At 41.2% G+C, this 70,701-nt stretch overlaps 5 protein-coding genes across 6 annotated transcripts; 2 read left to right on the top strand and 3 right to left on the bottom strand.

Annotated features, from left to right (window-relative positions):
- Nucleotides 1–11,706: 11,706 nt before the first annotated feature.
- Nucleotides 11,707–12,526, bottom strand: LOC122000494 (heme-binding-like protein At3g10130, chloroplastic). Its single transcript, XM_042554881.1, has one exon. It carries the CDS (start codon nt 12,377–12,379, stop codon nt 11,789–11,791), a length of 591 nt encoding a protein of 196 aa, XP_042410815.1. The 5' UTR covers nt 12,380–12,526; the 3' UTR covers nt 11,707–11,788.
- A 19,415-nt stretch (nt 12,527–31,941) lies between these two features.
- LOC122002518 (cytochrome P450 86A1-like) lies at nt 31,942–33,672 on the top strand. The gene has a single exon (XM_042557717.1). The coding sequence runs from the start codon at nt 32,003–32,005 to the stop codon at nt 33,635–33,637; it is 1,635 nt and encodes a 544-aa protein (XP_042413651.1). The 5' UTR covers nt 31,942–32,002; the 3' UTR covers nt 33,638–33,672.
- A 366-nt stretch (nt 33,673–34,038) lies between these two features.
- On the top strand, nt 34,039–38,787 carry LOC122002517 (signal recognition particle receptor subunit beta-like). The gene is made up of 7 exons (XM_042557716.1): nt 34,039–34,212; nt 34,575–34,685; nt 34,880–34,962; nt 35,679–35,765; nt 35,867–36,015; nt 36,250–36,381; nt 38,360–38,787. The coding sequence occupies exons 2-7, from the start codon at nt 34,577–34,579 to the stop codon at nt 38,547–38,549; spliced, it is 750 nt and encodes a 249-aa protein (XP_042413650.1). The 5' UTR covers nt 34,039–34,212; nt 34,575–34,576; the 3' UTR covers nt 38,550–38,787.
- Nucleotides 38,788–39,505: 718 nt separating this feature from the next.
- LOC122002516 (endochitinase A-like) lies at nt 39,506–44,634 on the bottom strand. Of its 2 annotated transcripts, XM_042557715.1 has the most exons (6): nt 44,426–44,634; nt 44,032–44,294; nt 43,771–43,882; nt 42,664–42,778; nt 39,987–40,952; nt 39,506–39,870 (listed from the first exon to the last, which is right to left on the bottom strand). In XM_042557715.1, exons 2-6 carry the CDS (start codon nt 44,189–44,191, stop codon nt 39,664–39,666), a joined length of 1,560 nt encoding a protein of 519 aa, XP_042413649.1. In that variant the 5' UTR covers nt 44,192–44,294; nt 44,426–44,634; the 3' UTR covers nt 39,506–39,663. The 2 variants fall into 2 exon arrangements, with proteins under 2 accessions (XP_042413649.1, XP_042413648.1); XM_042557714.1 differs by having other exon boundaries at nt 44,032–44,634.
- A 3,002-nt stretch (nt 44,635–47,636) lies between these two features.
- Nucleotides 47,637–49,849, bottom strand: LOC122002515. Its single transcript, XM_042557713.1, has one exon. The coding sequence runs from the start codon at nt 49,452–49,454 to the stop codon at nt 47,838–47,840; it is 1,617 nt and encodes a 538-aa protein (XP_042413647.1). The 5' UTR covers nt 49,455–49,849; the 3' UTR covers nt 47,637–47,837.
- Between the last annotated feature and the right edge of the window lie 20,852 nt (nt 49,850–70,701).

The following is a 70,701-nucleotide window of genomic DNA, read 5'->3' as shown; positions in this document are numbered from 1 at the left end:
CGAGCGATAGTGTCCACCTACTACCAGAAAATTAAGTTTCCAGTGGATGACAAAGTGGGAGAAGTCAGAGGTGACCAATTGGCCGCTCGGCGATGCTACATCGAGATGGTCAAATCAAAAGCGAGGACTGCTTAGAAAAACGCGCACCTGGAGGTAAACGCCATCATTGAGAAGCCCCTACATTGGTTTATGAAGAAAAGGAAGAGGTCCAGATCTACTCGAGCTGGTTAGAAGCAACCACCTTCATTGCCGCCAATCTGGAGAATGAGAAAAAGGCAGAGTTGTCTGCCTGCCTTAGGTGGAACCATGACGTGTTCGCTTGGTCGACCCACGAGTTCCCCGGAATCTCGCCGAGCGTCAGCCAACACGAGCTTCATATTCGACCAGACGCCTGACCCGTGAAGCAGCGGAAAAGGAACTTCAGCACAGAACAAAACTTGATCAATCGGGTGAAAATAGAGAAATTATTGGAGGTCGGCTACATCCGGGAAGTCTAATTCCCAAGCTGGCTCTCTAATGTCGTGCTGGTCTCCAAGCCAGACAACAAATGGCGAGCTAGAAGTAACTTGGAGAATATATGTTGATGGTTCGTCCACCCAGCAAGGTAGCGGGATCAACATTCTGCTCATTTCACCATGGGAAGATTGAATGAAACTTTTTGTCCGGCTGGATTATAGGGCCACTAACAACGAAGCTGAGTATGAAGCCTTGATCATCAGCTTACAGGTAGCGCGGTATGTCAGAGCCACAAAAGTCCTCATTCATTTGAACTCTCAGTTAGTCACCCAACAACTATCAGGGACGTTCGAGATTAGCAACTCCCGACTCAAGTTATATGCAGAAGCTTTCGAAAAGCTGAACATAAATTTTCAAGAAGTCACTGTACAGAAGATCCCCCAATCGGACAATCAAGCAGCGGATGAATTGGCTAAGTTAGCTAGTTCATTATCGTCGGTTGTGATCAACTGCCCGATCGAATAGATTTCATTGGTGGTGCACATTGATCGGATGAAGGGAGTGGTCTTCTCGAGCGATTGGAGAACACCGCTGATTAAATTCCTCTGATCGGGTAGCACTCCGGCTGACCAGGAGGCAGCGCGACTATTAAAGAAGAGGGTTGGATGATTCACCCTGATCAGAGACTAACTTTATAAGAGATCTTTCTCAAGACCGCTGCTCAAATGTGTGGGCTTGGAGGATATGAAGTATATACTTCAAGAAGTACGTCTTGGTTCCTGTGGAAGTCATCCGGGCGACCGTTCGCTGGCTCGAAAGATCCTCTAGCCGGGTATTTTTAGCCAACTCTCTAAGAGGATGCCGCTCAGACAGTAGCCATATGTCTGTCCTACCAAAGGTATCACAAGATCCTGCACCAACCAACCGAGGAGATGAAGACATCCACGGTGTCTTGTCCGTCGACCAATGGGGCATGAACATCATGGGATCGTTTCCCATGGCGACTGGTCAGCGAAGGTTCCTGCTCGTCGCGGTGGACTACTTCTCAAAATGGGGGGAGGTCGATCCACTAGCAAGGATAAGTGAGCAGATGGTCATCAAATTTATATGGCAGAACATCTTATGTCAGTTCGGCATCCCTCACTGACTCGCCTCAGATAACGGGAGGCAGTTCATGTTGAAACCCCAAGATTGTTTTAATGTGATCAAACAAGTTAAGTTATGTCCTATTGGTTTTGATCCCTGTGTCTAATTGTGCAGGAGCTTAGGAGCATAGGAAGTCGAGCGGAAGACGCGACTAGCGAGAAGGATGGCACGGGAGAGAGCCGGCAGGCTCGGTGCGTCTGAGGGATGAGGTGCCGCGGAAGAGTACACCAGTGGATGAGAAGAACGTACGTAACGTTCGAGGGACAGAAGCCGGATCGAAAGTCTGCTTGAGGAGAAGGCCGAAATTGAGTTCGGGTGAGCCTTATTTCAGTTGGCCGAAATAACCTAAGCGAGCGGAGTCGAAGCGTAAGATCTGGACCGAGGCAAGCAGCACTGGAGCAAAAGGCCCAGACCGAAAAAGTCAACGAGGTTGACTTTGAGGATCCCAGCGTCTGGAACCTAACTTTTATCATCATCGACATGGATGTTGACCGTTGCATCGGGGGTAGAAATATATCCCACTCCAAGCGCCTGGAACCCTTCCAGGCACCCCGACCAAGGCTATAAATACAACATTGGTCCATAAGCTAAACAACAATAAGCAATTTGAGTTCCAACACTTGTGCGCTTCACTTTGTTAGTTTAGTTTCATCTTTTTGTGCTTCACTGTTGTAAGAGGCTTCTTCGTCTAAAGAAGATACTTAGTGTGATTCATTTCCTTGGATTAACAACCTCTCTGGTTGTAACCAAGTAAAAACGGTAAGCCTCGTCTTTTAGTTTATTTCTTTATTTTATTTTATGCAAGTGTTCCTTTAAGTTCAAGAAGGGTTTATTTTTGATTTTGTGCAGGGCTATTCAACCCCCCTTCTAGTCGGCCAACGGTCCCAACAAGTGGTATCAGAGCCAGGACGCTTTAGGAGGACTAACCGTCGATCGAAGCACCAAATCAATGGTCGGACCGAGCATATACCCACCGAAGTTCGAGTGGGAGTTCGCTAGCTGGAAAAAGTGAATGCAGGTATTCTTTAAAGCCGATTTTGAATTACTTTTAATAATGAAGTTCAATTTTGTAGCACCCAAGGGTAAGGAAGAATACTAGTGGACAAAGAAGGAGCAGGTCGACTACGTGTCAAATGACAAAGCAGAATTCTATCTGCTGAGTGTACTTCCGCCACAAGAAGTCAACCGGGTCGGCACCTATAACTCAGCAAGGAACTTTGGAAGAAGTTCCTTGAGCTACACGAAGGGACGTCCGAAGCCAAGCTCGTGAGATGAGACTTACTTCGCAACTAACTCACCAACCTACGATTTGAAGAAGACGAAACGATTGTGCAACTTCACTCGAGGATTAAGGAGTTCATCACCGAACTTTCGAATCTCGGAGAAAAGGTAAGCAACCGAGATTCGCTAAGGTACGCTCTTAATGCCTTCCCTAGAAATACAAAATGTGCTTCACTAGTAGATGTCGTCTATATCTCTAAGGACTTAGAATCTATTATCTTAGAAGAATTATTTTTAACGTTTGAAGTGCATGAGTCAAGATGTACAGGTACGAAGGAGCCGAAGTACAACATCGTCTTCAAGGCAACGAGAGACGAACATGAATCAGAATCCTCTCTCGACGACGAGGAAATGGTAATGATGGTAAGGTGTTTTAAAAAATTATTTAAATCAAGAAAAACTAATCATCCGCAGGGTAGAAAGAAAAGAACAATCAAATGCTACCACTGCAACAAAGAAGGACACGTTAAGGACAACTGCCCTAAGCTAAGGAACAAGGATAAGGACAAAGGAAAGAAGCCTGTCCAAATGAACAAGTACAAGACTTTAAAGGCGACGTGGGACGAAACGTCGTCCGAATCGGAAGTTGAGGCTTTCTCCGGGCTTGCATTGATGGCAAGTCATCAAAACGAATATGAAGAAAATTCTTCCGAAATGAGCATTAAGAGCATCGATGAAGGGGGAGCGACATCGGAAGAAAACAACAGTTCAGGGGGAGCTACGGACAATGAGATCGACAAGGTAAGTTAGGTACGATCTTTTCCTCCCGATAAAATGTTTAAATTCGTAAAATTATTATCTAAAGATTGTTGTAAATTAGAAAAAGAAATTAAAGAACTAAATGTAATTCTAGTAAAATCCTGCCCATTAGAAGATTTTGATAAATTAAAGCTAGAAAATAACAATCTACAAAAAGAAATAAAAGATTTGAAAAATTATACAGGCACATATAACATACATATTAGAAGAGATAATTTAAACTAGTATTTTAAATATCATAAATGGTAAATTAGAAACATTTCAAAGAAATATGTCCCTAAGAAATTTCTAATTAACCCAGTTGGAAGGAACCTTTATTGGGTTCCAAAGTCTTGTCTTAATTAAAAGTTTAATTGGACTTAAGGCTTTCAGATAGTACATTAAACATTTAATTTCCTTATGCGACTTTGTCTAGAAGTGGTTGATGATCCAATAACCAAGAAGGTCTAGTGCCTCACCACAACTTGGAAGCCGAATATTGAAATAACAATGTTTAATTGACTAACTGATAAAACATTAAAATTGAAATTAGATAATATTTTGAATAGTTATTCAAGTTTTTTTAGAAAACTCTAAATTTTTCTATACAAAAATGTTTTAACTTCTTTTTTTTTTAACTTAAAGTTTTTTTTGCTTGTGCTTTACCAAAAACATGTTTTAACTTAGAAAATTTTCCTTAGAATTTTTTTATTTTTTTATTTTAGATTTACTTTACCAAACTTACTAAAATATTAATTCTTGAAAATTTGTTTAACTCAGGAAAATTTTCATTTTTACTTAGAAAATGATTTGTTTTACTTAGAAAATGTTTCTAAAATTATTGCATTATTAGCGCTATCAAAATTATTATCAATATTTCCAAAATCAAAGTTTACTTAGAAATTTTTTTTACTTGAATTTTTTTTTTTTTTGGAAATTCAGAGTTTTATAAAAATTACCCTTAGATTTTTTTGGTACCTTATTTTTTATGTGATCAAAGGGGGAGATGAGAATAATTAAGTCTAAGGGGAGGTAGCTTAAAATTAAATTTCCTACATTTTGTGCTTTATTGCAAAAAAAGTTTATTTTTGCTTTAACTTTATTTGTTTACCCTATCTTAACTTGGGTTGTTCACATCAAAAAGGGGGAGATTGTTGAAACCCCAAGGTTGTTTTGATGTGATCAAATAAGTTATGTTAGATCATGTTGGTTTTAATTCCCGTGTCTAAGTGTGCAGGAGCTTAGGAGCACAGGAAGTCGAGCGGAAGACGCGGCTAGCGAGAAGGATGACACGGGAGAGAGCCGACGGGCTCGCTGCGTCTGAGGGATGAGGTGCCGCGGAAGAGTACATCGGTGGATGAGAAGAACGTACGCGACGTTCGATGGACGAGAAGCCGGAGCGGAAGTCTGCTCGAGGAGAAGGCCGAAATTGGGTTCGGGTGAGCCTTATTTCGGTTGGCCGAAATCACCCAAGCGAGTGGAGTTGGAGCGTAAGATCTGGATCGAGGTGAGCAGCACCGGAGTAGAAGGCCTGGACCGAAAAAGTCAACGGGGTTGACTTTGAGGATCCGGGCGCCCGGACCCATTGCAGGCTCCCGGAATCCAACTTTTATCATCATCGACGTGGACATTGACCGTTACGTCGGGGATATAAATCTATCCCACTCCAAGTACTTGGAACCCTTCTAGGCGCCTCGACCAGGGCTATAAATACAGCCTTGGTTCAGAAGCTGAACAACAATTAGCAATTTGAGTTCCAACACTTGTGCACTTCACTTTGTTAGTTTTGCTTCATCTTTTTGTACTTTCACTGTTGTAAAAGGATTCTCCGCCTGAAGGAGATACTTAGTGTGATTCATTTCCTTGGATTAACAACCTCCCTGGTTGTAACCAAGTAAAAACTGTGAGCCTCGTCTTTTAGTTTATTTCTTTATTTTATTTTATGTCGATGTTCTTTTAAGTCCGAGAAGGGTTTGTTTTTTATTTTGTGCAGGGTTATTCAACCCCCCTTCTAGCCGGCCAATGGTCCCAACAGTTCACGGGTCGGAAGCTTAGGGAGTGGTGCGAAGGCTATGACATCCAACAGGCCTTCACCTCAGTGGCCTACCCCTAAAGCAACGGCCAGACGGAAGTCACAAACCGGTAAATCCTTAGAGGCTTATGAGCTCGACTCGACCACGCGGGGGGCAGCTGGGTTGACGAGCTCCCGAGTGTCTTGTCGGCACTTCGCATGACTCCAAAGGAGACGACCGACGTAACACCATTCCAACTGTTATATGGAGGAGAAGCGGTGATCCCTATGGAGGTTGGGGTAGAATCTGACCGGGTGCGACTCTATGACGAGGGAAAAGTCGAGCGGAGGTTAATGGAGCTCGACTTGGTAGATGAAGTATGGGATAAAGCCGTCGTTCGACTAATGACATACCGATAGCAGATGAGGTAGAATTATAATCGAAGGGTGATCCTGAGGTCTTTCCAGGTTGGCGATCTGGTCTGGAAAAAAATCAAGCCAGTCGGGGATGTCACCAAGCTCGAGGCGCCATGGGTGGGATCTTACAAGGTCATACAGAAACTCCGCTCGGGGGCCTACTATTTGGAGGACGAAGATAGAAGACGGCTCAAGCGACCATGGAGTGCAAATCATCTCTAATCTTACAGGCCTGGGTGAGAGGTGCGTGAGCAAATATAGATGTACTTGTGTATATGACTTCTAGATACAAGACAAACATGAATAAAAACCAAAGTTTTCCAGACTCTTGAGTCGATCGGCCAAGTTAAAAGTTGAGCGGCAATTTTAAACCCTTGTCATCATCAACGGTCAAGCGGCAACCTTAGACCCTTGTCGTCATCAATGGTTGAGCGACGACCTTAAACCCTTGTTGTCATCAACGGTTGAGTGGTAACCTTAAACCCTTGTCTACATCAACAGCCAACCGGTGACTATTAATCCAAGATCGACAAAAAAAAGGCTTGTCTTCATGGACTTACTTGATCTTGAGTGATGGTGCAGTGAAACAAAGCCGAAAATTTGAAAAGAAAAAGCCGAATGGCGCAGAATGAAGGATCGTTATTAAATAAAAGGTACATCGAACAGGTGACCATCCATTGATACTCGCATAAAACTTACAAGCGCATGAAGGGAAACATTTGCTTAAGCAAGCTCACTCCAGATAATCCAAAGCATCGTCGGGCAGCGACTCAGTCAGTTTATCCCGACTGATGACCTTACTTGTCAGATCGGTTGGGATGTAGTCGCCTTCCTTCAGTTGGTCGAGCGTCCCGTCGATAGCAAGGTTAAATAGAATGAGTGCCCAATCAGTGACCTTGTCATTAAAGATGTCCGAGTGGATGTAGGTCCGCTTTATGAGCTTGAACCCACTAGACTCGGTCCCTTGATACGTCGCTAGCACCGACCGGGAGGGTTCCAACTCTGACTTCAACGTCGCCAGCTCCTCATCTTTCGAGGCAAGCTCTCCATCTTTCGCCGATAGTTGAGTCTTCGCGTCGGTCTGCTCGGCCTTCAGTGCGGCCTCAACCTCCTTCAAGTTTTGAGCCAACACCCGAAATTTCTTATTTTTGATCTCCAATTCCTTGATGGTCCGGAGCTTCCTGGTGTTGGCCAAGTTGAGCTTGGACTCGAAAGAGCTAATCTGTTTATCAAGACGAGCCAATTGTGTAACCTGCTCGGCGCCTCTACTTTTCTCCACCTCTAGCTACTCGGAGCTCTTACTCAGATCGACTCTTAATTGAGCCATCTCTTCACTCATATGCTCCATCTGCGCCTGCAAAGCTGCTGCCTGGTTACTCGGGGCGCGCAACTATTTAACTTCTTGCTCCAAAAAGACGAGCTTTTGGCACATGGCTATGTTTTCTACCCAATACTACGAGGAAGCAGAAATTTATTAGGGTCAAACGATAATAAATAGGAACATCCAAGTAAAAATACTTACCACAGTGGGCATCTGGGTATGACTGTCGGCGAGCACCCCTGGAGGCATGACCGTAGCTCGGGCCTAGGCGTCGACCCATATCTATGCGAGCGACCCTTGGATGATTATTTTGTGCTCAGGAGCTCGAGATTCGGTGATGTCGGAATCGCGCCACTCATCCGTACGCAAATGGATAACCGCTGTTATATGACGTTGGCCACTCGGAGCGGACGGGGCTGAAGTTGCTCTACTACCCGACTGAGACGTTGACATCGGTCGGATATGAGACTTTTGAGCCTTCGGCAGTGGAGGCGGTATGAAAGCGACCAACGGTGCACAGATGGTTCCTTGTGGCAGCCCGGACAGGGAAGGTAGGGATGTAAATGAGCCGAACAGTATTAGGCTCGAGCTCGACTCATTTAAGTTATATTCGGGCTCGAGCTCGGCTCGAGCTCGAATCGAGCTTTTATCACAAGGCTCAAGCTCGGCTCATTTTAGAATTATCAAGCTCGCGAACAGTTCGACCTCGGCTCGTTATTAGCTCGATTATCAAAGTTAACGAGCCTAACTCGTTAAGCAAGCTCGGGCTCATTTTCGAGCTCGTTTAGAGCTCATTTTTGGGCTCGTTTAGAGCTCATTTTTTGGCTCATTTTAAAGCTCATTTTTTGACTCATTTTAAAGCTCATTTTAAGGCTCATTTTAGAGCTCTTTTTTTTTGCTCGTTTTAGAGCTCGTTTTTTGACTCGGTTTAAGGCTTGTTTTTTGGCTCGATTTAAGGCTCGTTTTTTTTGCTCGTGAGCCTATAAACGAACATGTTCGCGAGCTCACGAGCCGAATATCCTTAAACTCGAGCTCGGCTCGATAAAACTATCGAGCTCGAAATCGAGCTCGAGCTCGGCTCGATAAGATAAACGAACGAACTCGAACGAGCTTTTTACCGAATCGAGTTCCGAATAACTCGCGAACCGTTTGGTTCATTTACATCCCTAAGGGAAGGCATCCGATCGGACGATAAGGACATATAGGGAATGTCTGTCGTTTGAGCAGCAGACATCGAGGTTTCACCCCGCTCGGAAGGAAGGCGCGAGGTTGCTTCTGGTTGGGGACCGCATCACGGAGGAAGCGGATCGGGAGGCAGCCTCTGCGTGATGCCTCTTTCAGCTTATCAATGGCTCCCCAGAAGAAGCTGATTCCAAGGCCTCCTTGACCGAAATCATCGGAAGCCATTCTGGTGGAGGAGTCGCTGCACCAATCGGTTCACCGATAGCCGTCTGGCTCGCTACCCCTTCGCTCCCTTGGGCTGGTACTCCCGCGCTCTCTCCAAGCGGATTTTCCTGCGAGCCGACTAGCTGCAAGCCATGGCTCTCCAGCTCGGCTATGGCCGCAGTGTTGATCTCTGTGTCCGCAATTTTGCTCTTGCCATCCAGACACACCCTTAGCATGATTTGAGCTGCAAAAAGGAGAAAAAATTAGTTAGATTCAATGAAGGAGAAGAAGGAGAGCATACCTAAGCTGGACGGGAGCTTCATGCGGATCGGGCTCAAGCCGAACATGTAGAGGACTCCCTCATGGTATTTCTGACCGGCCAAGTATGAAGCTGCATGAAGATAGTCTGATCGGCTCTTGTACTTTTTGAGTTCCGGCGGGTTCAACACTTCAAGCTGCTAGCCGTCAGGAAATCGGTCCGCTCGGGGGATTTAACAAAAAAAGTAGTTCTTTCAATGCTTATTGGAGGACGACATCTTATTAAAGAAGACCAAGTCCACTCGGGCTTGGAATAAGAAGGTCTCCGGCTCGGACAATTTAGGATAGTAGAAGTAGTGGAATAGTCAAGGGGTCAAGGGAATGTCGTACAGGCGGAAAAGGACAACGACCGTGCATAGCAGCCTAAAGGAGTTCAGGACTAATTGGTGGAGAGAAATATAAAAATATTTACAGACTACGGAGAAGAAGGGGTGGACAGGGAACTGTAGACCGACAGTGAATTGGTCTCTAAAGAAACATACAAAACCCAGAGGCGGTTCATTCGAGCGGTCGAAAGCCGAAGGAAGGCCGATATGCTAATCAGGTGGAATTTCAAAAGTGACTCTTAAGCTCTCAACGTCGCCTCCGTTAAACCTGGACTCGATGGATATGTACCACAACCCAGGGAAGGAGATGAGAGGTTGCGAGGAGCTTGCCATTGGAAACAAAGGTCGATATGAAACAACGAGAAAGTTCGATTGATAGAGAGGACACTAAGAACAATGACAAAATCGGAGTGAGGAAACGGAAGCTTACAGAAACAGTTGTAGGAGAGGAAGAAGAAGCAAGGCGTCTATGGGAAGCTCGAAGATGAAGGCACACAAAATGAACACGACAGCGATACACGCGAGGCTTATAAACCTCGCGGCAGATCGACCTCAACCGTCCGATCCAGAATTACAAAAACCTAAAAGTAGATCCAACCATTGAATTTGAAAAAGTGCACGTTGCGTTGCAAGCAGATATCCGCTTGTCACATCGAGCATCTAGCGGCAGTGTGGGACACGTGTCCTTCGATCATCGAGTAGCATTTAAGGCACTTAATTAAAAGGTATGGTCGTGTACTCGACCATAAGTATTAGAGATTTACATGATCTTCGGGAAATTTGGATGATTTCAGTCGAGACCGCACTCGCCCAAGAAAGCATAAGGAAAGGATGACAAATTTGCCAAGTGTTACTGCTCATCGCCTCGATCGACGCAAAGCATGGGTCATAAGGCTGAACCTGGCAATGACAAAATGAAGCCGAGCGACGTTGTTTTATGGGTCGATCGACAATTAAGAATCGAGCCTACCTGGAAATCACCTAAGGCACCACCTGTTCAGTTAGTCGGACTTGCAACATTCTTTGACTAGACTTGAGGGGGAGGCTTGTGATACGGTGATGAGGAGCCTACCTAGCACAAGTCAATTGCCACGGTGTATGTCAAAGTCAAGGCAGTCAACACTAGGACGTAAGCAAGGCTCGTCCGCACGACCCGAGAGGGGAAAGGCTACATCGACCGATCAAAGGAACCACTGTCTGATCGTCCATCTGGGTGAACCAGCGTCTGATCAGCCCGGTCGGCAGGAGAGCAGGTTGAGTAGGCCACCCGTCCGACTTAGGGTATGACATTGACATCGCACAGATTAGTAATAAACCGATAAAATAATAAAAGAGGAAAAGACTGAGATATTTAATAAGAGGAAGAGAAAACAAAGGAGAACACTCTATCTATCATTGAATACAAAGAAGCCAAGATAAAGATATTTGCTGTCGGTAATTAATATCATTAAATAGGTAAAAATGGAAGGTCACTAAGAAAGGTATAAAAGTATGCTAGGTACGAAGAAAGGTAAGATTTATCTCTGCCCCTATTATTTTTTATTGCTTTTCTGTTTCTAATTTGAGCATCAGAGAGTCAACGCTAGAGACTCCTTCCCTGATTTAATTTATTTTACAAATAGGAGCGAGATCTTCATCCACTCAGTAAAATTGTCACATCTCCGATTTTTCAACTTCACGGTCTCGGGCATGATCAATAATAATAACAATTATTGTCATTATTTTAACATCTAAAGATATTTTAATAATTTTAAAACTAATATTTTTTAAAAATAATAATAAATAAACTAAAAGGCTATTGAATTATCTTTTGAATTTATTTATTTTTATCAAATTTGATAAATAAATGGAATATTTTATTTGAACATGATTTATTTAATAAATGAATTGATCCTTCCTAATTTATCAAAGGTTTTGATAATTCTTTAGTAAATTAATGTAACAAATATTAAAATAAATTTACTAATTTATAAAGATAAGAGTCATTTATTTTTTTTTAGTTTTTTATAATTTAGGTATTCAAGTTTTAATTTTAAAAGTAATTAATCTAATTATATGAAAATTTTCTACTAGTAAGATAAATGAAAAAGTGCTAGACACAGCTGGGACCGTTACTCGGAGGCAAGAGTCGCGAATTTAAACATACGGATGGATCGTGTACAATAACTAATAAATAGGTTAAAGCATTAAGGAGAAATTAGGGTTAATGATTAACTTATGCCAGTAACATTATTTATTAACCCTCATTATATTTATATATATATATATATATATATATATATATATATATATATATATTTATTGTATTTGATAGTGCACAAAAATGTTTCATTTCAGTCCCTAAAACAATATTTAATTTCATTAACTCTCCTGTAAATTTAATTTTGATCAGTCTTCCACAGGGAGCATAACTTCATTGGTCCGTAGTGGGGGCAGCGTCCACGGCGGGTTGTACCTCGCCAGCACGTACTCCCCCACCACTCTCCGCCCGTCCCGCTCCAAGCTCCTCCGCAGCCGCTCCACTCTCTCCGCCACCGCCGCCTCGGTCGCCACCCCGCTGAACCTCGCCACCGCGTACTTCCCCGCCGCCTCGTCTCGCACCGCCACCCGCTCGTCCAGGGGCGCCGGCGCCTCATCCGCCCGCGCGTACTCGGACGACGGCAGTACGAACCGCATCGTCACCTCCCCTCCGCCTTTTCCGCCGGCGGTGAGAACAGGGGCGGTCATGGCGATCTTCTCGCCGGCTGTGATGACGGGGGCGGTCATGGGGATCTTCTCGATCCGGCGGTTCCGGGGCGGGCCTAGCGCCCCGATGTAGTCGGCAAGGATCTTGAAGCCGGCGTCGCGGTCGTGGCCGGTGGGGTAGGTGACCTCGGCCACGACGCAGGGGGAGTAGCTCCGGATCTCGTAATCGGGGCAGGTGTGGAGGACTTCGTATTTGGGCGTCTCCACCGTGATCTTCCCCAGCAACAAGCCCATCTCGTCCTCTCAGCTTCGGTCGAATGGCACTGAGTGCGGCGTCTATTAATAAGGTTAGGGTTTCTTGCGGAGAAAGTTTGATCTTTTTTTGATCGATTTCATGATTTGTGGTTTGGGACGATGTGTGTGGTGGGAAGTGAAGGACTAGACGTGGAGTAGGCTACGCCATGATTAGAGCAACCTTTCTTCGAGTTCCTTCGATACTACAGTCATATGTCAAAATAAAAAAAAAAAAATCAATAATTTATCAAATAACGTATTTAAAATTTTAAATTTATTAAAAAAATATACGATAATTTACTATTTAATCAAAGAACATACCCTTTTTTTTTTTAAGTGCAATTACTATTTTATCCTTTGTCAATTTGATTTTTCTATCGTTTTTTTTTCTACTATTTTTCTCTCTTCTCTTTTTAACCAACATGCAGAATATATGAATAATATTAAATAAGATTTAGTCAATTTTTAATAATATTTTAATACATTTGAAAAAGTCAAAATAAATAATAGATAGCATATTTGAATTTCTTGTCATCTCAGAAATCTACTAAAATTAAAATAACTGTAATCGGAGCTCTCTAGATCCATCAGTAAGTTTCGATCAAAATTCATTGATAAACCTAGAGAGGTCCGATTGCATCCATTTCAATTCCTATGGATTTTTGATGTTGTAAGGAGTTCAAATATGATGTCAATTATTTATTTTAGTTTTTCATAGATGTTAATATATAAAATCAAAGAATCGTCAAAAAGATCCATATTGGACCTGTTATGGAATCATATTAGACCTATAGTGGGTCTGATATGAAATCATATCAGGCCCACATTGGGCCTGATATAATTCTATAACAGACCCATCTTGGGCTTGATATGATTCCATATCAAGCCCAACATGAGTTTTTTTAATGATTTTTTCATTTTACATGTTAACATCTATGAAAAGCCAAAATAAATAATGGACATCACATTTGAACTCCTTGCAACATCAAAAATCCATAGGAACTAAATGGATACAATCGGAGCTCTCATTTCAATTCCTATGAATTTCTAAGGTTGCAAGGAGTTTAAATATGATGTATGATCCTGTCTGAGAGTCGAGACGATGGATGTTGGGGACGTGGCACTCCCGTTGACCGTTGGTGGACTTCTCGCCAATGAACCTGCAACCACAACAACGTCAATGTCAAGCCAGGGAGGGGTTCCCCGACGATGACCCTCCGACACTTAAGTCAACTATCGACAATGTAGAAGAAATGAGGAAGCAAAATGGCAGGGTAACTGTAGCTACAGTAAAGATTATGCATACCTCTGTCGAAACTTGGGGGCCTTTATATAGGACTCCCGGGGAGCACATGCACGTTTCTCAAGGTGTGCACGCTCCTCAAAGCATACCCTGAAGAGACGTGTCAGAAAAGTGTCTCTGACACCATACCTTAACGACCCGAGCATATCTCTTGTTGGGACCGAAAAGTAGCTAGAGGGGGGTGAATAGCTCGTCGCGTGCTTCGTGGTTGACGTTGCTTGTTTCTTCGAAGATGTGCAGCGGAAAATACAGAAACAAAAGCATACAACGCTAACACGGTTGGTTTACTTGGTATCCACCTCACAAGAGGTGACTAGTCCAAGGATCCACACCTACTCACGCACCCTCCACTAATAAAACTCTTCTTTATGGTAACTACCAAAGGCGGAGAAGCCCTACAAGACTCTCAATACAAGAAGAAAGGGAAAGGTAATGAAATACAAGCTTACAATGAGTGCAGAAACCCTAACCCTAGCTTTCTTCCTTCGCCTCTTGACTTGGACGTGTCTCCAAGATCCTTCAAGAACTGGCGTTGAGAGCTTAGAGAGAGCTGTGGAGTTGCTGGTGAAGAGGCGTATGAGCTCTGAGATGAATCAGTGAAGCTCTTCCGTAGCCATCGCACGCCTGCAGCTCAAATACGACGCAACGGTCGGATCCCGATCGATTCGAAAGCTCCCAATCGATCGAGAAGGCTTTGGATCGATCCACGGATCGATCCAGAGCGCCTTTGTGCTCTGGGAAAGCGCCTGGATCGATCCACGGATCGATCCAGCGCTTATCGCGCGAACCAGCAGCGTCCCAATCGATTGGATGATCGATTGGGACCTCTGGATCGATCCACTGATCGATCCAGAGGCTTTCTGTTCACTGGGGAAAAGCCTGGATCGATCCACTGATCGATCCAGCTCTTGGTTTTTGCCCAAAACCAAGTCCCAAGCCTCTCAAACCAACATTCGGTCAACCTCGACCTGTTGGTACATTATGTCTAGCATCTGATCACTCCCTTGACCTGCCAGGTCTCCCCACCAAGTGTCCGATCAATCCCTTTGACCCACTTGGACTTTTCTCTTCGTGCCAAGTATCCGGTCACTCCCTTGACCTACTTGGACTTCCACCAGATGTCTGGTCAATCTTGACCCATTTGGATTTCCTCCTGCTTGGCATCAGTCACCAGGACTTTCCCAATTGCCTAGCTTCACTCACTAGGACTTCTCTTCTGCCTGGCTTCACTCACCAGGTCTTTCACCTAGCTTCACTCACCAGGTCTTTCACCTAGCTTCACTCACTAGGATTTCTCTTCTGCCTGGCTTCACTCACCAGGTCTTTCACCTAGCTTCACTCACTAGGATTTTCTTCTGCCTGGCTTCACTCACCAGGTCTTTCCCAATTGCCTAGCTTCACTATCTAGGACTTCTCTTCTGCCTGGCTTCACTCACCAGGATTTCCCTTCTGCCTGACTTCACTCACCAGGTCTTTCACCTAGCTTCACTCACTAGGATTTCTCTTCTGCCTGGCTTCACTCACCAGGTCTTTCACCTAGCTTCACTCACTAGGATTTTCTTCTGCCTGGCTTCACTCACCAGGTCTTTCCTCCTGCCTAACATCCCAGTTAGGACTTCCCAGTCAAGTATCCGGTCATCCTTGACCTACTTGACTCTTCTTCAATCAACCTTGTATTGTCAAACATCGAAACTCAAACCAAGACTCAAGCTTGGTCAACTAGGTCAACCTTGACCTGAGGGATGTTGCACCAACAATCTCCCCCTTTTTGATGTTTGACAATACCAACACTATCACTTACAATACCACATGTAAGTTAGGCTAATCCCATAGCCTAAACATTCTTCATGCCACTAGGTAATGAAAACATAAGTTAAGCCCTTCATTTTCCCCCTAAGAGGGCAAACTCCCTCTAGGTAATGAAAGCCTAACTTACTCCCTTTCATTCTCCCCCTATTGGCACACATCAAGCCATGCCCCGTTTTTGGGCACACATCAACAAATTCACTTGTTGAAAACTCTCCCCCTGAAGAGTTGCTCATCGTTGTTCACGACTTCATTCGTTGTGATTAACACGATAATGAAGGTCTCATACTCTTCATTATCCTTAACCCTACATTCTCCCCCGATGTAGGCAAATGCCCATCCTTGAGCATTATCCACTTGAAACCACTTGAACAATGAGGATATCCACTCCCCATTAAAGTTCAAACGCTCAACCTTGAGCATGTTCTTAACGGAAGGTTAACCACCTTCCAAGGTTCATGAAAAATAATTTTCATGTCTTTAAAGAGTCCCTCCCCCTAAAGACATGATGGTAACTTCTGTCATTGCACCAACAATGACTTGGAATCCCTAAAACTTTAGGAAACCCAATTTTAGAAGTTTTGAGGTTCAAATATTCAAAATTTGAAACAAACCTCAACCTAAACTTCAACTTAGCCTTCCTTAACCAATCTATCCTTGTTTTCCACACGAAAACACCCTTTTTATGTATACAAATGTATTTTCAGGGGTTTGGACTAGTTACCTAGACTAAAATAGGTTCAAAAATACTGAAATCAGACCTTCCCAGCCAAAACCAGCATCTTCGATCGATTAGAGTTGGGTTCCAATCAATTAAACCCTGCTGAATCGATCCACTGATCGATTCAGTCTTCTTGGATCGATCGACTGATCGATCCAGCGAGCTTCTGCTCGCGAGAAATGTCTTCTCAATCGATCGGCTGATCGATTGAGGCACTCCAATCGATCCACTGATCGATTGAAGGTCTGAAATTGTTGAAATTCAATTTCAGCCAATTTCAAAAACCCCTAGAAAATTCTACAAAATTCCAAAAATCGTAAAACTTTGTGTAGACATTATTTAGGGTATAATTTATCATGGAAAAATAGTTTTTTATGAAAATACATCATATTTTCAAAGATTGACACAAACTTGAGAACTTGCAAAAACTTTAGTGTTTTCTTCAAGTTTGTGTCTAACTATTCAATGGTGATTACTATCAAAAGATAGCCTTCACCAAGGTTTTCCAAAATTATTTTAAAAATATTTTCAAAACCAATATCCCACCATATTCCTTGGGCTTAATGCACATTACTTGTACATTAGCTTTCCCAATGATGGGAAAACACATAACTATGTGTTTTGATGAACCTAAAACTCAAAAGAATGCACTAAATCAACATCTTGAGTTTTATTTATCTTCCTAACATCTCATTTGTATCTAATGTGCACTAAAACACATACAAGTCATTTTATGTGTCTTTGTGAGATGTAAAATTTAGTTTTTGCCCTAATCTAGGGATCATGCATATCTATCTAGGCATTTTGTGGATATTGAACATCCACTTAGGATGTTACTTGTTAATACCACTTGTTGACAATACTTGTTGAAAACACTTGTTGATAAATGTCATTTGTCCTTGCTTTTAAGGAATTAAACATAATGTTATGGCATACATCAAAATGAAATACCTTTCAAAAGAAAGATTCCTATAATTACATGATGTATGTATGACATGACATGGTATTTTTTTTCATAATAAGTCATGAATGAAAAAGATAAACATAATGTCATGGCATATGATGGGCAAATAATCATGGCAAGGTTTAGCATAAATAAAATATACTTAGATTACCTATCTAAGTATCCTTAACCACTTAGCTAACTCAAAATATACAACTTGTTTTAACTTAAAACGTTAAACCTAGATTGCCCTAAATGCTTCAAAGAAATGTCAAAACCTAAATTGACATTTATATTTCTCTTGATTTGTTTATGCCACTTAAAAATTAAGCATATCCTCAAATGTTGGCATATTCCATTTTTCCTCAAGAGTAATCACATAAATCAAGGTCCGGATTGCCTTAAATTTCTAAGAGAATACCAAAATCCCAACTTGGTATTTCTCTAGGTTTTCCCAATTTATGTCATTTTAAGATAAAATCAATTTCCACCATTAGACACATTTTACTCTTTCAAGGAGTAAATAATAATTCCATTTCATTTTCAAAAGTTAACAAAGACTTTGAAAATGCTCCTTGAGTGTCAATTTCCTCAAAGTTGGGTTAACTACCCTTCTAATCGGAGTTGACACTCTCTAACCCATTTATGGGGTAGAGAAGATGCTCCTAGGAACCCAAAACCTATTGGTGCTCCTTGGATGCTCTAGGTATTCACTAGGGATAACTTCCCTAGATACCTTCCTAGTGACCTTGTTTGGCTTCTTAGAAGCCTTGGTCACTTTTTCTAGGTCAACTCTAGGGATAGCCTCCCTTGTGACATTGTTAGTGACTTTCTTAGACTTCTTAGAAGTCTTAGTCACATTTGTTGTTGCAAAGATACTTCTAGGGATGATTTCCCTTGTATCCTTGACTTGACTTTTAGACTTAGGGTTGGTTCCATAGTTATATGGAACCCTATGGTAAGTAGGTACATCCTTTTTGATTTTAGGTTTGTATCCCAAACCTCTATGGCCCTTGGATGACCCTTGTTGTCCTAAACCTAGATTTTGCTCATTTTTCCCTTTAAGGATATTTTCCATCCTTTTTAGGGTCTTTTCTAGTTTGTCAAGTCTTGACCTCAAGACTTGATTTTCTATCATTAAATCCTTAAATTTTGATTTTTCATTACACCTATGAGCATTTTTGTTTCTAGACTTATAACTATGGTCCTTAGTGTGATTGCCTAGATTTTTATCTATCTTCCTAGCCCTAGGTTGAGAGGTTTTAGCATGATAAGCTACATGATTTTCCTTAATCTTATCATGCCTCCTATTTTCATGGTAAATAACATTAAAATGATATAGACTTGAATTAGCATGCTTTTTACCATTATGCAAGCGAATAGGCTCAATGAAAGTTACCTTTCTTTTTACCTTAGAGGCTCCCCCTTGAATTGAGCTTCCTTCTTGAGTCTTGACCATCTTCTTCCCCTTGGGGCATTGACTTCGGTAATGCCCCTTTTGATTGCAAGAGAAGCATATAATATGCTCCTTGCTCTTCTTTGTATTGAGGATGGTCTCCTTGGGCTTCTCCTTGCCCTTTAATGCCACTTGGCCCTTCTTCTTGTCCAATTTAGGGCATTTGCTCTTGTAATGCCCATGTTCCCTACATTCAAAGCATATAATATGATTTTTATTATTAATTGAAATGTTTATACCTTTTTGTGTAGGGATGACACTTTCTCCTTTGGATCCGGAGGTAGAAGCTTCCTCTTGATCCGAAGATGATATTCCTCCATTTGATTTTGCTTGACTTGTGGAGGTGGAAGCTTCTTCATCATCTTCTTCTCTTGACCCGGATGTGGAGGATTCTTCTTGCTCTTGTTCCAGTGTCAATGAAGATTGCTCCCCCTCAATCCTAGAGGTGGAGACTTCACCTTCTTCTTCATCTTCATCCTCTTGAACATGAAATAAGGAATATACTCCTTCCTTGCTCTTTTGATTGCTCTCCTTTGAGGATGAAGCTTCTTGGACCTCCTTTTCGGAGGTTGAGCATCTCTCAACCTCGGAGTCCTCCTCTTCTTGGTTTTGATCCATTGAGTCACCCTCTTTGGATTCTCCTTGATTTGGTACAGTGGAGGGGATCTCATGAATCCTTGCCAATTTGCTCCAAAGCTCCTTGGCATCTTCAAACTCTTCAATTTGCTCCAAGATGTTTCTTGGCAAAAAATTTACCAAAAGCTTGGTCACTTTGTCATTGGCCTCACATCTTTGGAGTTGCTCCTTACTCCATTTGCTTTTCTTGAGAACTTTGCCCTTGGAGTTCTTTGGAGCTTCAAAACCTTCCATAAGAGCAAACCATTGCTCTATCTCCATCATAAGAAAATTGTCGATTCTTGATTTCCAAGAATCGAAGCTTGTGGATGTGTACGGTGGAGCCACCTTTGTGTCAAATCCAAGTTCATCTTGGAATTGCATCTTGAAGTTGATCTTCTTGAAATCTTTGACTTTTGATGAATTTGCTCCAACTTCTTCACCCTCTAGCTTTACTTGTTTTGTTTGCCCCTTCCGGCGATGATTCCGGTGAAGAGCGGCCTTGCTCTGATACCACTTGTTGGGACCGAAAAGTAGCTAGAGGGGGGTGAATATCTCGTCGCGTGCTTCGTGGTTGACGTTGCTTGTTTCTTCGAAGATGTGCAGCGGAAAATACAGAAACAAAAGCATACAACGCTAACACGGTTGGTTTACTTGGTATCCACCTCACAAGAGGTGACTAGTCCAAGGATCCACACCTACTCACGCACCCTCCACTAATAAAACTCTCCTTTATGATAACTACCAAAGGCGGAGAAGCCCCACAAGACTCTCAATACAAGAAGAAAGGGAAAGGTTATGAAATACAAGCTTACAATTATTGCAGAAACCCTAACCCTAGCTTTCTTCCTTCGCCTCTTGACTTGGACGTGTCTCCAAGATCCTTCAAGAACTGATGTTGAGAGCTTAGAGAGAGCTGTGGAGTTGCTGGTGAAGAGGCGTATGAGCTCTGAGATGAATCAGTGAAGTTCTTCCGTAGCCATCGCACGCCTGCAGCTCAAATACGACGCAACGGTCGGATTCCGATCGATTCGAAAGCTCCCAATCGATCGGGGAGGCTTTGGATCGATCCACGGATCGATCCAGAGCGCCTCTGTGCTCTGGGAAAGCGCCTGGATCGATCCACGGATCGATCCAGCGCTTATCGCACGAACCAGCAGCGTCCCAATCGATTGGATGATCGATTGGGACCTCTGGATCGATCCACTGATCGATCCAGAGGCTCTCTGTTCGCTGGGAAAGACCTGGATCGATCCACTGATCGATCCAGAGGCTTTCTGTTCACTGGGGAAAAGCCTGGATCGATCCACTGATCGATCCAGCTCTTGGTTTTTGCCCAAAACCAAGTCCCAAGCCTCTCAAACCAACATTCGGTCAACCTCGACCTGTTGGTACATTATGCCTAGCATCTGGTCACTCCCTTGACCTGCCAGGTCTCCCCACCAAGTGTCCGATCAATCCCTTTGACCCACTTGGACTTTTCTCTTCGTGCCAAGTATCCGGTCACTCCCTTGACCTACTTGGACTTCCACCAGATGTCTGGTCAATCTTGACCCATCTGGATTTCCTCTTGCTTGGCATCATTCACCAGGACTTTCCCAATTGCCTAGCTTCACTCACTAGGACTTCTCTTCTGCCTGGCTTCACTCACCAGGTCTTTCACCTAGCTTCACTCACTAGGATTTCTCTTCTGCCTGGCTTCACTCACCAGGTCTTTCACCTAGCTTCACTCACTAGGATTTCTCTTCTGCCTGGCTTCACTCACCAGGTCTTTCACCTAGCTTCACTCACTAGGATTTTCTTCTGCCTGGCTTCACTCACCAGGTCTTTCCCAATTGCCTAGCTTCACTCACTAGGATTTCTCTTCTGCCTGGCTTCACTCACCAGGATTTCCCTTCTGCCTGGCTTCACTCACCAAGTCTTTCACCTAGCTTCACTCACTAGGATTTCTCTTCTGCCTGGCTTCACTCACCAGGTCTTTCACCTAGCTTCACTCACTAGGATTTTCTTCTGCCTGGCTTCACTCACCAGGTCTTTCCTCCTGCCTAACATCCCAGTTAGGACTTCCCAGTCAAGTATCCGGTCATCCTTGACCTACTTGACTCTTCTTCAATCAACCTTGTATTGTCAAACATCGAAACCCAAACCAAGACTCAAGCTTGGTCAACTAGGTCAACCTTGACCTGAGGGATGTTGCACCAACATCTCTGACAAAACAACGGAAGCTTCCGTCGTACGATCTTCTGCTTGACCATGCCACCAAGCATGTTATCTGTTGGCGACACAGGTTCCCAGAAGGATATCCTCTGATCCTCCTTTTGTCTATTCTAGGCCGATCGGAAGAGCCGCTGGCCAACTATCGACTATCCGGGCGATCTTGTCCTCGGGCCGAGCGGAATGGCCGCTCGGCCAGCATACCACTATCCAGGCTCCGTTGCTATGCAGAACAGAGAAGCTGTGTCTGAATGTAGTCTGCTCGATCATCACTATTTTGCCAATGTGAGTCCGAGCGGACTGGCCGCTCGGACCATACCTTGTCTGTTTGAGCGATGGAAGCTCGGTATATGGCCGAGCTGTGCTAACATCTGCTTCATGTAGGCTTGGCGATTCTTCCTCCCGGTCGGAAAAGTGGGTTGCCCGATCAGACGATAATACCAGGGCGTTGACCAGCTTGACTTTGACCTCCACCATGTCATTGACTACCCTATTGACCGGGATCCCTCCTCATCACTGGATCAGTGTCCATTATTTATTTCGACTTTTCATAGATGTTAACATGTAAAGTGAAAGAATCGTCAAAAAAGCCCATGTTGAGCCTGATAATGCCGGGCAGGGCGGCAAATGAACAGTAAGTGCCGATCGAGCAACAATGGTGAGCGAAAATGCGAACTAAGCATGCTGGGCAGAGCGGCAAGTGAACAGTAAGTGCCGATCAAGCTACGACAGTGAGCGAAAACGCGAACTGAGCATGCCGGGCAGGGCGGCAAGTGAACAGTAAGTGTCGATCAAGCTATGACGGTGAGCGAAAACGCGAACTGAGCATGCCGGGCAGGGCGACAAGTGAATCAAGTGTGATGAGTGCCAGGTAGAGCTGTGAACGAGCAATGAGCACTGACCGAAAGGTCGTTGGGCGTGAGAGCATGATCACTTATAACTCGCACTAGGCGAGAGTCTGGAACCCGACCTGTTGGTCGTTGGGCGTGAAAGCATGCTCACTTATAACTCGCACTGAGAGGAGAGTCTGGAACCCGACCTGTCGGTCGTTGAGCGTGAGAGCATGCTCACTTATAACTCGCACTGAGGCGAGAGTCTGGAGGCATGAGAGCATGCTCACTTATAACTCGCACTGGGACGAGAGTCTGGGACCCGACCTGCCGGTTGTTGGGCGTGAGAGCATGCTCACTTATAACTCGCACTGAGGCGAGAGTCTGGAGGCGTGAGAGTATGCTCACTTATAACTCGCACTGAGGCGAGAGTCTGGAGGTGTGAGAACATGCTCACTTATAACTCGCACTGAGGCGAGAGTCTGGAACCCGACCTGTCGGTCGTTGGGCGTGAGAGCATGCTCACTTATAACTCGCACTGAGGTGAGAGTCTGGAGTCATGAGAGCATGCTCACTTATCACTACAAGAAAACATGTCTACCGTGACATTTTCTTTATGACACATATAAAAAAGTGTCATTATAAATATTTTATAATGACATTTTTAACTATTAATTATGATTTTATAAAAATTATCTTATTAAACCTCCTATGGTGGCATTTTTTGATAAATGTTATTATATTATAAACATAAAATTACCCTTAACCTAAACTTTTCCCTCTCACCCGACCCGATCCGTTCATTCCCTCTCCCACCTCTATCGTCGCTAGGTCTTCTTTCCTTTCCTCTTTCACCGCTAGGTCTTTTCCATCTCCCACCACTTCTTTCCTTTTCTCTTTGCAACGTAGCTATGCTCCACTTCAAGGAGGAGTTCAAAAGGTAATCCTATTTCTTATTTCTTCCCTCGCTGCAACAACGCGAATAGCCTCACTCAACGACAAGTGGCCGCTTCGCTTGCGGGAGGTCACAGCCTCGCCAGGCGGCACTCGAGAGGGTCGCACCCTCGCAGCGTTCTCCACTGATGTAATGTAAAAGGAGACATCCTCTGGCAGGAAAATGTCTCGTCCTTGTTCGGGTTCGTACAACGTTCGCGTGGGTTGTTGCTAGATTCTTTGACCACAAAATTTTGGAATATATGTGTCGGAAGAAGAATGGACCTGCGGTGTGATCCTGATAATCCTGGTTTCTCAGCCAAGCATTTTCGGAGTGGAATCGGTTGGGGATCTAACGTCGAGGGGTTGAAATAAGTCGAGGAAGGGAGAAGGTTCGGTAGATGACTGCAATGTCGGTAGCATCATCTCTGGCATCATAGTTCATGGGGCTTCAACTCGAGGCACCCCCTTCTACCGTGCTCTTCGTCCAGCCTGTCCAGTTCAAGCTCCGCCACTCCACCCGCTGCCCTAACGGATGAGTCATTGCCATGGCCAACACTGAAAAGGTCAAGAACATTCATTTCTTTACCTTCCCCATTTTTCTAATTTTGTGGAAGGGAGACATAGAAAATATGATTCTTGTCGAAGATCCATGGAGTACGAATCTTGCCAATACTAGATTTGCATTTACAAGAACAAAAAGAAAATATTTCTATACATTGTTGTCTAGCTTCAATCTAAACTCAGTTCAGGTTTGGATAAAATGACAATTAACAATTTTAATGAATGTTGTTTTATGTCCATAAAGTTGCTTTGATCTATTTTAACTTTCTACTAAATCCATACTTACCTATTACATATTTGCATAATACTTCACGACACTCTTTCTCAAGTTGATTCAAATATACTATAGAAATTATATATATATATATATATATATATATATATATATATATATATATATATATATATATATATATGATACAACCTATCATACTCGCGTGGAGGAAAAATTAGAGAAATCCATGGAATGTTGCACACAAAGTCAATTCTCAGAATGGACTCAAGAAGTCCATGAAATGAGATACACAGAAAGTTGAGAACAAATATGTCTTGAAATGTCTATGGCTTAATGAATTACTTTGCTTGGATGTTGCAAGTTACATTCCAAATATCAATAGGTTAGGTTAGTACTCTTGATGAAAAGGAAATAATTGTTTTTTAGGTCATTCTCTTAATGATCTTTTATTTGTCTAGACTTCGACATCCAAGTGAATGTGACCTTTACTATGTCAATCGAGATACAAAGTAGTATATATATGGTTCAAAGGTTTACCAATTTCTTTGTGTATGTGCCTAGCCATTAAACTTCAAGTAGAATTGATGTTAAGATTGATAGTTTAAAGAAGTGTGAATAAACTAAGCTCTATTAAATTTGTGTAGTATGCAATTTTCCTAATTGGTTTAAGTGATAATGAGAGGACTGTACTTCCCCTCCAACTATTAAAATTTGGTTCACATTCATGATTAAAAAATATGTTGACAAGCATGTTCTATTTTTTTTATTTTAATATATTTGCAATGTTTATGTTAATTTTCAGGTTTACCTCTCCATCATGGAATTCAACGATATTTTTTTTCTCCTCATAGAGATAAGACTACACTTGAGCATGAGCCTAGCTTGTAAGTACATGTACAAGCTATATGAACTGCTATGTAAGCTTGAAATTGACTCCTCTTTTTTCTTGAAGTCTTTTCTATTCACGTCCATTCTTCTCTTTCATTTCCTTTATTTTCTTCTATACTGTTGAAGGATAGTTCTTAATAGATGTGATTATTCTCTTGAGTAAATTTGTATTTTGCTTCATAAGTCTAAAACATGTTATTGGCTAAATGTAATATGTCCTGATTATTTACTACATGCACACCTAAGTTTGAGAATCCATGTTGCACGAACGCTTCAATTTGAATAAACTTTTAAAATTTCTGTTGGTAGTCATTTATAAAATGTTTACAAGCTCACTTTTATCGACCTGAACATAGCCCAAGATTATGACTTTGCTAACAGTTTTCAAACATTAGAAGCATCTGCCTCGCCATCCACAAGATCCACAACATGTAAATGTGTCTAGTGCCACAACTGATTATTGATATTGATTGACTTGTAAAGTTTGTTGATTTATTTTATTACTAATGATCTTTGTTTTGTTGGTGTGCATATACCATTATGGAAATATAACAACAAAAACTTTTCATTGTTTGTTTTGGCGTGTGCAGTTAACAATAAGTGAAGATTACTATTAGGTGCATATGGAATGACACTTTGCATTTTTCTCATTTGGTATGATATAGAATATTTTTAATTAATTTTATTAATTTTGTATTTTTATTGTTTTATTTCATTTATACAAATATATGTATTGTATTTGTAGGTGACAGGTACTTGAATTTTTGTGAATCAAGATAATGATTGAAGATGATCCATCTAGTGGAGTTTTTATTTTATAGGACTTTGTTAGTTATAAAATTTAATATTTTGAGTGTAGTGCGTAGGTTGTTTTGGATGTAAAAGACTTATCATTAGTATTGTAATTGTAAATTTGACTCAAATGATTATTGGATGAATAAAAATATCTATTAGCACTTTAAATTTTATTTTGTAATTTTTTTCTATTCTAAATGGTGAATAAATTTTCATGATGGGTAAATATGGAATTTAGATTTATAGATGTCAAAATAAATGAGTTTAAGTGACATTTATAAATATCCTTAAAATATAATTTTTCTTGACATTTGAGAATGTCATTCTATTTTTATATTGTGACACTTTTTAAGTTAGCATTGATATTGTATAACGACATCATAAAATGCCAGGAATGTGAGGAGGATTTAAGACGATATCAATTTATAGGGTGTTTTTTGATGATGTCACTAAAACTTAAGTGTCGCCAAAAATATACTATAAGGGCATTTATGCATGTCCTTAAAGAGCATTATTCTAGTAGTGTATAACTCGTACTGAGACGTGAGTCTGGAACTCGACCTGTCGGTCGTTGGGCGTGAGAGCATGCTCACTTATAATTCGCACTAGGACGAGAGTCTGGGACCCGACGGAGAGGTGTTTTGGAGACCTGACCAGGAAATGATCTGGAAGCCTGACCAAGAAATGCTCTAGAGACCTGACCAAGAAATGCTCTAGAGGCCTGACCAGGAAATGTTATGGAGGCTTGACCAAGAAATGCTTGGGAGGCCTGACCAGGAAATGTTCTGGAGGTCTGACCAGAAAATGATCTAGAGACCTAACCAGGAATTTATTTGGAGACCTGATCAGGAATTAATCTTGAGGTCTGACTAGGACTTGCTCTGGATACCTGAGCAGGAATTTATCTGGAGGTCTAACCAGGAAATATATGAAGGCCTGACAAAGAAGCAATCTGGAAGTCTGGCCAGGATTTGATCTAGAGACCTGACCAGGGAGCAATCGGGAGGCTTGATCAGGAAACAATCTGAAGGCCTGACCAAGACTTGATCTGGAGGCCTGACCAGGAATTGGTCTGGAAGCTCGACCGAGCATTGATCTGAAAGCCCGACCGAAAGTTGGTCTGGAAGCTCAACCGAGAGATCGTTAGCGATACTCCGATCCGAGACCGGTGGTGATACTCTGGTCCGAGACCAGTGGCGATAACTTGACCCCGACCGGGGGAGGATAAGCCTTGAAGCCCATAGAAGAGGAGCCCGTAGTAATATGAGAGGACAGAGCCTTTATCATACCTGATGGCGAAGTGATGTCAACCGGCTAGCTAGAATCCCAAATGTCCGTATAGCCAATAAGAGAAATAGTGTTGATCCCTTGACTCCCAAATGCCCGCGGAGTCAGGGAGAAAAATAATCTAAGCCCCGACTGTCAAAGAGAGTGAAGCCCATAGCCATATAAGGGAGCAGAATCCGTAGCAATAGAAGGAAGCAGAGCACCGCGGATGAAGGGAGCAGAGTCGGTAGGCATAAAAAGCACGCAAAACAGGTGGAGAATATAGAGCATATAGTAATAATACAGTGAAGAGCCTATAGCAGTAAAAGAATGCAGAACCCCATGGTGAAGGGTGCAGAACCTGTAACAGTAAAATGATGCAGACCCTCATGGTGCAGGGTGCAGAGCCTGTAGCAGTAAGAGGATGCAGACCCTCATGGTGTAGGGTGCAAAGCCTGTAGTATACCTGATCAGTTCACCTGATCGGGGAGCTGGGCCCTTGGTCCCTGATTGGAGAGTAAGACCCCTAACCTGTAATCAAAGAGTGAGGCTCCTAGATCCTAATCGGGAAGTCGTACTGCGAGTCAATGATCAGGGAGTTGTGTCCCTAGTGTAAGAGCGGAGAGTTGTGTCCCTAGTGTATGAGTGGGGAGCTAGACCCCTAGTGTCCGATCAAAAATCGAAGACTCTAGTCTTTGATCAAGGAATTATGATCTTACTCTTTTATCAGGGCAGTATAGTAGATCCTATAACCGTAGAAAGAGAGCAGAACTCATAGCGTACCTGACTGAGGAGTCGAGCCAACCGGTTGAGGGTTGGTCTCGATCCCTTGACTCCCGAATACCCGTGGAGTCAAGGAAAAAATGTAATGAAAAAACTAACCTGTCGGCCAGCTGCTTCTCCAACTCAATTCCTCGACTCCCGAATACCCGTGGAGTGAGAGTAGAAGATAATATGTTCGTCGAGATCCTCCGAGACTTTGATAATGGAAGAGAACCTCCCAACGTCGTCCATCTTCACGTTCCAGAATAGATGAAGGAGATTCCCACAGACGGCGCCAAATTTGATCATGTCCAAAATCTGAGTCAGACGGACCGTGGGGCAAGGTGGATGGAATGTTGACCGAGTCACGATGTCCCAGAGGGGAGTATGTTGAGATGACTTCCGTATTGACCAAGTCTTCAAAAGTCCCCTGGTCAACGCTACCAGCAGCCAGTGACCGGGTCCCCCTCCGGTCCCTGGTACCCCGAGGCTCGAGGCGGATCCAACGAACATATAAGTAACAGGCTAATAATATAATAATGAAATAAATGAGGGACGAGTACAGAAACGTACCCTGGCCCAGGGGGGCGCCCTTGGATGGGACGCTGCTTGAGTTGTCATGACCCGAAAGAGTAGATGCATGCACCAGACGAGGAGCTGGATCTGACGACGTGGAGCTGAACGCGTTGGCGCGAAACCGGATGCGACCTCAGAACGCAGGCCGGGATAAGACATCGGCACACAACCCGGGAGGTACTAGCGACACGCAGGCCGGGCTAAAATATCAGCACGCACACCGGGAAATAGTAGCACCCCGAAGGCTATACAAAAGCGTACAATTCGAAAGACAACCGCGGCTCGCAGGCCGGGATACAATGATAGCAACTCACAAATCGAGATTCAACCACAGCTCGAAGGCCAAAATATAATAGCGAGGTACACTACAGCTGTAGCTCGGGATGCGACATACAACTTGGATCGACACGGGGTTCGCATACAACATCGACAAGGAATCAGAGCCAGGGCGAAATCAGCGCAGGGACTGCCAGCACATGAACTGCCTGCGCACGGTGGCTGACGGTCAAGGAGGCTACAACGCTTGGAGGTTTGAAGAGACGAAGGAGGCGTTGGCAGGTAGGGCCGCGGTGCCCAGTGACTGCCGGCAAGAGGGTTTGTTGCGCATGGACCAGGATAAATGGGATGGTTCTGTCCCGACGATGATGTGCATCAACGGCGAGCAGCCTCAGCGGCGGCGTGCACGAGAGCGAGAAGAGGTGTGGTTCGGATGCGTCTCTGGCGAGAGGATGAGAGGGAGAAGAGAGGCGGCGAGTTAGTCCAGTGGTGGCGTCGTGAGGAAGAGAAGGAGTCCAGCGGCGGAGGGGAGTCGTGGCTGGCGTCGAGAGGAGAGGTGGCGGCATGGTGATGAGAGGGAGAGGAGAAGAGGTGGTGGCCGGCATCGCGCGGAGAAGGAAAAGGAAGGCAGGTGGGCGGCGACACCCAAACGACCCCCTTCTTTTCCTACAGTACCCATTTCCTCTCTTAAAGCCCTAACCAACGACAAGACCAAAATGCCCTCCCATCCCCACTTAATTACCCCTCTACCATATATCCATATCATAGGCATTGGAATGAAATTAAACATATATTTAGATATCTTCAAGGTACTATTGATTTAGATTTATTGGAGCAAAGGTAAAGTTGTTGTCATGTGACCAAAAGGTCACGGGTTCGAATCCTAGAAATAGCCTCTTGCAAAAAGTAAGGTAAGGCTGCGTACAATGGATCCTTCCCCGGGACCCCGCATGGCGGGAGCTTCGTGTACCGAGTTGTCCTTTATGTTTACTTCAGAGTTAATTATGTAGGTACAAGAATTACTATAAAAGCTCAAGAATTACTATAAGGCTACGTTTGGTAGAGTGTAATCTGACTTGTAATGTAATCAAGATTACATTACAAGACTGATTATTTTGTTTGGTTTAACTTTAAACTTATAATGTAATATAATCTCGATTACAAAAGGTAGTGAAGTTTTGTAATCTGATTTTACAAAGTAAATAATATGTAATCCGATTACATTACGAAGTCACTGCTTAACTAAAATTTGAATGCTGAATATACCCCTAGTCAGCTGCCACCCCCCGCCATCGCTTGTCACCCGCCATTGCCAGCCGTCGGTCGTCGCCCGCCGCCCGTCGCCCGCCGGGCGCTCGCCAGCCGCTAGTTGCCAACGACCAGTGATGACGACCGCTAGTTGTCGGTGGTTGCCGCAAGTTTCGACAGAGGTGCAGCGGCCCATCGGTAAAAGTGGCAGGATATTTTTGTCATTTTATAATAATATGAATTACATTCCTTATAAAAAATAATGGACACCAAATAAAAAAATGTAATCACTCTTGTAATCAAAGATTACATACATTATATTACCAAACGTAGTAATATAATCAAGATTACTTTACATTACATTACAAATTTGATTACATTACAAGCTCCATTACATTACACCCAACCAAACGTAGCCTAAAAATGAATACAACAATTCTTGTTTAATTCCTAGCTCCGTGTGTCTTTTTATAGCCTCGTGAAAAATGTTACTGTTGCTTGGAAGGGCCTCCAAAGTCATCCAAGGCACCTCCAAGTGGATAAAAATTTATCCACTCTTCAACGGTCAACCAACAACTACTGTTTATTGGGTGCACTTCTATAGAAGCTCCAGGGTGCCTCTAATAAAGGCACCAGGGCGCCTCCATAATCCATTAGGGTGCCTTCATCAAGTCTAGCGTGCGCTTGCTTCTTCTAGCAAGGTGCCTCCTTGAGGCACGAGGGCACTTCTATGCTCTTTGGGGGGCACCTTCACTTCGGAGTTGACTTTTTCATTCTTTGCGTGGATGATGTTCCAGCTATTCGGAGTTGAGCTCACCATCTTCTCGTCCCTCAAACGCTCCGCGCACGTCCTTCTCATCCACCGATGTACTCTTCCGTAACTTCTTGTCTGTTGGATGCACTGAGTCGGTCGACTTATTTCTTGTGTCATCCTTTTCGCTCGCCGTATCTTTTGCTCAACTTCTTGTGTTTCAAAGTCCCTGAACATTTAGACACAAGACATCAAATAATGCAGAGCCTAACTTAATTTGGTTGATCACATCAAAACCAACCCGGGGTACTTACAAATTGGTTATACAGTTGCTGGATATTTATCTGATCCACATAATAGTCGATCTCAAATTGGTTTTTTATTTACATATTGTGGAACAACTATATCTTGATGATCTACCAAATAGATCATAGTCGCTACATTAACGAATCATTCAAACATACTTGCAATACATGAAGCATGTTAGAAATGTATTTGGTTGAGATCAATGATTTAGCATATTAAGGAAAAAAAAATATATGTTTTAACTGCTAACAAGAAAATTCCAACAATATTGTTGTATGAAGACAACGTAGCATATATAACTCAATTAAACGAAGTGTACATTAAAAGGGATAAAATTAAACATATTTCGTTAAAATTCTTTTTCACTGATGATTTATAAAAAGAAGAAAAAAAATTATAAAAAGAAGAAAAAAAATGTCGTTGCCAAGAAGATCTTGGCAAGTGGCAACTCCCCTTCATAAAAAACAAAGATCTTGGCCACCTCCCTTCATAAAAAAAGCAAAGATCAAGGAGACTTTAGGCAACAATTCACGTTTTATTTAAAAAAAAAAAAATGAAACTCGCCTTCATAAAATAAAACGTGAATTCTTTAGCTCATCTTCTTGAAAGGATATGGATAAGCACAAATGCAAAATGAATTATCAACTCTGTTTACTTTTAGGCAGAATGAATGCCACAGCCCACAGGGAACGAGCTTCCTGCCGAAGGGATGTTTACCTGTTTTATTTGTGCTTTCGTATAAACATAGTTCTTGCCGTATCTCCTACTTCTGTTCATCAGAACGGTAGCAAAACATTTCATGTAACCTTAACCTTTACCACACGTACTTCTCTCCAAATCCAAGGAAAACTCCATTGTTTCTTTTGGAGAACCACATAAAATTACCGATCTTTTCCCTGAACAGGTCGACCAAACCTTGACTCATCTCCCGCGTTCTTAATTCTTATGCTATAATTCTTCCCTTTCTTCTTCGTTCGCGTCTCTAACTCTGCATGCTGAGTGACGGTCAAACACATTCTGGTGAAATGGCGACCACGCAAGTCACTCGCTTCCTTCGATGCCTATATATGTTGCTCTCGATCGAGCTCTGAGACCATCACGTGAATTCCATATCAATCGGTTGCACACAATTGAAATGGTGGCCGAAGTCGTAATCAAGGCGCTGCGGGAGCAGCAACCGGCGGCAGCTGCGCTCACGGCGGCGATTTTGGTGCTTGTGTTTTCGTACATGGCGTGGTTCTGGTCACTGCGCCGGAGGCTGAGCGGGCCCACGGTGTGGCCGCTCTTCGGCAGCCTTCCGGGTCTCGTCCTGAACCGCGCCCGCATGCACGACTGGATCGCTGGCAACCTCCGCGCCACCGGCGGCGTCGCCACCTACCAGACTTGCATCCTCCCGATTCCCCTGCTCGCCCGCCGCCAGGGGTTTGTCACTGTGACGGCGCACCCACGCAACCTCGAGCACGTCCTCCGCACGCGCTTCGACAACTACCCGAAGGGCCCGCAGATGCAGGCGGCGTTCCATGACCTCCTCGGCGGCGGCATCTTCAACTCCGACGGTGAGGCGTGGCTCCTCCAGCGCAAGACGGCGGCGCTGGAGTTTACCACCCGCACGCTCCGACAGGCCATGGCCCGCTGGACCAACCGCGCCATCCTTCGCCTCTGCAGCATCCTCTCCGCCGCGGCCGCCGGAGATGGCCGCCGCGCCGTTGACCTCCAGGACCTCCTCCTCCGCCTCACCTTCGACAACATCTGTGGCCTCACCTTCGGCAAGGACCCCGAGACGCTCTCTCCTGCCATCCCCCACAACCCCTTCACCGCCGCCTTCGACGCCGCTACTGAGGCCACCCTGCAGCGCCTCCTTTTCCCCGGCTTTCTCTGGCGTCTCAAAAAGGCCCTCCGCCTCGGCGGCGAGCTCCGCCTGCGCCGGAGCCTCGAGGTCGTCGACCGGCACATGGAGGCCGCCGTCGCCGAGCGCAAGGTGACCCCCTCAGACGACCTCATCTCCAGGTTCATGAAGAAGCGCGCCTCCGACGAAAACCTCCAGCGCATCGCTCTCAACTTCCTCCTCGCCGGCCGCGACACTTCCTCCGTCGCGCTGAGCTGGTTCTTCTGGACCGTGATGCGGCGGCCCGACGTGGAGCGGAAGATCGTGGGAGAAATAACTGCGGTTCTGCGGGCGACCCGCGGACCTGACCGGGCCGCATGGCTCGCCGGTTCGCTCGAGTTTGACGAGCTGGACCGACTCGTTTATCTCAAGGCGGCCCTGGCGGAGACCCTGCGGTTATACCCGTCGGTCCCACAGGACACGAAGTACGTGATATCCGATGACGTGCTGCCAGATGGGACAGTGGTGCCTGCGGGTTCCAGTGTGACGTACTCGATCTACTCGATGGGGAGGCTGGAGACGATTTGGGGGAAAGACTGCGAGGAATTCCGGCCGGAGAGGTGGCTGTCGGCAGAGGGCGACCGGTTCGAGCCGACCAAGGACCCGTACCAGTTCGTGGCCTTCAACGCGGGGCCGAGGACGTGCCTGGGGAAGGACCTGGCGTACCTTCAGATGAGGTCCATCGCGGCGGCGGTGCTGCTGCGCCACCGCCTGGAGCCCGTGCCGGGCCACCGGGTGCAGCAGAAGATGTCGCTCACGCTGTTCATGAAGCACGGGCTGCTGGTCTACGTGCGGCCGAGGAACCTCGACGACGTCGACGGACACCTCGTGGACTCGCCGGCGAAGAAAGTGACGACTGCCATCGCCACCGCTGCAGCAGCGTGAGAGACGCCGGGAAACAAACGGTTTTACACGCTGGTGTTTACTTGGGGAATGATCCGTTGTTTAGTTTGATGTGCACGTTCTTGTATTTGGTCTTATTCTTGTGCTCTCTATACTGCAAATGATTATATAATTTCTTGAGTATTTTAATTCAAAATTATTATAAAATTAAGACACGAAATTAATTTTCAGACACAAAATTTTATATACAGAATTTAATTTTCACTTCAGTAGAAATTTAATTTTTAAAAGAAATCACTTTTAAATTAAAATACATCTGCAAGTTTTAATTTGTCTCTATCCCACTGAATTTTGGAACACTCTCTTTGTAGGTAAAAAAAGATTTTGGAAATTTTGAGGAGTAGATTGAAAATAAACTAGACGAGCCGGTGAAATTAACCTGGTTTTCCCCAAAGCTCGTCTTCCGCTGCAAGCCCTAACAGCGATCAATATCGTCACGCCTGCAGGACCTCCATCAGTTGCGCCTCCCCCCTCTGCGATCGGGCGCTGCGTCTTCCGCCTTCTTGGATTCACCTTGCCGGATCGCCCCTTCGCGGTTTGGACTCGCCGTGTGTCAGGTAAACGAGAAAGATGCGTCGCCGCCGCATGAAAACTGCTATGGAATGAATTGCTTGATTTAAGATTTTTAGTCTTCTTCTCGACATAGTAAGCCGGTTCAACTGGTTAACACGTTGCTTTAATGCATTTGATCGCTGTTCAACTAAAGCATCCCCATCATTCTTGCCAAGCATTTCACCAGGAAAAAGAGGATAAATTACGTAATAATTCCATGGATATAGACATCTTTGGTTTCAAATCGACAAGTAAAACTGAGATTTGCTAAAATATTGTAATCTTCTTGCTGTAACTTATTTTTATTATGTTCGTTTCCTTCACAATTATGCTTCAGGAAAGTGAGATATTTACTATTTTCGTCTAGGTATGGAGCAGTGGAGACTGCAAATTGAAGAATGGGTTCGTCAGCAACCTGTAGAGCAATTTTATGTTGCTGTTGCAGTTCTAGTATTTACCCTTGCTTTCTTCGGTTTGTGTAAGTTCTCTCTACACTGTTTTTAGCTTTTTTTATATATATATATACTGTCTTGGATACTACTTATAGCTATTTGTGGGAAAAATGGGAAAAGAGTCTTGTTACATGTAAAATCTCCTTTAACATCTTTCCATGTTATTTTCTGTTGATTGTTTAACTACTAAATTATGCTCAAATATACTATTAATTTACAGTTCGTATACTGAGACGTACAAAGTCCAATACCATAGTGCTTGCAGGATTAAGTGGTAGTGGGAAAACTGTTCTGTTTTATCAGGTATTACATGTATTTTTGTTTCATGTAAATATTGTTTGTTGGTAATTTACTATTACATTCTGGAAGATAAGTTTAAATTGTTTGTCTGCAGTGGTTGGAGCTAAAAGTGAAAATTGTAACATATATGAATCCTATAAGAACATGTTTTGATTAATTAATTAGTAAGTGGTAGTTGTTGATGTTGGTTGATTGGCCTTCAGTGTTGGTAGTTTTCTCTTTTCATTGCTCTGATGATGGAAGCAGCACCAAAAGAAGTTGGTGGGTTTTAGATTGCTTCTTTTGTATTGAAAAAAATATAAATCAACAATTTTAGTTTAGACATTCTTAATCAGCAGTCTAATGCAGTTTTTGATATCAGTGTTTTTCAATCAAAATATTTAAGAAAGAACCATTTTTGTTAAATAAGTAAAAACTAAGATAACTTGTCAAAATCGTGTTTCAAAATTGATAAATACTTGCATTACAACATGATGAAAGGTTTTTCCTTCACTTTTCCTTCTGAAGAACTGGATTTAGTTTTCCCTCTGAAGTTATGTGAAATAGGGCAAACTGCAGGAGCATATTGAGTTATAAAACTTTGGAGGGACAAATTTAGATTGATACTACAGTGGCCAAATTCAAATTAACTTATTGAGTAAAGCAGATGAAGAGACATAGATTATATTTGTTATTTGGTTGCATGATTTATATATTCTTCCTGATTATTTGTGTTTCAGCTTCGTGATGGCTCTCCCCATCTAGGAACTGTCACTTCAATGGAACCAAATGATGGTACCTTTGTGCTGCATTCTGAGCTGGAAAAGGTATCTGACTAGTTGCATAAAGATACTAGCCTGAAGCAAGTTGTTTATTGAAACAATAGCAGGATCCTCATCATAAATTCGTTTTCCTTTCTTTGGCACAGAAGGGAAAACTAAATCCAGTTCGTTTGGTTGATGTTCCTGGGCATTCAAGGCTAAGACCAAAGCTTGATGAGTTCTTGCTTTATGCAGCTGGTGTCATTTTTGCTGTGGATAGCTTAGACTTCTTACCAAACTGCAGAGCTGCTGCTGAGTAATTTACTAACTCATTTTTAGATGCACAATAAACATATTCTGTGCTATTTTATCTACACTATCATTCTTTAGGAATAGGATATAGTCTCATAATTTAGAAATTATAGCCTACTTGTTGACCTTTGAATGTCATACTCTAGTAACCATTTTAAGTGGGCCTTTCCTTTGTGACCCTACACTTGTATATAAAGTGCAATGAGAATAAGTGTTTTTTTTATTGTCTTTCCGCCAGGTACTTGTATGACATACTGACAAAGTCAACTGTGGTGAAGCAGAGAATTCCTATTTTGATACTGTGCAACAAAGCAGATAAAGTGACGGCACATTCTAAGGAATTCATTAAGAAACAGTTGGAGAAGGAAATGTGAGACTTTGATCTCCTATCATTTATCTGAAAATTTCAATATTAAGCAGTTTAGTTTCATAACCAATGTCTCGTTTAGGAGGCATCAACCTAAAGAAAGAGTTATTTTACCTTAGAATAAATGAAACATCCAGGGAGAAAGCTTTTTTTGTTATTCATTTGTTCTTTTGTGGCTTGTTCTGTATTTAATATTTTCGTTTTACTTCACTGCTTTTTTCTTCTTTTTTTTATTATTTATTTTCCTCTTCTCCATACATCTAATTTAATTGCCACACCTTCTCATACTTTAACTTTCCCACCAGACTTTCAAAAATGTCTATTTATCCCCAAAGTCTATTATGTTATCACTTTGGCATCGTATCTAGGCTGTTTAGAGGTCTGGCGACATTTTTTATCTAATTGAAAGTATGATTACAGATCTGAGTAATAACAAATTTCAAAGTATGAGGAGCCAAATTTACATTTTGCAAAGTTTTTTTTTCCCAATTCTGCCAAATGTAAATGTCCAAATCTTTTTATTTGCCTTGATTGGAAACTGGATGCATGATAACCTCTTAAGCTATATTTAGTAAGAGAATCAACTTTTAACTTTCTGCAATGTGTTGGTGATTTCTTATGACAATTTCTTTGATGTAATTCTGCATAATTTTGTAAAAGATCGAGTATTGACCTTAATGATTGGTCTACAGAGGAGCTCTGGAATTTACTCTGTTTCATTATCTTAGCAAGCTGGATTTTACTGAAAATGTCCATAAGTGGGCCTTTACTGGCTTTAACCTTCTATCCTCATTTTCTGTCATCAGCTACAGTTCTTGTCCATCCAAATCATGGCCAACATTTCATAAAATCACAATACTTCTGTGCAAAAGAGAACCTTTGATAAATTTATTATTGATCCTGGTCTGTTCTTTTTTGGGTTTTCACAATTGACTATCAGATACAAAGTCGGACAATCACTCCATATGCTATGTTTTTTCTCAACATAGGTTGACCTCCCTTTTTAAGATCCTAGTTTAGTCCCACATTGAGTTGTGGTTAAATAAAGAGTTTATAAGCTTAGTGCATTGTTCACATCGGTTTAAGCATTTTTGGAGCATTGGTGAGGCCTGGCAAGTCAATATGTAATCTGTGTGGGCTACCATAACAATTGATGTAAGGGGATCTAAACTTAGGCATGTTAGAAAGGGAAGTTTCATATAATTGGGCCTTGTATGCAGCTAATTAAGGATAATTCTGGATTCTTAGTTGGACTCTTGGCCTTCACCAGGATGTCATGGAGAGATATTACAAGATCCTAGTTTAGTCCCACATTATAGGCTAATGGAGAGGAATTATAAACATTGATGCATGAGGTTATAATGACCTGAGCTTAAGCATTATTGGGTGATGATTGGGCTTGACAATTTAATGGCTTCTCACAATTGGGCAGATCATGTCATTCTAGATATGCTCCAACATCCTTTTATTACTATCTAAATAATACACGGGAAAAGTGATTTATCAAGAGCAAGTGTCACACTCCGTAAGCGTTGAAAGTGATGGTTATGCCTACTGGTGATTGATGAATGAGTAGATTTTGCTCTTCTAAATTATATTATTATTATTATGCTGTGCTACTTTGGTCTTTGTTCTTGAATATTGATGCAACAATGATTGATTAATGAGGGTGCCTATTTTATGCGGCTTCCGTATATTTCTATTTATCTGCAAACGAGTTTTTTTCTCTCTTACTCTGTTCTTAAAAGTATATATGATAAAATCTTTCACTTTTTTTGTTAGAAAAAAGGTTAATCATGTATTGGTTTATTTAGAAAAAATGTTTTCATCAATTGTTATGTTTTAATTCCTTTCCACTTCAATTCTTTCCTTGTTTATTTCTGCTCATGTGGGCAATCCTTTAAAAACAAGCCATTAAATGTTTGTGATGACCATCATACCCACCAGTTGATACTTTTTATTTTTATTTGTATCTTTGCAGTGACAAGCTTCGTGCATCAAGAAGTGCAATTTCAGCTGCTGATTTAACCAGTGAATATACGCTTGGGGTGCCTGGAGAAGCGTTCCATTTTTCCCATTGCCGAAACAAGGTGACCGTGGCTGAGGCATCAGGGTTGACTGGAGAAATATCACAAGTCGAGCAATTCATAAGAGAGCTAGTGAAGCCTTAGACCTTTGTTTCCTTCAAATTGCAATGGAAACTCAAGTTCTATAATCGTTGTCTGTCTCGATCGCCATATTTATGGCTACTTCAAATGGATCGATTCAAGTTTTTGATGGAGACAGTTGTGCTTGCACCAGTGGCTTGAACTTTCTTTGCAATCATTGTTTGGTGTGCGAATCTTTTAAGTTCATTCGAGAAAAAGACATTGCAATTGCTTGATTCAGTGATGACAACATTCTCGGCTATTTCTTGCTTTGTGCTAAATTTAAGAGAGAAAAAGGAAAATAATTGCAAAGATATAATTATATATGATAATAATTATTATAAACAATTCCAAGCAAAGATAATATTTATATAGCCAATCTCAATTAGTGGCATGAACTTATGCCATAATTGATTGGATGGAATGGAATAAGAATGATTTCCTAGTCTTTTTAAATGTATGATACAGATGAATATTGTAGAGAAAGAAGAAAAGTTTCAAGCGAGATTGAGGGTGGACAGACTGAGCAGAACAGACAGCTAATGGACCAAGCAAGATGATGGATCATGTGAGGAGTGGCCAACATATCACACCAGTCGAGCGGCAAGCCCATGCCAAGCAAATGCAAGAGCTTAGAACTGGACAAGAAAATTTGAAACACACCAGGAGACGACAAACTGGGCATATCGAATTAAGATTAGATAAACACAATGAATCATCCCACTCATTAATACCATTCAGTTAAAGAACCCAATAAAAAATAGCATGTAGAATTCCATTCTATCCTCACTCCATTTGATTGCATTCCAATTCTATACCATTCCCCCTCCTATCAATCAAACAGCATTAATACCCAGTTTCACACAATCCATAACAAACTATGCAAAGTTGCAATATAGAGGAAATCGAGAACATTGATTGTAGTATGATCGATCCAGAGGCTGCCACAATCAACATATTAATGAGATGATACATACAAATAACAAAGCCACAGAGACCAACTTTCAAATACATATGTATTTATGTTGTACACGGAGTGACCTACTTGGAGCTCTTCTGATGAGAACCACAATGGAAACTAAGGTATCCACTTCCTACATTACAAAATCTCATCTTAGTTAATGTGTATGTGTTCCATTTAGTCATCTTGTTCACTCACATCGAAACGGATGGCATTGTTACTGACACTTTGTTCTGAACTGACTGGGCTGCCTGTGGCGACAGGAGAATTACTAATGCTGATTCCCCTGCTTCTTGAGGATCCTGACCTCACACTGTAAACCGATGATGCTGGAATATTTGCCTTCAATGGTCTCAGATTGTTGGGAACACTTCGTCGTATATCCTGCATTTGTAAGCATCTCCCATCAGGACTTGTTATATCTAAACTTTGAGGCTTATTAAATTGCACATGGATGACAATCTTTGAAACACTAAATGCAGGTTGATGAATAATATTACCATATGCCTCAATGCCATATCCAATGATTTCTTTGATAAGGTCCTTCCAAAGCCAGCAGCACTATCTGGTGTAAGAGAAGATTTAATGGAAAGATTATTCTGGGTCGATCCCTGGTCATCTTTTTTTGGTGGTGCAAGTCTTCTCATGTTGACTATGCGTTCAACCATCTTATTTCCCATCATCACGGGGTTCACATTGTCAGTACAACCTGCTTGTTGTCTGCTTGGTGGTGGAACGGAACTACCTTTTGTGACAGTACCATTTGCAGCCCGCCCTCTTAATGGAGAACAAGACTGCCGCCTTGGTCTGGCAGTGGGTGCAGGCTCAACAGAAGATGACCGATTGCTGGGTGCTCCTGGTCTACCACGAGAGACGGAGGAGGGTCTCCCTGGCAAAGATGTCTTCAAGTTGGCAGGTGCATCGTGAGAAAAACCAGGGATATCTGAGGGTTTCAATGGTTTGGGTTTTAAGGTATGAGTGGTTCCTCGTGATGGTGCTGGACTTTTAGATATTGTTGGTGAGGTTTTGGAAATTGTTGGCACAGAACTCTTAGAAAGTGTTGGACTGGATCTTGTGACAAAAGATGGTTGTCTTGTTGGTATAGAGGTGGCAGGAACATTTGATGAGGAAGAGGATCCTCTTGCAGGGGTGGCTGACCTCGATGCAGGTTTGCTTGCTGCAGGGACTGATGGCCTAGATGTTGGTGTAGAAGATCTTACAGGCGTTGAAGATCGCAGAGGAGCCAGTGGCTTTGAAGGCAAAGTAGCTCGTGATGTAGGAGTGGAAGATCTAGTAGGTTTTGAATAGACAGGTCGGCCATCTGGAGTTACAGAACTTGAGGCCCTATAAGACGGACCACCAGCGGATGACGGTCTACGAGTTCCTAGAGTGGACGAGTTGGTTCCAGATGATGATGTTGGCTGCCTCAACAATGTGCTCTTGGGAGGATCTGGAGCATTTGATAACTAAAACATTCCATCGATATGCAGAAGCTTAGCATCAAAATAGGAAATGTAGCAAAATTTATCGTTGAATTATAATTGTAAATGTAGACAGATATAAAGATAAATATGAAATCTTAGTCAACTTTGCCTACATAAAAAATTCTGTGTACACTATGCAGCTATTATGAAACAAACCTATTCCATTGACTCTGTATAACATTACAGGTGAAAGATAATTAAACAACCTAATTTGCGATTGTAATTCAGCACCTAATACAAATGGATAAGGATATAACCAATAAATGTCCACTGTGGCATGGTATATACTGCAGAAATACTGTAAAAATTGATTGAAAATTCTTATACGATGGGGAAGGGAAACAAAGTTATAACAGGTAATTATCAAAGAGCTCCAAAACTTTAAAACTGACAACCATGTGAGTTAACATACACTATTTAATATGAGCCAAACAGAAGAGTCTGGAGAGTTCTATTTAGTCATGCAAAACATATAGGTTAGAGACAAGAAGCATTTTTGCAAAATAAAATAGTCAAATGCCTCCAGATAAGATTTGAAAATGAACTGGCCTAGGAGACTGGATGAATAGATTAATTATCTCAGTTGTACCATGTATATTATTAACAAGTGAGAAGGATGATGAAAAAATAATTATGCAGTGCTTCTGTAGTTATTTAATGTCTTTTGTGATAAGATGTAGAGAAAAAGATTAGCCCAGTCATCCAGACAACCAGTATGAAGCTACGTCAAAATAAATCATAATTGGACAATTGTATTGGTTTAATATAGTTACCAACTAGTCTAGTATTGCTAACACAATGTCCATCTTTTCAGACTATATAGATTGCTTACAGTGAAACATAACTAGGCCCTAAGTCGAACAAGCCTAGAAATTTGGACATCTTTTGTCTACATATGTTGCTTCCAATCTAAACTCTCACAATGACATAACTGCTACTGGAACATAGACTAGGCTCTAGGTCTAGCAAACCTAGAAGTACATTGATTTTCACAGGTATATCAGTAACATCCAACCAACACTTTAACCAGCATGCTAACAAATTTTCAGATGTATCTCTTTGCACACCTTTTATAGTTGTAAAATATTCTCTTAACTAATGTGTTGTTGCATGCCTATAAAAATAGTAAAGGCAAATTTCCCGGTTACCCTCAACCTAGCCTCACTCTAACTTAAATGAAATGAGAGGCCTAAAATTCTTTCTTCCAGTCAGTTTATTGGCAAAACAGGCACATTTAATCCTCTACCCCTTCCAAACTTGGATTAGTTATTGCCACCTCAGAGACAGAAATTGCAAACAGATGAGTTGCTGAAGATATGAGGAGTTTGGGCAATTAAAATCACGAGCAAATAACAATTCAACACGATATTTAGACAATATTAGAGTTTAGGAGAGTCAATAGCAAACAAAACCCACTAACTATAAATGAACAAGGCACATCACTTATTCGATAAAGGCGCTAATACAACATTTGTCGTTCTTTTCCATATAGATGGGTTCCTCAATGAAAAATCAAAGATAAACTCCAACTACTACAGAAAATATGTCAAGGCCTATTCTATCTAGTGGCAGTAATCACATCTCAAATGAATGCATGATTACTTGACAGATTAGGATGCATAAATAACATAACATAAGCTAACAATCTGCTACGTGCAAAGATTTAAGTATATACATCAACTAGACAGCTCACCCTTGATTTCAGCATTTTTGGTCGATCTTTTGGTGTATCAATGCTACCAATCGGAGATCTTTTGGATTCAGTATCCAGAGATGGAAACAATGGAGTATCTGGCGGCGTGAGAAGCCTGGAAAAAGGAATTTTTTTTTTTTTGCATGATATAAGCTAAACAGGCACAGACTGATAACATATGATCACCAAGCCACTAAAATTTGGAATAGCTAACATAGTCACCAACAGTTAAGAATAATTCATGCAGCTCAACTCATGCCTTTTTCCCATTTATCTGAATTGGCTGCTACCAAAAGTGAACTTAATTATAAAAGAAGCATGGACACACACTTCTCTGAGTAAGTCATATATAGGTCATCAAATCATACCCCTAATCTACACCTAGCATCTCCATGATCCCTTCATATTCAATAATTTTTATTATGTTAGAATATAAATGAAAAAATACCATCTAAAAAATATTTTAAAAATTTAGATGAAATCATATAAAGGGCAAAGTATTAACTCCCTTACTCATACTGTAAGGTTCACCTCACCATTTAATTTCAATATCGTTTCTAAGCATGGCTATCAAAATAAATGACAACAAAGAAGCCTATTATTCTATTTGCAAGACAATCAAATTGAATATGATGAGGTATATTCTATTAGTCCCAACTATCTGGAGTTAGCTGAATAAATTTATGGAGTATGAATGCAACATCCCAAGGAAAAATGAATATGGTGATATTTACATGTTCTTAGACATGCTTTCCACAATAATTACACATGTGAGTGCATACACAGTTTTGATGTATCAAGTCATTACACGGAATGTTGAGAAACAAACTAGGTGCCTTCCTAATGAATTAGGCATTTGGAACAGCTGGAAAAGCAGTAATCCATTGAGAAAAATAAAATGTGAAAGCACAATAAATAGAAAGTAAATGGAATAATTAGAAGGAAAGTGTAGAATGTGATAGAATAATTAGAAAGTAACAACGCATCAAAGAAAACATAAAGATATAAAATAAAAGAATAATTAGAAGGAATTAATGCATCAAGGAACATCCCTAAGATAAAAACTCAAATACATCACTAGAAAGATGTATACAATGATCAAGTTACCAGTCATAGTCATTCTTTTCTCCATCAGAATTCAGAAAGTCGTCAATCCCAGGCTTTCGTATAGGTGGGGAAGAGGCGATCTTGAATATAGGAGCAGTCCCGGGTTTTGACCCTGTGGCACAGAATGAACCAAAGCAAGTGATATAAATGCTTCGCTACAACTAATCGCGGGGACGGTCTCTGAAGGCTTCGAATAATGTGCATTGTGGAAGAGCAGCATAGTCATGAGCAATCGAACAAGAGGAGGAGAGAGAGCATTACCCAATGGGGAATCGAGTTCGTCAGCGTTATGCAGGAGAAGATTGTTCCGTTCCTTATCCAGCTTCCGCATCTCGAGAAAGAGGGCGAGCTCCTCGTCCACCCCTTTCGTCACAGCCCGCCCCGACAATGGCGACGGTGCTGCCGCAGAGCTTCGGTTCATCTTCTGGCTGCACGAACCTCACCACCGAAGAAAAAAAGCTCCTGACAAACTATTTCTCACTAAAAGATCCCAATTTTCCGCGGCCGCTCAAGTCAAGCTCCAACTTTTGGAAACGAAAAGAAACAGAGAGACGCAGATCGCAAACCAGGTACCGGAAATGAACAGAATGCCGGGAGAAAAATTGGAGGAGGCGTATCAACGGAAGAATGCGGAGAGAAATGGAGAAAACCTAACTCGTCCTTGAGCGCTAAGGGAACAGTGAAGACGCCGCCCGATGCGGGGGTTCCGCGGCACTCAGATCTGCCAAAATGGCGTCTCCGGCGGTGAACATGCGAGTGCAGAACAAGGCGGAGGGCGGTGGAGCGCGACCGCGCAGAGAGGGAGCAGCAGTTGTTTGTTTCGCCCACTCACACTCGGCAACCGAATGGAGAAGCGGCGAGTGTGCGAGCTAGAGCCTAGAGATCCACGGGTGCCTCTCTATCATCGTGTCTCATGTCGTGACGCGGCGGCATATTTTTTATTTATTTATTTGTTTTGTTTGTTTGTTTTTCATTTTCTTAAATTTATATTCCTTTTTGCATATAATTTATTTACATGCTAATCATGTTCCAACACTATTTACAGAAAAATAGAAAACTATTTTTAAAATAATATCTAATAATCCAATCAATATATTCATTGTTTTTAGTAGATTTTTTGTCGGACTCAAATAGATTACACAACGTAACAACAAAGAATTACTTGAAAAATATGCAATTTCATTAAAATAGTGAAACAAGCACCTTTTTTGCATTGAATTAAGTCTAGTTTGCAATCAAACAGAACAATAATAAATAATTTATTTAATTAATCAAGAATACAAGATCTATTTTTAAATTGTTCTAATGATTGTCAGTGTATGTGATAAGGAAATGAAATTAATCTATCATCTCTTCGAGCAAGGAAAATGCGATGGTAAGCATCAGAGCTCATTTGTCATTCCTAGGTATAGTAAATGTTCAAATATAATGCTAGGCATTTTCAAATGTTCAAGGAATTTGAACCATTAATGAAGTCGGAATTCTCTCTGATCCATTTGTATAAATTGTAAGAATTGAATATCTAAATTATAAATTATATATATATATATGATTTAAAATTTTACCTTGTGCTTTTAGAGCCAATATACCTTCCATAGACTTGTGAAGACCAATACCAACGATCCAACCTAATGATATGTTCTAGTACGAACAACATGTATCAAGGATCACACCAATTTTAGTACTAGACAACCTTGAATGTAATTACTAATGTGGGTTCTCTTTATCCTAGGGGTATAATCAAGTTAATATTTAGATGGTAGATTGTCACATGGGAACAAGGATCAAATTTCTCACATTTAGAGAGATCATTTAGTCATCGTGATTTACTCTTTTCATTTCACTATCAGATTGACGGTGATGAATGGTTGAAATGAGCAAGTCAAGTCTTTTTTCACATGAATGTGATTCTGCCCTACACCATTAGAAGGGAATAATCAGAAAATCGAAATTAGTCATCACATGAGAAAATAATTTCTCGATCTTTACCGAATTCGACTCTTATTTCATTCTGTAAATGTGTCCCCTTATTTCTTGTTGTTGCATATAAAGAATGTAAAGAATGTAACGTTCTTTCAACTATAGAACTAGCACTTGCTTGGGACGGTTTAGAGACTCAATGTTCCAAATTGGATAATGTTAGTTTCATCGTGACTAGAACATTTCACTTTAGAAAAAAAAGGGAATGACTTATGAAATTTTCGTGGTGGCAAAGGCGAATACGCTCGTCCCCAGCGCCCTCATCAACTCGTCCCAGGGCCAACACAGAGGAGATAAATCACGGATAATTTATAAAATTTTCGTGAACCAAGGAAAGTCATCTATCTCCGAAATTAATAAGGCAATGCTCAAAGACCTAGGTTTTTTTAAAAAAAATGTACTAGGTAAAGAAACCATTATTTGAGTATTTAAATAATCTAAATGTTCAAGGGAGTTAGGACAAAATGTGAAGACGGTTGTTGACAGCAATTACGAAATTTAATAGTATTTATTATTATTATAATTACAGTTTCCGTTCCTTTCATCCATGATATTGATTTTGAATTAAAGCAAAAGAAATACAGTCAGTTATTTATTGTGTTTATTATTTATTTTTTAAAAAAATTATATGACTTTACTTTTTATTTTTATTTTTTAAAAATAATTTTAAAGAATATACTTTATATAATAAGTTTGATCAACATGTTTTTTTAAATTTGAATATTTAGATATCCAAATCTGATTATTCATTAAGGTGGACCGTTCAAATCTAAAAGTGTTCCTAAAATTTTATATAAACCTCTCATTGTAGATGTTTGCTCCGTCCTTGGAGTTTTGTACCGCGATAGAATATTCAAGTTATCATTCAAATACCCGTAGTTCGATCTCCAAATAATCTTATTGCATCTCTAACTGCTATTGAACCAAACCGTCTTTTTTGCTGCCATGACTAGGGATTGATCCACACGCTATGTTGGTCAGGTTAACCGTGTATGCTAATATACACGTTCTTTATTATTATAATTAAAGAGAAATGAGTTGGATTCCAATGGGATCCAAAGGGATACCATCCCATGGCTCAATACAAAAACCTGACAGATTCCCTGTAAAGATTCCAACTGGTGCCGTAGCTCTCGCATTCAATGCCAATTTAATCAGTTGAGCTCGCTACGGACACTAAAGAGGGCTGTCAAACCGCTCCCGTTTATGGTGTCCCTCACGTCAAAACATAAAATTCGTTCGTCTTTTTAGCTTGTTCTTAAAACTTACCCACGGAGCTTTTGTTAACACACTTACACAAACGACTTGATCTTAGCACATTTACAAGTGAAATACAGTCCGACTTGATCTTAGAATTATTAAAGCCCAAGTTACAAGGAAGGAAAGTAGAGTTAGGCACCGTCTCCGGGGTCACACGTGGTGTCCTCTTCCTGTGCATGCATGCCATAGCACACGGACAGGACGTTCATTAGAAACTGGCATCCATGTGATCTGAGATTGGTCCCGAATTAGAAAGGCGATGCGAAGTGTAACAAAGTCTTCAAATACTTGGATGAATAAAGAATATGGAGGAGATTCAGCATGGCCATAAAGATGGTTAACGTGTTGCTTCTATTCTTTAGGACACTAGTAATTTCAGTCGTTAGGATTCTAATGCGGTGCGAGTGGAATGTGAACAGCGATTGGGCAGTCTAAGATAGTGGAGACTCGCTTCGGAAAGAGGCAAGAGTCGTGCTCCGAGAAAGTTGCGTGCCATGGTGATCTGTGCATTTAGAGCAGCCAGCCATCAGGAAACTGAGGAAAGTCTTCTCGATCCGATGAATAAGGAAGGAAGGTTCGCATTCCAAGAAGAGAGATCTTCGTCTTGCTCGCCGAAAATATGAAAATAATGAAAAGTAGCTGGGATCAGTAAATATGGAGATCGAAATTTATTATTCTACACATCGAGATGGCAGATATATCCCGTGGACGCATTCTCCAAAGACGGGAGTTGTTGTGGTAGTGATCATTATACAATCGCTTCGCCCAAGATTTGATTTTTTGGATGGAGGGTTCGCCGGAGATTTGGAATCCGTAGGCGGTGTTAACTACTGGTCGTCGCCGCCTTCGTTGAGGGGGAAGCAAGTGTCCTCGCCGCCGGTGTTCCACAAGAAGTGGGCGTAATTGGCGGCGTGGAAGGTGTTACTGGGATCGGCGGAGATGGCTTCCAAGTAGGTCTCCTCCGCCGCTTCCAGGTCCTTTTTCGCTAGCCAAAGGAAGCTTGCGTACCGACTCAGCGCGTCGGCGTCCGCCGGCTTCGACGACGCCGCCCTCTTGAAGTAGTGCTCCGCCCTGTCGAGATCGCGGCGGACGAGGTAGACGAACTGTGCGAAGTTGGCAAGGAGAAGCGGGTTCTCCGGCTCCTCCGACAGGGCCTCTTGGTACATCAACTCGGTGCGCAGGTATTCCGGGTAGTCGACGTCGGGCTCAAGCTCGACCGTCACAGGCGATAGGAGCCGCCGGAGCGTATCCCGATCCAGGAGCGCCGCGTCCCTCGTGGCCGCTTGCATCCTCGACGCCTCCTCGAGGATGGCATTCCAAGATCTTGCTTCATCCAACGTTTCTCCCTTTTTGTTTTCCCCCACCTTCTCTGCGTTGACGGAAGCAGGAGCACTCGAAATCCCGTCGGGGAGGATCGTCCGGTAGACAGAGGATCCATCATCCGACCGCTCGTCACCCGTTGCACCGGCCACCGGCCTCGTCTTCCCTCCACCACCCACGCCGCTGCCTCCAACGGAAGCAGTTCGCCCAGTGGAGGAGAACAACTTAACGATGGGGGAGCGGTCGCGGTGGCTCTGGCGGTGGTCCTCAATCACAACCGACTCGGTCACCGATCGCGCCAGCGAATTGGGCGCCGCCATAGCGGCGGCATCGAGGTGGCCCATGGAGTAGACGGTGAAATTGGCGAGGAGGAGCATGAGGGAGACCATGAGGGTCGGCGTGCGGGAGAAGATGTGCTGGAAGAGCCAGACGAATGAAGAATTCATCTCGCGCTGCACCTGCGCGAGGACCCCCTGGAGGTCTCCGTGGAAGAGCTCGCCCCGCAGCTGGAGAGTGTAACTAAGCAGCTCGCGGATCATGAACACCATCGACGAGAAGGCGCGCTTGACGGAGCAGCAAGCCATATCGCTCGCCTCTCGGAACCACCCTTTCTCCAGCCGCTTCCGCCGCTTGATGATCCGCAGCGACAGCGGCAGATCCACGCTGTTGGCGTTCATCTCCACGCTCGCCGGCACCATCTGGGTGGACCAGTCTGGCGGATCCGGCCGGAGGGACAGCCAATCCGGCATAGGCGACACAGAAGAACCCTCTGAATCGGGGCTGAAAAAGGAAGCAGAGGGGGCGGCCGAGGAAGCGCCACCGCCTTCGCACCTCCATCCTCCGTCTCCCATCCGCCGCTGGAGCTCGAAGGCCAATTCCTCGATCTTCCGCGCCAGCTCCCCAGCGTCACCTTCGAAGTGCTCAGCGTTCGCGCTGCAGGCGCAGCGCAGCGCTTGCTCCTCGCTCCGCCGTCTTCTTCGAAGCTCGACGGAGCCAGCTCGAGAAAGCTTGGAGGGCCCGGCGGTGAGGAAGGGCGAGGAGAGAACCATCCGCATGGCGGAGGGCGACGGGGCGGCGGACAGCTGCGACCACTGCAGGAAGCCGCCTGCGATCTGAACCGCCATGGATTCCCCCAAACCCACCCGATCGATCGACAGAGACAGATCCAAGACTTGATCTTTCGCGAATGCAATGAATTAAATAGGGGAGGAGAGGGAGGAAGACAGTTCAGTTGGCGGTGGAGCAGTGAAGAGTGAGGCAAAGAGGAAGACGATGAATCGTGACGGTGCTTACGGGAACATCCCGCACCGCCATCGCCTCCCTCAACCCGTCAATTTATATAATTTTTTTTTAGTTGACGGCTAATGACGGAGGAGTATTTGATCAGGCAGGGCCGTGTTGAGGTCACGTGATCTGCACGCGACATTATGGGACCTGCTGGGGTTCCATTTATTTATTTACTGTCACCGCAAATTGCAAAAATAAAGTAAAAAATAAATACGAAGAATATAAGAGATTAGATTACATACAAATATTTATTAAAAACAAAATCTCCACCGAATAAAAGAAGAAAAGGATTGGAAAAATCTGACGGCTCAGCGGGGCTGAGGAAGGGAAGGAAAGAGAGGAGGAAGGAACAAAAGGACAAGGCGACTAGGCGAGCGCATGACCATTACATCGACGTGACGTCTACTCGGCCCGTGTTTATTTGGGAGGATGCAATCATAAGAACCAATTAACGGCTGGAATTAGGCTTCTCGATACGGCGGATTCGGAGCTCAGACTGCTGCTGATGCAAACAAAATCAAATATCGGTCTGCATCACATCGCACTAAACATTAAAATCGATAGGTCTCGGGTCTTTTATTGACATAAAAGCGCATCATGCCGCTGCGAACGTTTGTTAGAATGAAGAGGTAGGTGTCTAATTCTTAAATATATCAACATAATGACCTAGTAACTCAATGACACCTAGCTTTGAGAATTAGGGCCGTGTCATTCACTCCAAAACATGATTAGTAACCTAAAGAATGACATCTTCATCTATCTATCATTGATGTGGAGGAAGTAAATAGGGCCGCATGGCAAGGAACCTCGGCCGAAGATAGGCTCGGAGGTAGGATAGGTCGGATCGGTATAGTAGAAAGTAGGTTACGTTAGTCTAGCCTAGTGGAAGGCCCATATCAACCCCCTTTAGATCTCTGAATTTGGACTAAGGTGATTTCGCCAAGGTAAACAAAATGGGCCAATGTAGGCATTACTACTTTGAAAATTATTTCTTTCATTGGATTTTGTCGAGGTCCGTCTTGGTACGCTTCTAATGTGTTTTCCTGCCGAGTACAAGTGCAGTACCTCACCAGCCACAACACTACCCTGGAGTCAAATTGTTCACTAGTACAAATAAGCAAATAAGCTGACCTATGCAGACCACAGCACCAAGAAGCTGGCCTAGGCAGACCACAGCACCAAGAAGCCGACCTGCACAGCATCAATCTCACGGGCCGCCGACTGACACCGCCAACCTATGTTTGCTGAACCATTACAAGGTTGACCCGTTGCCGAGCCAACTTGTCTCTTGACCAACCCACAAAATTTGGCTCAACAAGAACTGATCCGACAGGAATCCAATCCAACTCGAGCTCGACCCTTGCTTCCGATTCATCCAAGCTCTAGCAATTGAGAGATCCAAGCCAGAATCTTTTGAGATTGGACCAAAGAGCTTGAGAAGTCTCCGTCGTTCATATCTTATCCATCCTCACTTCACAACTTAACCATCAGATTCATCTCTATCGGCTTACACTAAGTACCACGAAGGTGGGTATCGTAGTCGTGGTTAGCTTTTAGATTCCATATCCGGAGGTAGGGATTGAGCTGCAAGCAAGATTTGTAATTTCATTCCAACAAGATAGGGATCGCTCTAATTAAATCTATATCCCCACAGAATCTAGCTAAGGATTTCCATTGTTTTATCATCAGTCCCATTCATGCGAACAGTACCCTGTTGGACTTGTGGAAATCAGATCGGATTGAGCATGTACAGCTCAGAATTGTAGATCAAGTTGATTCATTCATTTTAGAATATATTATCATTGTCAGAGTAAATCATCCACCCAGTGTGATCACCGGTGCTAATTAAAGGCAATGCTATGGAACCTGGACAAAATGTAGAATTGTTCAGTCTCTTGAATTTTAGTTTTATTAAGTTAAGTTTGACAGTCAATTGGAGTGTCTCTTCGATTGTATATTGAGTATAATAAGTCTTTTAACTATGGCTCAATATTTTTAGAATTCTTGTGTACAGCTTTCAACACTCAAATAGTATTACACACTACAAATTTTTGAGCTTAGGAGAAATCTTGAAAAGTGTATAGAGATTATAGGAAACCGAAAGATAATAAAAAAAAGCTGAGTTTTTTTTTTTTTCTCAAGAATAGATTTTTAGTGTTGCTGCTGTGCTAATTGTGGGTTATGACCGGTAGAGCTCATCGCCTTTGTGTCACGACCACCTTAACACCTCCATGTTAACATTGGTTAGAAGGCGTCAGCGATGGCTGACAGGACCCTACGATGTTTAAGTCAACTCCACCAAACAGAGAGGACTAAGAGTAGAGAAATGAAACAATAAACATACGCATATATACGTAATTACAGGATATGTCGATTGTGGGACGGCGGTGTCAATTTCATACACCTTCTATCTTTATCAGGCCGCCTGCGACAGGTACAACTCGCTCATAATAAATGCTAACTGATAATATATATAAGTAAGGTAATATTAAATCTCGGATAAAAATTTTTCATCGACCATCAAAATAAATCGAGAAACACTTATAACGGACTGTTCAGAAGCTCAGCATCTCTTGATTGTGAATCCCATTTGGAGAAAAGTGATAAGAATATTCCTATAATGTGTGATGACTAAATAGAGATATTCTTGATCATATATTTCTATAGTGCATGATGACTGAATGGGGCCCTAGAATAGGATTGAGTTGGTTAGTACAAAATTAAATTCTACTATAGGACAAGGGTTCTTGCACTGATCAACTACAACTTCTCGATTATCTCCTCATATTCATAGGGCTGATCGTATGAGGTAGCTGGAATGACGGATTTTACCATCTACTACCATAATGACTCAGTGGGGATGTAAAATATATCAACATTAATTAAATTTAAACGTTTTATATATTGTTAAAAGCTTATATCAAGCTACATTAGCTATTTTTATTTATATATATATTTTTTTTCAAATTATTCTAGTCAAAATTTAAATTTACGGTAGAAATTAATTCTCCATATATTGTAAAGGAACAAGAGAGTGACATAAAATTATCCGTTTAATGAGTTGGATACTTGAATTATTATAAATAAATAAATAACCTTTGGTCAATTTAATTTATTGGTTACTAGACCAAATAATTATTGGCGGAGACAAATCTAATATACAAAGACTTTTTATAATGAACAAAGTAATTTTTTTAAAATCCACATATCCAGGTTGTTGATTAGGTGAAGACGTGAAGTGCTGTGAAAGCCCTTCATATTAGTTTTTTTCCATGGTAAATGGGGATGATATATGCACTAGGAAAGCTCAACGGAGGTTGACGTAACAAGTAAAAGGGCAGTAACAGCGTATAACTACTGAGGGCGCAAGATCATACCGTAGTTTGCCTGGCGTCGTGACACTGCGGCTAGTGCGTGCGGACCATGCCGTGCCAACCAGCTGAACCGATCCCCTGAGGCGTCGCAATCCAAGAATGATGGCCGTTCTTCCTGTCTCCCTCCCCTGTTTGCATGCACCCAATGTTTTCCATGATAAAAAAAAACTCACCTCCTGTCCATCAAAGATTATAACATTTCGAGAGAGAAAATTACGTTTTTAGTAATGTAACTTACACATTTTTTAATTTTAGTCCTATTATGAGTCAATTTATATTTTTAGCCCTGTAACTTGTAATATTTTTCAATTTCAGTCCTTTTTTCTCTAAAATTGAAATTTTTCAACAGAAAATGATGAGTTGTAAATTGAATTTGGGGATTTTGATTTTTTATGACCCATGTACTTTTTATATTCCAACCACAAACTAGACATTTTTTGTTAAAAAATTTCAATTTTAGAGGAAAAAGGACTAAAATTGAAAAATATTACAAGTTACAGGACTAAGAACGTAAATTAATTCATAACAGGACTAAAATTGAAAAAGATGTAAATTACAGGACTGAAAATGTAATTTTCTCTATTTCGAGATAATAAACAACAAAGATCTATATGGTTTGATTCCAAGCTAGAAGCCGACAAGAACCACGTGCAATTTAAATTCATAATTTAAAGAGGAAAAGAAAATTGATATATTATTAAACTTAATATTTTAAATATTTAAATCACATATTCAAATTTTAAAATTATTAAAATATATACTCTATATCTATTTTACCTCTCTTGTTGTTCCTATTGACAGATAAATTTACCAATCTAACAATCAATTGGGAATGATGATTGCTATATAATATTTTATCCATCTATTGTTATAAATATAGTAAAAAAATTAGATAAATATATAGGATATAATTTAATATCATTATGAACTCTTTAGGTCAATCAATTAATTTTAATCGAAATGACAAATCAAATCTTATAAGTTCATCTGATTCTCTTGATTATATTTATATCCTTAAACATTATTTTCATCTGTTATATTATGAGCATTAATTATTTTCATACGTTATATTATAAGCATTAATTTTTTCAATATGAATATGTCCGAAAAATTTGATTCGTGTTAAAAAAATTATTGCTCTCAATATGACGTATGAAAACGATGTTTGAGGGCATAAATATAATCAAGAGAACTAAACGAACACATAAAACCTGATTTTATATTATTCTGAGTTCTCTATCTCTATCAGTCAATTTTGACCAAAATATACTAATGGACCTAGAAAGTTCAGAATGACATAAAACTAAATCTTATGTGTTTGTCTAATTCTCCTAATTATATTCATACCTTTAAATATTATTTCCACAAGTCATATAAGAGCATCAAATTTTTAAACACGAATCAGATTTTTAATCAAGACATTAATGTGTTGATGAACTATGTCTAAATCAATTGTTATATTATAACAATTAATTAGGAGGGGTAAAAATAAAATTGGAGACAAAATTTAGATATTTCAAAACTACAACTGCAATTCAGTAATTTAGAAAAGAGGCCTTGCAACATAGTAAATGTCAATTGACTAAAGGAACAACATATTCAGGGTGGATAGGAAGCCCGGGGGAGAGGAGTTTTTTTTTTGATCTTTTCCTCCTTTTACCCTTTTTTAGGGTTGGGATCGACCAAAGGAAAGAGGATTTAGATCTTTTTCTGCTCTCGCACATCGCCTTTCTCTCCTCCTAGCTGGGGGCTCCCACAATCCTTCATTGACGTTGCCGCCACAGCAACACCGCCATCACATGGCCGCCTCAACAACGCCACCACCTCTCATATTTGAGGATGCTATTGCGCCCCCTGTCGCTGCCACTCCTCTCCCTCTCCTCGTCACCATTGCCAAAGGCTCTCTCTCTCCCAAACCTCCAACGACGGACACCACCAACCACGCTACCGACCACGACATGTCCTCCTCTCCCTTGCCTTCACGTCGTCGAATCCTCCATTGCTCCCGCAGTGCCGCCACCCATGGCCACCGGTGTTGCCACCAGTGCTCCCTCTTTCTCTCTCAAGGCTTCTCGTCTCCCTCACGCTCTTGCCACCTTTGACATGAAACTCATCCCATGCACCCATGTTGCAATCGTCACCACCTTCACCACCGATCTCTGGCCTCGTCTACTTCCTCTCTCACACGCCGCTAGAGGGGATCACCTCTTTGAGACGGTTGACTCACTCTCAGTCGCCAAACCTCCATCCTTGCCATGGCCGCCTCCGACTATTGCTGTTATAGCTGAATCGCACTGCCCCCCGACTCTCCCTCTTCTTCCTCTATCGCTAGCCAGGCCAAGCCCCTTCTTGTCGCTGCTAGACCATCATCACCTCCCTCGCGTCCAACCACTAGTCGGCTCACAGAGGGAGGCCCTTCCCTTTGCTCCTCACATGAATGCCACCATATGGGAAGCACCCTTTTCGGATGTTGATGCCACCTCTCTTCATGTGACCTCCAGCACCGCTCTACGATCCACCTTCACTACCTTCGGTGTTGATCTAACTGCTGCCGCCACTTCTAATGCAAATTCTATTGCTACCGTTGCCTCCAAAGCAAATCCAACCGTTCACTTCCAATGCAAATCCCACTATTGTCGTTACCTTCAACTTGGTTTCGCTATTGCCGCCTCCAGTGTGGATCCAGCTGCTGCTGCCGCTTCTGGCGCGATTCTGCTGCTGTCATCGCCCTCGGCTTGGTCGTCACCCTTGACGCAGATCTCGACAACATCACCCTTCTTGCAACACCAACTCCCTCATCGTCGCTTCCATTGTCTTGTTGTCCTTCCTATGCCGACTCCGTCGCCAACCTCAGAGCCTAGTACTTCCTCTCCCTCTATGATGCAGTCATCAACCACACATATGATCGCCTCGCCTTCGTCCCCGCCGCCTACAACAGATGTCGCAGTTGCTCCGCACCCCGCGTTATTGCGTTTTGCCTCCCAGATCCCTCCGGCTATCGAATTGTCACTGCTATACATCCCTGTTGTACTCGGCCTCTAAGTCGTTGTCTTTGCCACACACCCCGGCTGAGCTCCACCTTCCTAGCCCTTGCCGTTGTGTTGTTGGCTCGCTGACTCGGAACTTCGGTTCACCCCACTCTATGTTATAGAAAGTCCTGCCCCTGCGAGCTAATATATGCATACATATTTGCACGCATTTATTTTCATTAGCCATTCTCAGTATTCTTTCTTCATCTCCCTATTGGAGATTGACTTAAGCGTCGAAGTGGACGACCCGGGACACCCCTGACCTCCATTCTAACTCTCTCCTGTGCTCCTTTACTTCCTGCATATTCTTCAGACGTTTCTGTTCTCCCTGTAGCGCATGGTGACACTCTTCTACAGTTCTGCAAGCATCTCTAACGACCTCATCTTCCTCTAGGTCATGACAACTTCGTTAATATCATCAACACCTCACTGATGACCCCCACAGATAGAGGTCCTTTATCTTCCCTACCAATCTCTGAAGAGTAACAAACATTAGCAAGTTAGTTGACTTGATGGCTTGATCGTCAACAGTATATTGGCCAGAACAATAGTAAATGTCAATTGGCCATGCAAACATCTCACATGAAAAGATAATGCTTAATGATGCGGTGATAAAGAAAGACCCATTAAATATGGGTCAAAGGGCGGAGATAACAGTCGACGTGAAAGTCAAATTCAAGATGGTCAATACCAAGATGTCAAAGGGCTCACTTATAGTGGTCGAGCGAAGGTCGACTACGATGGTCGATCGGTGCAGATAATGTCCAATCGGCAAGAGGCTTATCCAAGCTAATCCCTGTCCAACTCAGAACAATAGGACAAGATTGTCAGACGTTTACTGCAGATCAACAAAATGCTAAAACACCGATGCACATGTCGGAGCGGAAGGAGATAAGCTACTATACCCAGTGCCATAAGAAAGAACAGCCAAGGCCGACCGAGTTGAGGATTCCTAGCCGAGAGACTACCTCGCTCAATAGAATAGCGAGATCACTGTTGTATCTCTCAATATTATTCTGGGAGATAGTACGACGGAAACTTCTACTATCTTGTTAGGGATATACATGCTCTATTAAAGTATAGTGTCAGAGACACTTTCCCGACATATCCTTTCATATGATAAATTGGAGAACGTATCCACGATCAGTTAGAGAACGTGCCTACGTCTTGAGAGAAATGCGCACGTCGTACACCATGACACTATATAAAGGGGGTCCATATACCAACGGAAATACACATTATTTACTATTCACGCTTGTGTCTATTGTTAATCTATCTTTTTCCTCTTTCCAGTGACTGTCTTGAACGTCGAAGGATCAACACCAAAGACTCTTTTCCGAGTTCGGCATTAACGTTTCTTATGTTACAGAGCAGAACGAAGTCTACATCTAATCAATGCGACAACCATATCTCCAGTTTATCATCTCCATAATTTTTGAATAGGATCACTTAATGATACAAATATGAATTCAGACAAAGCAGCGGGTGGTTTTCATTCCCCAACCCAAGTACATAACCATTCCAATCCGTGAATATTACTAGTTGATGATTTACAACCATTGCTGTCTCTATTGTTACAAATCAATAAAAAATGGAAACAAGAAATATTATAAGAAACATTATCATGGATGAAAGCTGCGAGATATATATATATATATAACACAATTAACAACGCAGACACGACGATACTACCAAATAACCATCACACAAAAATGATGGCCTCGCGCAACCACATGATCCGTCGGATTTAATCTCAATCTTTGACTTGTGCAGGACTAAGATTAAATCAAAGTCAAATCGTGCATGTGAATACTATGCATTATTTAAATAAAATGGACAGAGTTACTTACCTCCTAGATAGTTTTTCTCGTGCTCCAATTGATCGCTTAAAGTAGTAAAACTCTCTCTTGGATAACACCAACTCGTTCCTGTCTTTATCTGCTCTCAGTTTTGTTTTCATCCAGATATGTACACATCACGAACACTAGACTTTCCAATTGCATTCCACTGCCTATTTATCTTGTCAATTCAAAAGACTTGATAGAGTGATGGACAACACCTGTCATTGCCAGTTGGGCCCTATGCAACTCCCCGTGGCAATTAAGGGTGTTAACTGTTAACTATCTCAGTTAGTAAGTATACTCTGTCAATGTTGTTATAAACTTTTCCAATAATATTTGTATGACCCCACTATCTAATTTATTTATTTTTATTTTTATTTTTTATTTATCTTTATTTATAATTTCATTTACTATATATAATATTAGTTACTATTTAAATTTAATATTTAAAATTATATTAATATTTAAAATTTTATATATTTATTTATGTAAAAAAAATAATTTAATAAATATAAATAAAAAAATATTAAATAGGAAGCAGACCCTTACAACCTGTTGCCCTCACACACGTGTCAAGAGAGAACATAAATTCTCTTTAAGGTTTTTTTAAAAAATATATACATATAATTTGGTCTTAAGATTTTGGGACCTATTTATAAAAAAAAATTTATAAACTCCATCCATATAATTGGGATGAATTATAAATCTTATACTATAAATCTCCCATTGCAGTGCCCTAAGAACCTTTAAATATGTTGTCAAGGGGTTCAAAAGTCACTTTCATCATAAATAAGGAGACTCGATGGCTTTCCATTGATATATATCAAACCAAATGATCATGGTAGTTGTTTTGCATTTGAATTGTCCTAAGATGCAAACGACAGTTAGATTTGCATTTTGCAAAACTAGATTGCCAAATATGATATTTCTATAAAATATTATAGAGAGAATTGAAATTTGCTCTCCACAATTATGCTATGTTTCTCAACTTGCCCTGGTAAAATTATTTAAATTGTGGATAATTTAAACTTGTGGTCTAATGGCTATTAATCTGTTTCCAACTAATTAACTGGAAATTTCAGCGTTACTTAAGTGAACCAACTTGCACTGATAGTCAATCGTGCATGTGATTTAAGAAGCCAGTCTTTATCACACCGGCAAAGGTACAACGATCACGTAATAACGTAGAAACCAGACGACAATCAAAACAGTCCAAGGATGACCAGAAATTATTTTTAAAAACAAAATTAGACTTCCAACTAAAAATATCACATGCATATAGTCATGCATTGTTGTGCATATTCAATGTATTAAATTTTTTTAGTTGTCTCAACCTCTTTTTGACGAAGCTCTCCGTGATTTATCTCAACAACAGAGGATCACCGCGGAGGGGAATGATTGTTTCACTTTTTTAGTGCATTAAATTTTCTTTCCTTCCATGTAATAGACTCAAATTAGAAGGACAAAGGATAAAAATATCATTTCAAATCTTGATCGATACGGTGATTCCTGACACAGCAGCGCAATTATCCCAGTAATCTCTTGATTTATCCTTTGAGTCTATCTACCAAAATATGGGAGCAATAAAATTTTCCTCTCTTTTGACTTTTCTTTTGACCTGTCTACCAATTATTAGGAAAAGAAAAAACAAAAAGCGCACCAGCCGAAGTACTAAAAGTAGTAAAGGAAAGTTGCACCAAGTCAAAGAACTCGAAATGTATGCAAACCTAATATCTATACTTATTGCAACTTTAATTGTTTCACTTCAAATTGAACTGTAATGGTTAACAAAGATATTTTTATATACATGTAAAGAAAATAAATTTAATATAAATTTCTTGGACCATTATTTAATATTAAACTTAAAAATTTATAAAATTAAACTTAGATACTACAAAAATTAATACTTCAATCCGATATCCATATCGGGCGCAACTCATTTTGGTATGAGAACATATCTTAATAATTTGTTGTTTTTAAATCTTTTAATTATTTGACTTTATAACTATTTTAAATTTATATTCAGAGTAAACAAGCAATGTACATTAATATTATAAAAACTTATATGTGTCATAAAGTATGTTAAATGTCGACCAGAAATCATATTAAAAATAACATCCATCGAACCTTATCCCATCAGATAAGGTCAATTATATAAATATTTCTATGTCATTGGACTCTATCCCCTACTATATTATCTTTTATATTTAAATAAATTTTATCTTATTTTATTATTGTTAACTAATTTTTTTTTGATATTTTTCTTCCTCGTTTGATATGAACATTTGTTATAATTTCACATCGTCTAATTAGAACATTTATTAGTCATCTAAGTACTTGTCCATACTATTTTAAACATATTTCTCGAAATTTTTCCTCAAAATATGCAACACCAACTCTCTAATATTTTTATTTCTTAATCTGTCCATCCTTATATATCTGCAAATCCACCTTAACATCCTTATCTATACAATTCTCATTTTATATGTTTGCACATCTACCTTAACATCCGTCATCTACTTGTGTCATAGCCTAACATTCAATTCCATATAACATAGTAGGTTTAACAGCCGCTAGTAAAATTTTCCTTTAAGTCTTAGAGTTGTTTTATGATCACAAAGAGCACCCAACATTCTTTTCTATTTTAACCATCTTACTTGTATTCTATGCCATCCTTTTGCAAAAATAATTCTAAATACTCAAAACTCTCATTGACAAACAATTCGTCATCTTCTATCTTAACAATTATTTTATTATATCTAATATTGTTAAATTAAATTTTATATATTATATCTTTACTCTACTAAGTCTAAAACCTTCTCTTCTAACATTTCCCACCAAGATTCAAGTTTAGTATTTACTCTTTCACGTGTTTATCTACTAAAACAATATCATCTGCAAACAACATTCACCGCAGTATTATAACTTGGATGTGCTCAATGAGTTCATCTATGATTAGTGTAAAAATAGAGATTTAGAGCTAATCTTTGATATAATCCTATCATTATGGGAAACACATCGGTAAATCCACATGTCTTCACTTTTGTTATTACATCCTCATATATATCTTTAATTAGTTCAATATATGTTATGTTAACACTTCTCTTTTGTATAATTCTCCATATAATTTCCTTTGAAACTTTATTATAAGCTTTTCTTAGGTCGATAAATATCATGGATAAGCCTTGCTTCTGTTTTCAATATTTTTTGATTAGTTGTCTAAAAAGATGTATAACTTCTATTGTCGACCTTCCAAGCATAAATTCAAATTAATTTTCAGTCAATGTAATTTTTTTCCTTAGTCTTTTTTTTATTACTCTTTCCTGAAATTTTATACTATGACTCATAGGGATGACAATTTCCTCCGAACCCAACGAAAGATCCGATATCCAACCCGAATGAAGGAAGATGTGGAGAGACTACTGATATCCGACCCAAATATCCGATTAAATTATATATATATATATATATACACACACAACAACAACCAAGTCTTATCCCACTAATTGGGGTCGGTTATATAGATTCTTTTATGTCATTGAGTTCTATTTGCTACTATATTATCATCTATACTTAAATAAAGTTCATCTTGTTGTATTATTACTAACCAAGTCTTTTTTTATCTTCCTATTCCTCATTTGATATGTGTGTGTTATCATAGTTTCACATTACCTAACTGGAATATTTATTGGTCATCTAAGTACATGCTCGTACCATCTTAAACGTGCCTCTCGGAGTTTTTCCTCAATAGATGCAACTCTAACTTTCTCTCTAATACTGTCATTTCTTATTCTGTACATCATCGTATGTTCACATATCCACCTTAACATCCTCATCTCTGTAACTCTCATCTTCTGCTCATGTGCTCAAGTTATAGTCTACCATTTAGCTCCATATGACATAGCAGGTCTAACTACAATTTTGTAGAACTTTCCTTTAAGTTTTAGAGATACTTTACGATCACATAAAATACCCGGCGCTCTCCTCCATTTCAACGATCTTGCTTGTATTTTATGTAAAATATCTCTCAATCCCTCTATCGTTTTGTAAAAATAATTCTAAATATTCAAAACTCTTAGTTTCAGACAACTCGTCATCTCCTATCTTAAAAATTGTCTCATTATGTTTAATATTGTTAAACTTAAATTTCATATATCTTGTCTTTATTCTACTAAGCCTAAAACCTTTCATTTCTAATGTCTCCCGCCAAGATTCTAGTTTAACATTTACTCCTTCACGTGTTTAATCTATCAAAATAATATCATCTGCAAATAACAAGCACCATGATACTGTGTCTTAAATGTGTATAATGAGTTCGTCCATAATTAGTATAAAAATATAGGGACTTTAGTAGATCCTTGATGTAACTCTATCTTTATTGAAAATACTTCAGTTACTTCGTCTGAAGTCTTTACTCTGGTCGTTACATCTTCATACATATCCTCAATTAGTTCAATATATGTTACACTAACACCTCTCTTTTCTAAAATTCTCCATATAATTTTTCTTAAAACTTTATCATAAGTTTTTTCTAAGTAATACCATGTGTAAATCTTATTTTTGCTCCCGATATTTTTCAATTAGTTGTTTAAGAAGATGAATGAATAGCTTCTATTGTCGACCTTCTAAGCATAAACCCAAATTGATTTTCGATTACCGTGATTTTTTTTTTTTAAAAAAATTTCTATTACTTTTTTTTTTATTTATGATATGACTCATTAGTTTAATACCTCTATAATTTGTATAATTTTGTGCGTTTCCCTTATTCTTATATAAAGGAATTGAGTACTTACCTTTCATTGATCAAATATTTTTTTATTTTCATCATGTTAAATAATTTTGAAAGTTATTCAATACCTTGTTTCCTAGACATTGTCATACTTCTATCGGAATATCATATGATCCAATGATTTTTTTCATTATGCATCTCATTTAAAATTTTGTTCTACTTATGAAGTTTAAATTTTACAATAAAAATTTAAATTTCTATACTCATTTGGCTTACTTAAATTACCTAACTTAAGTTGGTTACCTAAACTTTTATTAAAAAATTGATGAAAATATCTCTTCCACTGCTCTTTTACTTCTCCATCGTTTACTAATACCTTATTACATTCATCTTTAATCAATTTTATTTGAATAAGATCTCTTATATTCCTTACTCTCACTTTAATTATTTTATAAATGTCTCTTTTCCCTTATTTTGTATCCAATTTTTGATATAATCATTCAAAAGTTTTATTTTTTTACTTTATTCACTACTTTCTTAGTCTTTTTCTTGGCTATTGTATATTTTTTTAAAATTTTTCTTATTCTTACAAATATATAATTCCTTATAAATTGTTCGTTTTTCCTTCACTTTCTCTTGTAATTTCTCATTCAACCATCAAGATTCCTTACTTAGTGGTACATGTCCCTTTGGCTCACTGAATACACTCTTAGATATTATTTTCAACTTTGATACAATCTTATCTCATATCATATTAGAGTCACCATATATTTTACCTAATACTTATATTTGTACCTTCTCCTTAAATATATTTTGCTTCTCATCCTTAATTTCTACTGCTTAATTCTATGAGTCATATATATTTTCTTTCTGTTGATACATTATTAAAAAAAAATTATATCTTGATGACAGAGATTAAAATAACAATACGAGATAATCCTTAAACCATGGTTAAGTAAGAAAACAGAAAACAAAAAACAAAAAACAAAAAACAAAAAAAAAAAACATTGTTATGGCCGAATGAGAACACCGTTAAATGTAGAACTAGGACAACACATTTCCGATCCCAATAGATAAGAACAGCAGTGCCCAACCTGCAGAAAAAGACAACTAGAACACCTATGACATAGTATCCCCGTACAACAAGCCACTTGAGGCCAAGCGATCAAGTTAAGAAAGCTAGATGCAATGCCAAGGTATGAATGTAAGTATCACACTACAATCCACTGTCATGCAGCTACTTGATTAAACCAATAAGAAACAGCCAGAACATGATTGGTACAAAGTCGAAGCTGTAGATGAGATGCGGTTCATGAACAAGCAGACAGACCAGGCAAGCTATATGGAGAAAAAGAGGGAAACAAGGTTCTGAGAACACCAACTCAAACCAGCATTTTTTTCTCTCCAAAAGCCAACATGAATCAAATCAAGCCAGAGAAAAGAACAAATGAAAAAAAAAAAATCCTACTGCTGCTGACATACGTGGTGTGGGCTGTTCCTAGGACCAGCTCAAATCAGAATTCTAAGAGAAAAGTTAAACCAACAATAACAAGGAATAGAGCAAGTGAAAATATCTGTACTACTTTGCTTCTTCCATGTAAGTATGGAAAAAAGAATAGCATAGTTGGAGGTGCGGTGCTGGGGAAACCAGTGTGTGGCCTGGGACAGTTACTAGAGTCCGCAATGACTTGTCAGAATGGAGTAATAGGCCCACTAAATGGGGAACAAACATTACAGAAGCTGATTCACTGGGGAAAAAAATTACAGCTAAGCAACAGAGGTTGTTTTAAGTGTTGATCGTAGCAAAGTTATCAAGATAGAGATCTGGAGTTTACAATCTTACTGTCCACAATGGGCATCTAAATCTCAAATAGGATAGTAATTAATTTAATATTTCAAGAATTAAATAAGATCGTATGTTCCCTTAGGTCGGATTTTAATCCCAACAATCATGAGTTGGTGTCTATATACAAGTTCCCACAACATTTTAAAGTTCGACATTTACTAATATTAGACCATTTCTTTTGTGGATCTAACAAAATGTTCAAGATATAATGACTTTTTATTAACATTTGCAGGACTTGCTGCATAAGTAAAAAAAAATCACAGTTGTTAAATAGAATCAATCATAAACTATTCATATATGAAAAATAAATTATATTAGATAGGTTGTAGGATCCAAATCCTATAAACACGTCAGATCTCATGTTCAAGTTGTCAACGTCAGCCTATTCAATAATGATAACCGAGTTTGATAGGGAATGGAAGAGCCCATCCAATCTTGGCTGATATCTTTCTGGATAATTTTCTAGAATCTTATCAGGGATAAGTTGTCTAAGTGCCCACACAAGTAAGGAGTGCTAGAAGCAAGTTTGTGACAGTTGATACCAAAGCGAAGTTCACAGCATTCAGCATACAAGTATTGTGCTTAGCAAAGTGATGGTGTCAGACACCGAGGTCTTAGGAAATCAATCTCATGCACTAAAGGAGCAGTGCACACAAGGCGGAAGCTCAAAAAAAAAAAAAATAATAATCTCAATTAATTTCATCGACTATTCTTAGGGTAACCGATCCAGCCCCATGAAAATTTCCCACAGACCACCAGGATAAATCGGGAAGCGTACCCGGCGACCAGCCCAGAAGCACATCATCCTTTGATTGCGCACCTCATTTGAAGAAACAATTCCTGCAAATATGCCATAGTTGGGGATCGAACCGTGGATGCCTGAGTGAAAATCTGGATGTCCTACCACGACACCATAACTCCGGATACACACAAGGAAGAAGTAACAAGACACTAGATGCGGATGCTATTAAAGCATGGGTTGTACCTTGGAGCAAGCTATTTCCAAGGTGCAATCCACCATAGAGATTGATGCGGGAAAAATTTACCATCACACCAGAGATCAATGACGAAACTTCTTTGCGTGACATGGTCTGACCTACATGGATCAACACGCATCAAAGGACACCGAGAGTCATCTCGGCAAAGCCCCTTCGATGCTTAAGTCGCCAACGGTGCCATGGAAGAAACTAAAATACTAGAAACATAGAAAAAGAAAACAAAGGTTAGTGAGCCTTCTTATAACATTGACTTTACTATTTATATTGGATCATAGTCTCAAGCCCTAACAGATTATTGGATCTCCAAGATTGCGGGTTACAAATTGTGCGCGTGTCATGCCCCAACATAGCTATGAGTAATTGAGCTTGATCTACACCATATCAGTTGGATCTACTACATATATAGGTTGCTCTTATAGCTCAGACACCTAAGCACCCCATGCTCCCTAAGTCAAACTTCATTTGATTTCGCTTAGTCAGACGCGGAGGGGGGACTTGTGATTTCAGGGAATAGGATCCCCCTCCAGCACAACATGTCCAACTTCTATGGCGCAAATTCAGCTCAATTAGTCACGCACTATATTGGGGCATGATCCGCACACAACCTGCAACCTCAGAGATAGTAAAATCAATGGTACGAGAAAGTTCTCTGATATGAAACACTAACCCTAGTTTTCTTATTCTACATTTTTACTATTATATTTTCTTCCATGGCACCCGTGATAACTTAAGCATCGAAGGGACTTCGCTGGATGACTCCCTCTACCTTCTAACGCATGTTGATTCATACAGGTCAGGCCATGTCACGACAGGAAACTTCGTCATCAATCGCTAGTGTGGCAGTAGATTTCCACCTCATCAAAAGGTGATTATTGTTGATAGCTTGAGGGAAGATATCTCTGAGGTAAAGTCCAGATGGGGTAGCGATTGAATTTGGTGAGCTAGATGATACCACCAAAATGGTCATTCTCAATTGCAAAAACACTTACCATGTGGATATGCAATCCATCACTAGGAGCTCACCAAACTTAGGGCATACGCGCAGCAGAGTTATGGGATTTACGAAAAAAAATGGAAACATACACACATGAGGAGAGTTATTGACACACAAATGGGACTAGCTCATGGCATTCAAGTGCCAATCACCTTAACTCTATTCCAATGCAACAATAGTCGTTTACAAGGATACTCGCAATGCCAAGGAGGTTATTTCTTGCACAACTTTGAGAAGTTTTTCAACTTAAGAGCATAAAGAATGATGCTTCGAGGATCAATGGTGCATCCATCTACTTGTAAGATATTGCACAATTATCTATATTAGACATTTATTAAATCACCTAGACGATGTTAAATATGAAAGGGTTTCTATATTAATTAGTAAAATATTAATAACTTTTAGTTTTAAATTTATGAATTAAAAATATAGGTAGTTTAGATAGGGTTTGTCTATGTATGTGATAGTTTAAAAGTGGATAGGCTGGAACAAATACAATATAAATTTAAGAACCAAGTTTCATATTCTGAGCTATTAATTTTAATTTTTTAAAATAATAATATGTGATAGGGATTGTGTTATGTAATTTAAAACTAACAATACAGTTTATTTAAAATCTTTTAAATATTTTTCTAACTATTTTAATACAATTGATTCTAAAATTTGATACGACCAATACCTAAGTTTTCAATGTGGCTGATTGGTCCTGTCTGATTGAGGGAAGCTAGAAAGTTGGAGATGGAGTGACTATTGACGGGATGAAGACCTCAATCCTGCAAAATAAAACCAAATCAGGAAAGGGATCCCTGAGGTTGACCCTCTGACGCTCAAGTTAGAATCAGAAAGAGAGAATGAGTAATCAAGAAATAGATAAATCTTGCCTTTCCTCATACCTGGCATACCCTTTTATACCTTTTTTTGTGATCGTTCATCTGCCCTTATTTAATGATATTAATTGTCAGAGGAAAACTTCTTTGTCTTGGCTTCTTCATATTTAATGACAGACGGAGTGTTCTCTTTTATTTTCTCGTCCCATTTTGTAACGTCATTCCTTGCGTCGAACGGACGGTCTGAGCGGCTCGTTTTCCTGCCGACCGAAACAACCGGCTATGGGTTTGTCCATTCATCCGACCGACCCATGATGGTCATTCATCTGACCGGCCGCATGATCCTCTCGGCCACTCCTTTGCCGATCGAGATAACCAGACAACCACCTTTGGTCGAGGTTCTTTCCGTAAGCCCCGATGTTGATCGCCTTGACTTTCATCGACACTGTGTCAATCGACTCATGACAGGTGGGCTCTCCCTTATCATCGCATCACAAGCCTCCCCCTCAAGTCTAGTCAAAGGAGGCTACATGTCCGACTGACTGGACAATTGGTTTCCTTGGCGATTTCTACGTTTAATCGGAATGTTCAATCCCTAGTATATGATCGGCACATCAACCCTATCCGGTCTGCCACAAGGAACTATTTGCACGCCGCCCGTTGCTTTCATGCTGCCGTCGCCGAAGATTCAAAAGTTTGGTATTCGACCGGCGTCAACGTCTCGACCATTTGGCAGAGCGACCTCGGCCCAATTAGCCTCGACTGGCCGACGTCACATAACGACGATTATTCATCCTCCAACTGAGGAATGGTGTGAGTCGAACGGCGCTGAATCCCGAGCCTCCAAGCACCAGATAATCATTCAGGGGTCGCTCGCACAGATATGCGATGACGCTTGAGCATGTGCAACGGTCATGCCTCCGGGGGCACTCACGGACAGTCATACCCAGATGTCCATTGGGGTAAGTAGTTTATACTTTTTGTATGTTCTTAATTTATCTCTGATCGATTCTTATAATTTTCTAGTTCTCGCAATATTGGGTAGAGAGTCTGGCCATGTGCCAAAGACTTGCTTTTTTGGAGCAGGAAGTTAAACAGCTGCGTACGCCGAGCAGCCAATCATTTGCTTCTAAGGTGCAGCTGGAGCAGATGAACACTGAGATGACTCAACTAAGAGTCGATCTGGCTAAGAGCATCGAGCAGCTGGAGGTGGAGAAGGGAAAAAACGCCAAGCACACCACCCAATTAACTCGGCTTAATAAACAGGCCGGCACCTTCGAATCCAAAATACATTTGGCCAACACTAGGAAACTCCAGGCAATCGAAGATCTGGAGATCAAAAATAAAGAGTTTCGAACGTTGGCCTAGAACTGGAAGGAAGCTGAGGTGACCCTGAAGGCAGAGCAGGATGGACGGTCGACCGAGCAGACTGCCGTGAAAACCCAACTCGCTGCAAAAGATAAGGAGCTACAAAAGATGAAGACAGAGTTGGAAGCCTCCCGAACGACCTTAGAGACTTATCAGGAGGCCGAGTTAAGTAGATTCGAGCTTATGAAGCGATCCTACATCCGCTCTGATGCTTTTAATGACAAGGTCGCTGATCGGGCACTTCGTCTGTTCAACCTTGTGATCGACGGGACGCTCGACCAACTCAAGGAAGGCGGTTACCTCCTCGCCGCTCTGACAAGCAAGGTTATTAGTCGGGACAAACTAACTGAGTCGTTGCCTGACGATGCCTTGGATTATTTGGAGTGAACCTTGCTCGAGCGAATGATTTTGTTTTTGCCCTTCATGTTTGTAATCTTCATGGCAAGTGTTAATGAATGATCGCTCGTCCAATGATCTTTTCTTGTTCGTTCGTCCTCTCATTTCCATTTGGCATCTTTCAGTTTGACTTTTTAGTTGTTCACATGTTGCCGTGCAAAGCCGAGCGAAACTGTGAGCTGCTTTTACTTTTCAAGTGTGGCTTTATAACCCTCCGATCGGTGACGAGTATTCATAGCAGATTTATCCACTCCTGATTGTTGAACGACCACCGTATTTTGAAAACTTGGAGCTTTTGAGTAGCCCATGTTCTCGGTCGGTCGTTTTTAGTCGATATTATTCTTCACCGGGCCTGAGTTTAAGATCGACGTTCGACCGTTGATGGAGATAGGGGGTTTAAGGTCGTCGCTCGACCGTTGATGGAGACGGGGGTTTAAGGTCGCCGCTCAACCATTGATGGAGACAGGAGTTTAAGGTCGTCGCTCGACCGTTGACGGGGATTTAAGGTCGTCGCTCGACCGTTGATGGAAATAAAGGTTTATAGTCATCGCTCGACTTTTAACTTGGCCTGGTCGGTCCAAGAGTTTGGAAAGCTCTAGTTTCTATTCATGTCGGCCCTGCATCCAGAAGGCATATACACAAATACATTTATATTTGCTCACGCACCTCTAACCCGGACCTGTATGATTGGAGATGATTTGCGCTCCACGGCCGCTCGAATCATCTCCCGTTTTCATCTTTCAAGTAATAGACCCCTGAGCGGAGTTTTTGTACGACCTTGTAAGGTTCCACCCATGGTGCCTCGAGTTTGCTGACGTCGTCGACCGGCTTGATTTTCTTCCACACTAAATTACCGACCTGGAAGGACCTCGATATCACCCTTCTGTTGTAGTTCTGCCTCATCCGATGTCGATAAGCCATAAGCCGAATAGCCGCTTTATCACGCGCTTCATCCATCAAGTCGAGCTCCATTAACCTTCGCTCGCCATTTCCCTCATCGTAAAATTGTACCCGGTCGGATTCTACTCCTACCTCTACAGGAACCACCACGTCTCCTTCATACATCAGCTGGAATTGTGTTACGCCGGTCACCTCCTTTGCAGTCGTGCGAAGCAGCCACAAGACACTTGAGAGCTCATCAACCCAACTACCTCCTGCGTGGTCGAGCCGAGTTCGTAAGTCTCTGAGGATCTCTTGGTTTGTGACCTCCGCTTGGCCGTTGCTCTAGGGGTATGCGACTGAGGTGAAGGCCTGATGGATGCCATAGCCTTCGCACTACTCTTTGAGCTTCTGACCCGCGAACTGCCTCCCGTTATCCGAGATGAGCCGACGAGGGATGCCGAGCCGACAAAGGATGTTCTGCCAGATGAACTTGATGACCATTTGCTCATTTATCTTTGCTAGGGGCTCAGCCTCCACCCATTTTGAAAAGTAATCCACGACAACGAGCAAGAACCTTCGCTGACCCGCCGCCATGAGAAATGGTCCTACGATGTTCATGCCCCACTGGTCGAACGGGCAAGATACTGTGGATGACTTCATCTCTTCGGTCGGTCGGTGCGAAATATTGCGATACTTTTGGCAGGACAGGCATGTGGCTATCGTCCGAGCGTAGCGATGTAAACGAGCCGAACCGAGCAAAACAATATTAGGCTCGAGGTCGACTTATTTAAGTTATATTC

The sequence above is a fragment of the Zingiber officinale genome, chromosome 7A, assembly GCF_018446385.1.
Source record: "Zingiber officinale cultivar Zhangliang chromosome 7A, Zo_v1.1, whole genome shotgun sequence".
Classification (NCBI taxonomy): Eukaryota; Viridiplantae; Streptophyta; class Magnoliopsida; order Zingiberales; family Zingiberaceae; genus Zingiber; species Zingiber officinale.
Note: the sequence above shows the minus strand (reverse complement) of the source record. Positions and strands in the feature narration are given on the sequence as shown.

Coding starts and splice junctions, on each gene's coding strand:
- LOC122000494 (XM_042554881.1), bottom strand. CDS start 12,379: ATGGGCTTGTTGCTGGGGAAGATCACGGTGGAGACGCCCAAATACGAA.
- LOC122002518 (XM_042557717.1), top strand. CDS start 32,003: ATGGTGGCCGAAGTCGTAATCAAGGCGCTGCGGGAGCAGCAACCGGCG.
- LOC122002517 (XM_042557716.1), top strand. CDS start 34,577: ATGGAGCAGTGGAGACTGCAAATTGAAGAATGGGTTCGTCAGCAACCT. Junction 34,686..34,879: donor CCTTGCTTTCTTCGGTTTGT/GTAAGTTCTCTC, acceptor ATTAATTTACAG/TTCGTATACTGAGACGTACA. Junction 35,766..35,866: donor TGCATTCTGAGCTGGAAAAG/GTATCTGACTAG, acceptor TCTTTGGCACAG/AAGGGAAAACTAAATCCAGT.
- LOC122002516 (XM_042557714.1), bottom strand. CDS start 44,191: ATGAACCGAAGCTCTGCGGCAGCACCGTCGCCATTGTCGGGGCGGGCT. Junction 43,883..44,031: donor CGAACTCGATTCCCCATTGG/GTAATGCTCTCT, acceptor TCTGTGCCACAG/GGTCAAAACCCGGGACTGCT. Junction 39,871..39,986: donor ATATGGCATTGAGGCATATG/GTAATATTATTC, acceptor TTACAAATGCAG/GATATACGACGAAGTGTTCC.
- LOC122002515 (XM_042557713.1), bottom strand. CDS start 49,454: ATGGCGGTTCAGATCGCAGGCGGCTTCCTGCAGTGGTCGCAGCTGTCC.